The sequence below is a fragment of the Protomyctophum parallelum genome (genome assembly GCF_964188405.1).
Source record: "Protomyctophum parallelum genome assembly, chromosome: 14".
NCBI classification, from domain to species: domain Eukaryota; kingdom Metazoa; phylum Chordata; class Actinopteri; order Myctophiformes; family Myctophidae; genus Protomyctophum; species Protomyctophum parallelum.
The window spans coordinates 28,447,414-28,512,304 of NC_139709.1; the positions used below are offsets into that span (position 1 = coordinate 28,447,414).

The window sequence follows — 64,891 nt, forward strand, 5'->3', positions numbered from 1 at the left end:
TGCCTTTGCATGGTTTGCTCCACCATCTGTGTATGAATGTGTGTGAGAATGGGTGAATGTAATGCACATCTATGTAAAGCGCTTTGGGTAAAAGCGCTATATAAATGCACCCTTTATTATACATTGGAAATAGCAGATTTACAGTACAAGCTCATAACGTGAGTTAGCAGGTCAGCTGTGTGTGTGTGTGTGTGTGTGTGTGTGTGTGTGTGTGTGACTTCGACATAACCTATAACCATAACATATTATATGTAGGCTAGTGACCATACATATCATTTATATTCAAAATAAAAACCATTTAGTGATAACCTGATTCGTACTCCCAGTCAGGCCCATAATCCTGAAGGTGTATTACCATACCATTTAAAACAGTAATTGAATAAAAAATAAACATAGGCCTACATCATTGGATATTTTGTACACCAATATTGCATTTATTACAAAATATTCCATAACCCAACTTTACACTGTACAAGATACAACATAGTTTACAGCTTTTGGCTATTTACAAAAGTAAATATCTGCATATCAAAGTGAATATATCTAAAAGGCAGGTTCAATCACTGTAAGCTTATTGTTTTATAAGTAAGGCAAAAAACATGATGAATTTAGACTTTTGCAGATCATGTGAAATGTTACTCTGTTAGGCTAAGATGGTATCTAGACGTATAACAGAATGATAGAATGGGCCACATCTGACAGTGGATCTGGGCTCATTCTTCAGAGGATCTGGAGGAATGATTGAAAAGTACCATGAATACGGTTGAAGGTTTAACAACAGCGATGCAATGTAAATGCATGACTGTACGATGTCAGACATTGCTAGGTTCAGTCTTTCTGTTTCTGTAGAGCTTGTGTGCTTACTATGTTAGGCGCTGTCCCGTATTGTATGGGTGATTAAATCAATGCCGTTTGTAGTGTGTGTGTGTGTGTGTGTGTGTGTGTGTGTGTGTGTGCTCGCGCACACGTGTGCACCATGTGATGGTGCATGGGTACTGTGTGTACTCCTGTGCGATTACATCTACAGTATATGAAATGATGTGATTGTTTCATCAGGTTTGGCATTAAGACATGCAAATCCCTTGACTCCTTCAAAACCGCTCTCAAAGGGCACCTACGGGCATCTGCAATTCGAAACTGGCCCCCGTAAAATCTGAATCCCCCATCCACCCCTTTTTCCCCTCACTGTATATGGGTTTTTCTTTCCTTTTTACCTCCTCTATGATGATTTCCTGTTTTTGGCTCTATAGAAGTGTATATTTGTACATCTCTAAATGTGATGATGATATGATGAATTGAACATGGTGGACCCTATTTGTAAACAAGCTTTATGGTGTCGTCCACAGTTAACAGTTTAGTATTGACTTGAGTTGTGCTTGACATGTACTGTAATTCTCCAATCTGTTAATAAATACTTCAATCAATCAATCAATCAATCAATCAATCAATCAATCAATCAGAAGGCATTGCTCTGCAGGTCAACACACCTTTCCCTGTACCCAGTACCCACTCTTGACCCCATGACCTCCTCAAAGCCATGGTCACTACTTCCGTGTGTACACTCCATGCGGGCCACACACACATAGTCCAACGTCATCCTCAAACAGGGCAAGGTAACATCAGCAAACATTGATCATGATTCTTGGCTACAATTTATTTTCCAACCCAAAAGAGAAATTTGATGTCTCCCATGGGGACCCAAACTAGTGAAAATAGCCTATCTACAAGCTCACAACGCGATGCGGTGCACTGCATTGTGGGCTATTATCACTACGACTTCTTAAACTTCATGAAATTACTGAAGAAATCATTGAATTCATGCTTTTTTTTGGGGGGGGGGGGGGGGGGGGGGTTATGTTTTGAAATAATAATTCAGAAGAAAATGTGGGTTACAAAAAAATAGAAGGACAAGGACCCATAAAAATGTCTCCGCGACCCCCAAATGGGTCCTGAGTCCGTCCCAGTGTTTGTGAACCAGTGCCCTATACAGTATCAGTAAAAAAAAAACATTTGTCTTCAGCTGTACCTTGACATTTTATAGCAACCTTTGTTAACATAATTATGTTTGAGTTCAGTCTCTCACACTTTAGTGATCATATCAAACGACGTGCACAGCACCACCGTGGGATATGTGAAGAGTAGAGCTGAAAAGCAGCGGTTGGGATGTTTTATTATTATATTTATTTCAACAGAAAAGCTGAAGACTTGATTAAACTCACTAGTACAATGCGGGGGTGTAGATCAGTGGTTTTCAACCCTTTTCGACACGGGCCCATTATTGTATTCGACATTTTGAGCCACGGACCAAATTTTGATGAGATTAAGCCTCTAAGACCCAAAATGTAGAATATTTTTGTTGTCATTGTTGGATATGATTTTGTCCACACTTCCATGCTGTGTTGATGTTAGCATTAGGAGCGATAACAGGCAAATGATCGAAATAACAATGCTACATCCACTAAATGTGTAGACTTCTTGTAAATTAACTGACCCGTAAGGGTTCATTTGGTTTCATTGTACGCTCTCAAGAGTTAAATATCTATAAGGGTCCATTTGGTTACCAACTCCCCATCACTTAGCTGGGGACCACCTGGAACCCCCTCAAGGAACACTGGTGGTCCCCAGACCACTGGTTGAAAACCCCTGGTGTAGACATTGAACTCAAGATTTGTTACTTTGGTTTTCTCTCAACACGGGCAATGCTCCTATATATGGCTGACTGTCAACAGTGTTGCCATGTCCGCTTATTCTCAGCGACTACTTGTAAATATTGGTAGTTGCGGGTTGAGTTTTTCTTTTTTTTGGGGGGGGGGGGGGGGGGTTTCTAAAGTGTAGTGGCTTGTTTCCTAATGTTGTTTATAAACCAGTGGTTTTCAAATATTTTCATTTTCATGACCCCCAGATTAATATGTATTTGTCCACGTACCTCCCCATACAAGATTTGTATTGCTAAAATGTTTCAAAAATATAAAAGTTTTTGCATTGTTTCTACAAGATTTATTTATTTTTGAAAATGGCAGATCTACAAGCTCAAAACTTGTCACATCGTGTTGCCTCGTGAGCTTGTAGATTGTCTGTTTTCAAATACTGTAGCTGTGTAGCCTAGTCACTTCTTTTAGGCATGTACTCATAGATCTGGTTACTTAATTCTCTCGCAAGATCTGGCAACACTGGCTGTCAAGTGTACTGTAAACTCTAAAAACGTATGCACTACTGAATACTGTACGTGTCCAAAAAAGCATTTTGCTGCCGGATAATTCTTTGAGTATAAAAAGTATTTTGTGCTATTTCGTTACAATTCCAAGATTACCATGCATACACACACACACAGAAGTACACACATGCATGCTTACATAGACAAAAAGAAAGGTGTGTGATTAGTTTTTTTTTCTTAGTTTTTCTTTTTTTTTCCTTACACTGTTAATGATCCTTGGCATAATCAGAGAGGACATACAGAACAAAAACTGTAGCATGACCACCAGCGTTATTGTGAACATAAAGCCTGATTTATACTTGGTTGCACCCTGGTGTAACGCACCAAACATAGCACGTCTTTCTACACGTGAGTTTGTAGATCAGCTATTTTCACAATGCAACTATGTATAAGTCAGGCATTACTGAGTGTGTGTGTGTGTGTGTGTGTGTGTGTGTGTGTGTGTGTGTCTGCTCGCACATCCCCTCTACTCGGAATGTGTACGTACAGGAACAAGACCTTGAACAACCCAGATGGTTGATCCGATAGCCTGTCCCCTTCGTCCCAATGACATTCTGTGGTTGTGCCTCTAAAAAACGTGTGCATGTGGTTGAAGTTCCTTAATGGTCATAACACCAAAATCGTCGTCCCACCATCCATGACTCATGAGGTTCCATGTCCTGGAATGGGTTGTGCCTGGCGAGGTGCCAGCACTCACTGACCGCCAGACATGTGTCTGGATGTCCTGCATGATTCCGTGGCCTCCAGCACAGCAGGGTCACTTTGCTTTCTTTCGTTTCCTCTCACCAAAATCCAAGTTTGTAGTCGTGTTTTCCTCCCGGTGGGGGCGGTTCCCTTACACCGCTGCGCCTGAGGTGGTCGCCACGACGTCCGCGAGCTCCACCTCGCTCTCCGACTCTGCCAGCTCCTCCCGCGCCGCCTTGCCCCAGGCGGGCACGTAGGACGAGGGCAGGCGAGTGGCTTGGTGGCCGCTGCTGCTGTTGGCAGTGGCCGTCTGGAGGGGGGTGCCGCCTGCGATGCTGGCGTGAGCAGCAGTCCCCAGGCTAGCCGGGGACGAGTTGCAGTCCAAGGTCTGGAGGACGCTGGCCTTGCCACAGGAGTGGATCCTCCGTGCCAGGCTGACAGAGCGCATGACGGACGACGTGGTCGCCGTGCCCACGCCCTGGACCTTCCCTTCCAGGAAGTAGGTGAGCATCTCGCCCTTCCCCTTCACGCTGACTTTACCTCGACACACCAGGTCATAGTTGTTGTCCAGCAGCCGGTACACCTCCTCCGTCACCTGAGAGGATACAAACACAAACACCTTTTTTTACACAATATTTTGGGGGCATTTATGAAATGGCGTGACTCGCGGTCAATGGCATGATGGACGGGGCATGGCGAAAGACGGTTGGTCTGGACTAGGGGTGGGTTCAATTAATCGATATGGCAATAATCGCATCGGATTCCCTGTCCATAATCAATATCGTATTGTACCATAAAAAAAGATTACACCCGTGTGAACTGAGTGGTGCGACTCCCCCCCCCTCCACCTCTCTCTCTCATTAGCAGGCGACATTGCACTCTGTTTCTGGCGCCCCCTACTGGTACCCTATAGTCATATACTCGTGCTCATGGCCACATAGTCACATAGGCGCATAGGCACGGACATTGCTGGTTGTAGGAGTGGTTTCACCACTCAAAAAAAGAAAAAACATCAGAATCGGTGCCATGTCATTATTCCGACCTCTCAATATTCCGACCTCCCAAAATTCTGAACTAACACGATCCCAAACCCTAACCTCACAGGAAGCCACAGGTGCTTTTTAACCCGCAGCTGACAATATATTTGTCAAAACATCTTAAAGGGACACTTTCCTGGGGGTCTTTATGTGTGTAATATGTGGTTTTAGATATTTTTGATTTTAGCAGTGAGCACAGTGTCTCTGATGTCATGGACACTGGGCTCACTTACTTCCTGGACTACATGTTGTCTCAGTAAGACAGCCCTCACCCTATTCACAAGGAGGAGAAGTGCACCAAAGCATTATGGGAATTGTAGTCCAGGAAGTAAGTGAGCCCAGTGTCGATGACATCAGAGACACTGGGCTCACTGCTAAAATCTAAAATATCTAAAACCACAAATTACACACATAAAGACCCCCAGGAAAGTGTTCTAAATCGTCTAAACGTCATTAACATATATTCTTTTGCAAAAAAGGTGAAGTGTCCCTTTAAATTGGTGGTCAAGGACTACTGTACATATTGAGGTTGTTGGCAATACCCAGCTCTAGTCTGGACGTTTCCGGGCAGAGATTAGAACCTCCTGCGAAATCATGAACTGTGTTGATTAGGCAAAATATAATTGTCAATATTGTTGGTGGATTTAATTATGACCAATCAAATGATCATCTTCCATTACTAGTGTACTCAGCATACTGTAAGTGTGTCATGGAAGAAGCAATCTGGGAACCCATCGGCAAAAAACGGCGCCCTCTGCTGTTTGATAAGAAACATCATTTCTTCCACAATCAAATCGATGTCCTTGTGCAGGAGATGCAGAGTCGTCAATACATACAAAGAGACACCGCAACCATTACCCTCGGGAGAAAATGGTTAATATCTCAGTCTGACACACTGTTCCTAGGAGAAGCGTTTCAGACGGACGGACATCTGCTCAGGGTCTGTGTGGACACATAGCGGACCCTGGGCAGATGTCTGCCTAGGAGGTCCAGTATGCAAACAGTATTGTGTCTGTGCTCTCTCTGTGCGTACCTGTCCATGTGAACTGTCCATGAGGAATGTTGTCTATAAAACAGGGCTGGTACACTCGGAGTATGCTCCCAGGACACTGAACTATGAGAGGCTAAATTCACAGACAGTCTGCTGGACTCTCCATCTGTGTACTAGATGTGTCTGACCCCTCCATTGTAAACACTGCATAAGCACCTTGACCCTTTGAGAGCGGGAAAGCATCTGTGTGTCATTTTAGATTTGAGCGATTATATACTTTTTTTTTAAAGATATTTTTGGGGGCTTTTTTCTGCCTTTATTTGATAGTTTTACAGTAAGCTGACAGGAAATAGGGGGAGTAAGACGGGGAGTGACGTGCAGGAAAGGTCGTCGGGAGCAGCCTAGGACCGCTAGGCCAGCCCGGGCCGATCTTTGCGATATTTTAACCACTATAAGCATCATGTCATACTTTGGCTATTCAACAATAGCAGATACACAAGCTCATATGAGCTTGTGGATCTGCTATTTAGTTGTTTTTTTGTATCTTGAACATTGGCGCAAATCCTTGAATATATATATTTTTTGAGCAAACATTTCTTTTTTTTTCTGCCTTTATTGATAGGTTGAAAGTAGACTGACAGGAAATGGGGAGAGAGATGGGGGGGAAGACACGCGGCAAATCTTTGCTTCTTGGTGTTCCTGGAATAAAATATGTTCAGATGGGGGTTGGCGGCCAAATACATACAATTTTGGGGGTCCTTGACATGAAAAGGTTTGGTGCACCACTTATATGTTTTTCAGAAAACTGTTTTAGAGAACATTTGTAGAATCGGCCTCATCAGGTCTTAATGGGTTAAAAAAGCGGATCAATGATGTCTGGCATTGAGCAGGTAATGTGTGATAATCTATCTAGCTGACCAATCGTTAAGATTTGTATGAAGGAGAAACCAATATTATGCCTGCAGTTTTGTTGGATGCAAACATTTCACTATTGCCACGTGTCGGTTATAGAATGCATGCAAAACATGCCAACATATGTTTTCCAGCTTGAGGTATTATTCATACCAAAGTGAAACGGACAAGCATAACATGTATAAACTGGCCTGTGTGATTTTGGAGACGACTTCTATCTGGGTCTCGCCTCCGGCAAATAAAATGTGCCGAAAATAGCAATGGACGAGCGGGTGGACGGCGCAAGTCGTGGTCCCTCTTTAACCCCAAATTGCAGTGAGCTGCAAACAACACAACCCCGGGCCCTACTAACTGCACCTCTCCTCCCAAACAACACAACCCCGGGCCCCTACTAACTGCACCTCTCCTCCCAAACAACACAACCCCGGGCCCCTACTAACTGCCCCTCTCCTCCCAAACAACACAACCCCGGCCCCTACTAACTGCCCCTCTCCTCCCAAACAACACAACCCCGGGCCCCTACTAACTGCCCCTCTCCTCCCAAACAACACAACCCCGGGCCCTACTAACTGCACCTCTCCTCCCAAACAACACAACCCCAGGCCCCTACTAACTGCCCCTCTCCTCCCAAACAACACAACCCCGGGCCCTACTAACTGCCCCTCTCCTCCCAAACAACACAACCCCGGGCCCTACTAACTGCACCTCTCCTCCCAAACAACACAACCCCGGGCCCTACTAACTGCACCTCTCCTCCCAAACAACACAACCCCGGGCCCTACTAACTGCCCCTCTCCTCCCAAACAACACAACCCCGGGCCCCTACTAACTGCCCCTCTCCTCCCACACCAACACAACCCCGGGCCCCTACTAACTGCCCCTCTCCTCCCAAACAACACAACCCCGGGCCCTACTAACTGCACCTCTCCTCCCAAACAACACAACCCCGGGCCCCTACTAACTGCCCCTCTCCTCCCAAACAACACAACCCCAGGCCCCTACTAACTGCCCCTCTCCTCCCAAACAACACAACCCCGGGCCCCTACTAACTGCACCTCTCCTCCCAAACAACACAACCCCGGGCCCCTACTAACTGCCCCTCTCCTCCCAAACAACACAACCCCAGGCCCCTACTAACTGCACCTCTCCTCCCAAACAACACAACCCCGGGCCCTACTAACTGCCCCTCTCCTCCCAAACAACACAACCCCGGGCCCTACTAACTGCACCTCTCCTCCCAAACAACACAACCCCGGGCCCTACTAACTGCACCTCTCCTCCCAAACAACACAACCCCGGGCCCTACTAACTGCACCTCTCCTCCCAAACAACACAACCCCGGGCCCCTACTAACTGCACCTCTCCTCCCAAACAACACAACCCCAGGCCCCTACTAACTGCCCCTCTCCTCCCAAACAACACAACCCCAGGCCCTACTAACTAGAGTTCACCTCTCCTCCCACACCAGCACACGGCGAGGCCCCAAAATACCAAACGCATTCAGGCAGGGAAAAACCTTCGCCTCTGGAAATTGTCAATGCACCCATTCGCTGCATGCACGCCTCACGCCAATCTACCTATCCCAAAATAGGACCCTCTCATATAGTTACAATAACACCAAATAGAATGCAATACTCGTCGTGGTATACAGCAAGGCATCTATAATGCTCATGACCATAGAATGGGCCATGGTGCTAGAAAAATAAACAGCATATCATTTAAAAGAAGGAAGTTCTGCACAGTTGCAGTGTTATAATGTACAATTTACTTGGCCCATTACTTCATTGCAAGTTTCCACTTCAAAAGACTGTCATTGGGGCAAAAGCTTTATTAAAAAACAAAAACAAATCACACCCGCGTGAAGTGAGGGGCGCTCTGAGTCTTTTCATGATTCTGAATCCATTCCAAGCATTAGTTTTGCACAAAAAACGGCCATAGCCACTTGCCCAAATGTGCTAAAACCTCATCACATCAATGACGGCTATGGCCGTTTTAAAGCCCAAGGAGTGGTTTGACACGTCACATGCTACTAAAATCAGAATTAATTTGAGGTAATTTTGCCTTATTGTGCCTTAACAGGTTTTTGATGGTGGCCATATGGATTTGGGGCTCTCATGAACTTTCCCCGCATTTTTGCGAGGTACATGGGGGCTCAATTTGTTTTTTTTTACTTCATAGATGATAAATCCACTGGGAAACGGACCTTTGCTCTCCGCGGTCACGGAAGTATAAGATACAATTCATACAACCCCACTAATATACACGCTGTACAGCTGCTTTTATTTTATTATTTTTTTTAATCTTGAAAGTGTTGAATAATTTTGAATTCTAAAAAGGTTTGAGCACTACTGATTTAGAAGGTATTTGTAGAATCGATAGGCCTCAGGTCTTAATCGGTTAAGGCGCCAGAGACTATACCGATTACCGAGACTCCATTCGTCAACTTCACAACTTGAAGGTTATTGTCACATCAAAAGTGGCAAGTGAGTGGGTGAAAAATGAAAATCTTTTTTTTGTGTTTCCTTTGCACAATGTTTGTCAGCTCCAAGGCGGCTTTGCCATCCATACCTGTATCTTTCCAGGGTTTCCAGTGCTGTCCATCCTGCTGGCCACATTGACCGTGTTGCCCCAGATGTCATACTGTGGTCTTCTGGCACCGATCACCCCCGCCACCACGGGGCCAACGTTGATCCCTGCAGCGCAGCCACAGAGCCATTTAAACACTCAGAGTTACAGACCTGTTATTCAGGGCTATCTATTTGTGTTTCTGGTAATATTATTATTTTGTATGTCCATAATAATATGTCATCTCTATTTACTCAGAATTGATCAATAAGTTAATAAGACATACATACCCACTCTCAAGACAAATTCATTGTATGACTGGTAGTTGATTTCATCCAGGACATCAAACATCTCAATGGCGTAGTCTGCTATTGTGCTCAGATGGTCATAAGTAGATTTTTTGTCCTTAAGGGCAGGGAATTATATCAACAGAGTATGTGTTAAATATTGATGTACGTATGACTTGTCTAAAATACATTAACGACACAGCATGCGCGCGCGCACACACACACACACACACACACACACACACACACACACACACACACACACACACACACACACACACACACACACACACACACACACACACACACACACACACACACACACACACACACACACACACACACACACACACACACACACACACACACACACACACATCACCCTCTCTCTCTACCTTGGTACCAAGGGTGGGGACGAGACCCACTGCTGCCATGTATGTGCTGCCAATGGTCTTGATTTTCTCTATGTCTTTGTAGGCCTTTTTATCCATGAGCTGCAAAGAACACAGAAGCATTGGATGAACTTGATGAACAATAGTTATAATAATAGTATTTTTTTATTTCAGACCCGTGGGTCCATAAAAGACAGAATACAATATATAAAACAAAACAAAACCGATCACTCAAGAGCAAAATATTCAGGGCAAATTCATTATAAAAAAAGTATAGAGGCCTTTTCGGTAGGTCTGGTTAGAGCCACATGAAGCCAACACATAAAATTGTATATCAAGTGTCTTAAAAGTGCATAGTAATAATTTGTGTGTGTGCGCGCGTGCGTGTGCGTGCGTCTACATGACTGATAGTGTACAAATGGAACCAAATGGACCCTTACAGGTCCTTGGGATGAATAACAAGAAATGACTCAAGTCATTATATCAGCTTGTTTATTGTACCTTAGTGAGGCTTTCTGTAGTCGTGTTTGCAGTCTCTAGTCATGGTACGGCGGGGGAGAGGAGAGCGGGCTATAGTGTCCTATTGGCCGTATACGTATAGGGCTAGTCTCCCATTGGCTTAGAGGCCAGCCAATCACGAAAATATCGCCACTACATCGTTACTAGACCACATGACTAGACTAGACAGTCCGATCATTGATCAGCTCTGTAAGCTGATAAAAAGTTTTGAGATCCGTCGCTTTGAAGTAAACAAGTAACACTCACCTCATCAAAGTCGGCGATGATCTCGTTCAGGAGTCTCAGACACTCCACTCCCATGTTGTTGCCATCCAGCTCAATGTAGAAATCATTGAAGTTTGGTATGGAGGCAAACAAGACACCAACTTGTGCGTAGGACTGATAGTATAGATCCTGATGTTGGGAGGGAAAAAAAGGTTATCTGATCAATGAATTGTTATGTGACTGTATTTAAGGAACATAAAAGCATAAGACTACTGTATATTAGGGCAGTGGTTCTCAACCTGTGGGTCGGGACACCCCCAGATGACAATTTAATGACTTTCAAGACCTTTTCAATGCCTCAAAAACTTACATACTTTACTGCATCAAAAAAGTAATCAACAAACTATACTATAAAAACTGGTCAAACAATGACCAAATTGTCCAATAATATAAGGAAGGGGCAATATACGAGAGCTTGTATAGATATGCTATTTTCACAATATTTATCAGCTGAACCGATCGATTCAAACTAAATGTAAAGCCTCAACTCCTATATTCCAAGTGCTTATCGATGTGGGTTCAAATATTATTATTACTTGGGGCCGGGGATTGGGGAATATAAATAATGACATCTACTATTTAGAATGTCTGTTTTATAATGTCACCTACTGTTGTTGTCCAGGTGGATGTCCGTATCCCTGTCAGTCTGTCTGTCTGTCTGTCTGTCTGTCTGTCTGTCTGTCTGTCTGTCTGTCTGTCTGTCTGTCTGTCTGTCTGTCTGTCTGTCTGTTGTCTGTGTGTGTGTGTCTCAGTGCGTCATACATGGGGACATGTCCTCACCATGTTCCTGGGGTTGGACATGAGGAAGTGTTGAGCCACGTGCGCTGGCAGGAGGTTGAAGAGAATCCTCCGATTGTCCAGTTTCACCTTCTCCATGCCATCCCGCTCCTCTTCCGCCTACACACACACACACACACACACACACACACACACACACACACACACACACACACACACACACACACACACGCACACGCACACGCACACGCACACGCACACGCACACACGCACACAGAGAGAGAGAGAAAATAATCTAGGCAGATCTACATTTTGTCCACATGGGGTCAGTCAAGCACCTGGCCATGGACAGACAGTAGGTAGTGCTGCAAGATTCTTGCTCAAATGTGAATCTCGTTTTTTTTTCTCCACAATAATTGAGATCACGATTCTCTTTTTCCCATGAAAATATGTATTGTCTTTAGTCTGTAGTTTGCTGAACATTACTACATTAGAAATGTGGCAAAGTTGACAAACTGCTGTGGCTTTAGGCGGACAACATCAAAGAGTACTTGACTTAAACCTCTCTTAAAGTCTCTCTCTTGTAGCATAAGAGTATTAAACTAAAATGAATTGGACAGCCAACTAGTGCTGCACAATTCTTGCTCAAATTTAGAAATTAGATCACATACTGTAGGTGAATCTAGATCTCCATCTTTTTTGGATTAATTGTGCAGCGCTAGCCGGTGGTTTCATCATGAAGCACTACTAGACCTGAGACACCAGATGCTGCATTCAAGATGTCAGCCATTCTCCACCTGATGTGGGCGACTGGCAGCGCATGATCATTTAAATTAACATGAATTAAAACAAAAATAATTTGTAAAAGACAAAATATATCATGGTTCTTTACAACTTTGAAAGATTAGTTTTCATTCTGATACCAATAAATTACTGGAACTTAATGTTAGTTCCATTGATCCTTGGCAGAAAAGAAAACCCACCCATCTGACCACCAGCTTACAGTATTTGTCCATGTGGCAGTCCATAAATATAAACATTCCAACTCATAATAACCCAATAATCCGCTCATCGTAGCGGTCATTGCACAACGTAACATAGCTTATGTTAGTTAACCCATTAAGACCTGAGGTCCCCCCTCCCCCCACCCCAAACACACACACACACACACACACACACACTTTCTGACCTGCACAGCCCATAGGAAGTCCAAACGGAGCTTGAGGTCCAGCTGCCTGGAGTGGAGGGCCAGGGCACTGGAGAACAGCAGCAGAGAGAGGATGGGCTCGTAGCCTCGGATGTGGAAGGACCCCCCACTGTGGATGAGACCAACACACACACACACACACACACACACACACGTCAGCACCTCACATCACTGGACCAGACCACACAGACAACCAAACGGGGGGGGGGGGGGGGGTGAAGGACGATGGACCCCCCATGGAGCAAAGAAACAAGTGTGGCGTGAAACAAAAACGTCACGGTAATGCAGGAGTACGGGTAGCGCCGTGCCGTGACAATAATTGAATTGGTTCCGTTCCAAGAAACCAAAATAATAAAATAATATTACGATTATGTCACTAATACGGGTGGGGGATTTTTTCCTTATTTTCTTTTTGCATTGAATGTGAGGGCTAAATCTGGTAAAAAAACGGTTTGACCCATAAGCAACATCTAACCCACGACTGGCATTCATATTAAAAACAAGTAAAATAATAAGTTATTTTACCTAAACGCACTCGAAGGCAATCTATTTCTGGGAGGAATATTTGCGATCTGACTAACACGGTGAAGCCCATATAGTTAGTATACCGGCGTAAAGCCCACACAGGCTTGTGATTCGGAGCTAATGAGAACGTGCAATGCTTCAAAGAGCGGAACATGGAAGAGTGTGTGGGCAGAGGACAAGCAAAGACTCCTCTGTGCATGTGTCTCATGTAAAGGCCCTTGTTATGTGACTGCTGTTTATTTGTTCCATCTCCAGATCAAACAAAGAGCTAACCACATGCACACTTCAAGTAATTGAGTGACAGGCAACCATGCTATAAGTAGATTTTAGTTCTATCTATCTATCTATCTATCTATCTATCTATCTATCTATCTATCTATCTATCTATCTATCTATCTATCTATCTATCTATCTTTCTATCTACTGTATCTAAAATAGTCTAGTATTTAGTCAACTAAAAACTAAACTAACATTTCAGAAAATTCAGATGACTAAAATATGACTAATAGGAATTTCATTCAAAAGACTAATGACTAAAACTAAATCAAAATTTGCAGTAAAAAAAATCAACACTGGGCCCGGACCGCACCTAGGCTGCAACGCGTGTCGCGGGGTCGAATCCACCCGTTTCGAATGCTATCAACGCATTGAACGGGACAAATTCATGTTTAATCAGAGCATTGAATGCTCTCAGTAGCTACTACTACTGACCTACCAAGACAGTTTGGCAGCGAATACGCACGTTGTTGTCAACTGACTTTTTGTGTTAGGGTTAAAACTGTCGGACAGCATGCATCGTCGCTGTCAAAACAGTAACCGTGATCAACGCACAGAATGCAGCCTACTGAATTTCCCCCTAAACATCACAATATAACATTTCATGCTGGTGACGGTTGCGGTAGGTCAGTAGAGCATTCAATGCTCTGATTAAACCTGATTTCCTGCCTTTCAATGCATCGAATCCCGATCCCGATGACCTTTGCTGCGTGTCACCATAGATCTATATAAAAAAAATAGATGCCTCATTGGCCGCTGCAGTTCGTTGGAGGAGCCATGTGTGTGTTGAAGGCGGGGCGGAACAATTCACACTGGGGGAGGAATGGACGCTACGTCACGCTGCCACTCAAGTGACTGCTGGCCAATCACAGCGCATCTTTTCCGGGACTTATCAGACCCGAACATGCACTCTCCGACGCACACTCTTCGCAAGGAATCTCGGGGAAAATGTTGCCCTCCCTTGAGCACATACGCTCCAGAGCCAGAAGGGGCGTCCGTCTACCATCATACATGTCTATGTGTGTCACACCCCGTCTCTCTCTCTCTCTCTCTCTCCCCCCATTATTTCCCATGATCACTAGTGGTCTCTCACCCCGCGGCAGTCTTGCGAAAGCTGCTGAGCTCCAGCACGGTGATGTAGAGCACGGCCAGCAGGAGCATCAGCGCCACCTTTGGCAGCCAGGAGACGCGCAGGAACAGCGCCAGCGTGAGCGTGCCCACCACGCAGGACAGGAAGGCGTAGCGGGCGCCGTCGCACGGCAGCTCGGCCATGGTGCGGTTGACCCCGCCCCCCGCCACGTCCAGGATGACTATGGTGGACTTGTTGGCAGTGCCCGCCCACAGCCAGGGCATGCAGCCCACCTGTAGGGGGCAGCACAGAGCACAGAGGAGGACAGCTTTAGGCAAGGCCTTGACTTTAATATGCTTATGTTGTTGTTAGTTGTTTTTTTTGTCTGCTGTTATTATGGTTATTGACCTTCTTAAGACATTAAAGGACGACTTCACCACTTTTCAACCTATCTTCATATACGGTAATATTACCGTATATTGAAGATAGGTTGAAAAGTGGTGAAGTCGTCCTTTTAGACCTGAGGCCGATTCTACAAAATGTCTTCCAAAAAACGTATGTTGGTACATCAGTGGTTCTCAAACATTATATGTCAAGGATTCCCAAATATTTGGCTGCGGCGGACCCCCATCCCCAAAATATTTTGTTCCAGGGACAGACCCACAAAAATATCTTATTAAATATGCATTAAAAGATTTTGAATAGCTAAAATCAAAAATGACACAGACACGGTTGTATGTGGTTAAAGACAAAATGCTGCTGTCCCTCAGACTGTTGGCCCTTTTAGAGTCTACACTGCTAGCTTACCATACCTTACCTTATAGGAAGGCCTTCTGGCCGGAGCATTCTCACATTCTAACACAGCCTGAAAACCCCACTCTGGCAGCTGACTTGGTAGCCCGCCTCGTCAGTTACCTCCTGGGTTAGAATCACGCTGCCACCACTATTTTTCCAACAACCACGACTAGTTTGTTTGGCCGATAAACTATAGTTTTAGACCGCGACGGAGGGGCGCCATCTCTAGCTAACTTGAGCCACGAGAGACACCACCTCTCTTTGGCGAGTTGTCGTGTCGAACGTGGTGAAGTTTGGTAGAGCCGACTCAGCCCTGTTCGAGTTGCAACCCGATCGGCACAGAATAGTACATTATTATCCTTCCAAGGCAATGCCTTGGAGCAACATTTCCCAACACGGAGCAAAGCCGGGCAGTGCTGACACATGAATAGAGGCACAGAAGGGGGGGTCGCCAATTGTGTGTGATTCTGGGGAGGAAAAGTAAGGTCACGTCTAGACTAAAAGTGTAGATTGTCTCCAATCTACACAGTAAAATCCTGAATTTAACTCACAGACCTGCAAAAGAGTCCATTTGGTTCCTACTTCCTAACTATCAATCCTTTAGCCTGGGGATCCTCCGAACCCACAACAACCCATTACAGTAATGAGACAGCTTATGCAGCCATACTGTACAGTATGTCCTAAAAGTTGTTTCCTAACCACTAATCAGTAAGCTTCCTTGCAAATGAGACGGAGCCCTTAATGAAATTACCTGGTAGACTAGTGTTTACAGTGAAAACCTAATGATGGCACATCGCTGGATACATTTGGTCCAGGCCGAACCACATGCTCATCGCCAGACGCCAAAATTGGACTCTTTCAAGTCTGCACTGAAGAGACACTTGTTCCCTCAGGCTTTTTGGCAAAAAGTTTGTTCATTTTTCTAATTGTAAGACATCCTTGGGTTTTTCAAAAAGCGCTGTACAAATGAAGTTATTATCAGTATAATTATTATTAATAATGCTGCATTCAGTGCACCCGCTGGCCAAGTGGTCCAGGCACATGCCACATATAGGTTTTGGCCTGACAGCGTGTCACGTGTTCGAGTCCCGTTCATGACGACCTTTGCTGCGTGTCTCTCCCCTTCTCTCTCTCCCTCTTTCCTGTCTCTCTTATTGATACTATCAATAAAGGCAGAAAAGCCAAAAACTAAAATCTTTAAATAATGCTGCATTGTAGTTTGCAAAGTATCATGCAGCATGATAAAGTTGAGCTTTTATTGGTCTTTGTGAGTGTACTTACCACACAGGCCTGGGCCACGGCGTAGATTAAGAGCACTATGAGTAATGACAGAACAGTACGGATCTGAATGGTCAGGCACCCTGGAAAACACTGAGAGAGAGAGAGAGAGAGAGAGAGAGAGAGAGAGAGAGAGAGAAAGAGAGAGAGAGAGATAGGCAGGTCCTGAGGTGAGTAGAAATAAGTGCGGAGGAGGCAAGCTTACCAAGCAGAATGTAAATCTGTAAAAGGCACAAAACTTAATAACTGACGTGGTCAGGAACCCATGAGGACGTTAGCCTCAGCAAAGCTGAAAATAATGGATCTTTATCATCTATATTTGAAGTTTAAATGCATAACAAGTGAGAAAGAGCGCGGATTACAGGCCCCGTAAATATACATTCTAGTAGTTTTCGCTCTCTCAGCAGAAACCATACTCGGTATACATTATACACTGTCATAGCAAGAGCTAAAGTGAACTTGCCAGCTCTGGTTCAACAATATCTATAGCATAAGTTATTGATTGAGTATGTGCAAACACTAACCAAAGAATTGAGAAGGTATTTACCTGTATTCTAGTGATATGGAGGTACATAATACAAGCTACAAGGAAACACACACAGAAGACCAGGAGGATCAGCACCACTTTACCCCTGAGAGACAAACAGAAACAAGGAGGAAAATGAGGATTAGCAGGTGACAGTGACAAGTAAGTGGTTCTTACACATTTAAGGACCCCCAAAGTCATGGGCATGGGAAGTGGGGTGCTGAGGGTACTTCAACACCCCCTGGTGTTGGGGGGGAGAAAAACGTATTTTTTGTTTGTAAAGAAAATGGCTGTCTGTTGCTTAGGTAGTAGGAACCTTTGTAACAGGTACTGCGTGACACAGGAACCTGTTAATGGTTGCACCTTGAGCTGGAGAGGGAGTTGCAAACTAATTTAATAAACTATTGCCCGGTTGGATTAATTCATGGGGAAAGGGAGGGACTTTCTCCCAAATACAGGTAAGACATACATTATTGTTTATTACTGGTGCTGCTTCTGCCGCCGTGCAGATATGGGGTGTTAAAATTAAAAGGTGTGGTTGTCGCATGTCATTTGCTGTCTAGCCTCTGTGATATGCATAATACACAGGCTCTTTCATTTCCAATACAAGTAAGTAAGTGAAACTGTAAAATCCAAGAAGCAGAGAGAGAGAGAGAGAGAGAGACATACTGTGGTATGAGGAGAAGGTAGACAAGGCCAAACAAGGCAGCTAGGATCAGAGAAAGGACCACCGCACTGGTGAAGTTCTCATCGGGAACCTGGTGATACTATATGGAAAGAAGGAGAGATGACGCGTGGGTGGAAGAAGAAAGAAACCACCCCCAGATCCAGTCACACACATTTGACACTTCAAACTTATTTCTTTTAACTAGATCGGTGCCCGTCGGGCACTGGCCTACTTGGAACGACGTTGGAAATGCATGTCCCACTCAGTTATTCATGTATATGCCCCTTTTATGCCCATATATGGAGTTCTTTGTCAGGCATGCCCAAATATGGAGTCTATGCAGATGTCAGAAAAAAATTGTGATGTCAGAACAGGCCAGCTCCATATATGGACCCTGGGCAGGGGCCCTGTCCAGAGCCCGGGCAGAGAGGCCTTTTGTGGCGGTTCTGGACAACTGTGGGTCCGACCGACTCAACACCACTCCCTGTGGGGGTGTGGAATGTGTGTGTCGAATTTGAAGTCGGTGGGGCGAACGGTTCTCGTGTTACGTGGATTACAGCCGTACACAGACATGGTGCATTTATAGATAGATAGATAGATCATTGTGTGCTGCAGTCGTCCTCACCCTCTGCTCGCGCTCAGGGCACTTGTACATGAGCGTGACGAAGTTGAGGTCGGCCGTGTCGGACTCCGTCTGCCGGGCCTCGATCAGCCGGCCGATGTAGCGGTTGACCCGCGTCCTGGGGCTGCTCGGGACGGCCTGGTTGCCCTGGTGCTGCGGGTGGTTGTGGCGGGTGTTCCTCAGCTTCTCCGGAGCGATGCGCATGGCCCTCCGCTGAGCGGTTAGGTGGTGGTGGTGGGGGGGATTGTGATAAATAGTGAGTCTGTTTGTCGAACTGTACCGTCAGGGGCCGGCCGTGAACGTGCACCCTGCATCGTTCACTGAGTAAGTATAGAGCGATGAGTGTAATCACATTAACGGTGAGAGTTGAGTTGAGGCAACAAACAATGGCAGCTGATTATACATTCAAATCGTGACATATAAGCCCCCACACTTAGCTTCATTACTGAAGGCACCCCACTGTGTCTTCTAAGTGCGTTTCGGGAAGGCAGTGGAGCATGGCCGATGAGGCGGAGTCGACACCTACTGTATAGTGTGTGTGTGTGTGTGTGTGTGTGTGTGTGTGTGCGCGCCTTTGTGTGCACACACACACGTAGGCCTAGGTGCACCTCAGAGCTATAGAGTAAGACAGAGCTAAGACAACTCCGTTCACTTCATGGGGCAATGGCGGCTCTTCTACATATAGACTATTCTATTGGTGAATATGACAAACAATGATACATGAACCAGCGTGACCGGGCTGTTTTCTGCCCCTTCAATGTCGTTACTCTGTCATACTCTATGGCTCTGGTGCACATACGAGTGAACGAGCAGAATGAAGGTGATGAGACAGCTCAGAGACCATCGGTGTCACAGCTGGGGTGGGGTTGCTGGCCAGGGGTGTGCGGGGTGGGGGGGCGGGTGGTTGAGCGAGCAGATATGGATGGATGAGCATGAGTAAGCATGATAGAACATCAACAAGTATATACCTTGACCCAACCAAAGTTCTGCTTTTTGTTCATTCCTTTTCTTTCTTTCTTTCTTTCTTCCCCCACTGAATATTTTAGAAAACTCTTGAAAGTGAGTTAGAAGGCATTGTAGAATTGGCATCAGGCGTCTTCATGGGTTAATTGTTCTTTTCATCATCTTTTGGCCTGAGGAGGACGTCTCTATAGTTCACATGTGGTTGACAGCGTGTCAGTGTGAACGTCACCTCAGACAGCGTGACAAACTGACAATGTGACATTACCTTTCTGTGGAAGGTGTTGTTCCAATCCTCTTTGTCTATTTTCTACCTTTCTGTTTTTATGCCATGCTGCCTATACAAGTTCCCACTGGGATTAGTTAGATACAAGCCCATCTCATGAGATAAATAAAACTACTTCCAGTAGTATTATATGGATGGGAGATATAATATGATAGATACAAGCTGTTTAACTATAGTGAGCGCTCTTTTGAGATGCATACATTAACACCCACAGGTACAAACACAGCGCACACACACTCACAGACGCACGCACGTTACTAACACGCACGCACCCACGCTCGCAAGCACACACACAGTACACATTGATCACACAGCACATACACCTGGTGTCCTGGTCAGCTGGATTAAAACTAGAATTGTACAGCTGCCAATCCACAGGATTGCTTTTCTTTCCGCTGACACAAAGTCAAATAAGCGCGTTGACTGTTTGACAGATTATCAACATCACTGAGGTGAGGAACTATAGAACATCAATCTGTATGAGGTGAGGAACTATAGAACATCAATCCGTATGGGACAACAACACACTGAACTATAGAACATCAATCTGTAACTATGGGACAACAACAACACACTGAAGGGTTTATACACCAGTGGGTTTCAACCCTTTTCATGTCGAGGCCCATTATTTATTTGGAATTTGAGCCACGGACCACCATTCGATGAGATTTAGCCTCTCAGACCCAAAACTAAAGAATATTTTGTTGTTGTTGGATACAATTCAATGCTGTATTGATGTGGTACCATACGTTGAGACAAGAAGCAAACGATGAAAATAACAATTCTTCTACATTCTATAATTGTGTAGACTCACTAGGCTGACTTCTTGTAAATTAAGTAATGCAGATGTTTAACAATAATTTAACTCTTGAGAGCGTGAAATGAAATGGACCCGTAAGGGTCCGTTTGGTTCATTTTACATTCTCAAGATTTAAAGATCTATGAGGGTCCATTTGGTTAAGTTACCAACTCTCCATCACATCACATACTAAAGGAGTCATTTATTTCATCACACAGCTGTGTGCAACTGAACAAGGCATATGGTAGTAATTGGTCTAATTTATTCCCGAAACACTCCCATGACTAAAGGGGCTTAAGTTTGGCCACCAGGGGCATTCTTTTCTCTGGGCTGAAAACACCAAGGCACTCGCCTGAAAATGCTTCCAACCGCCCCTGTTGAAAGTATTCCAGCTCTGCATGGGCAAGCGGATTAAAACGCCACACAAGGGGCAAAATAAACGTTCCACGCCTCGTCAAACTGCTGTTCAAACACTGTGGCGCTCCCATTGAAAACAATTATTCAGAAACGACCCCTTTGTGCCTATACTGTAAAGCACCACGCTTTGCACCCTGGCCAGATAATGTGCCTTTTAACCTGCATAATTGTAGGTGTTGAACTCCCAACACATTTATGTCCTATGTTTTATGCGCTACCGTTTAAATAGGGCCTTATAGTGTCCGATTATGCAGTAGCATCACCTTCCAGTCCAATCTTTAGCCACGCCGGCTGGACAAGACCTACGCTGTAAAGTGTATCATTTTTCTGGGTGGAAGTTACAGTATTTTTGCAGAAGTACCTCTCAAGGAAATGACGTTGACGCTGTACAAATCAGTTTAGATTATCCGTGAATGAAACGTGATTTGTCGAATAAAATATCATATCCGGGGGAAATACATCTGACGGATGTTACGGCAGACACTTCCGCTGATACACTCTCTGCCTTACATAGGCACAATGTGTGCAGTTTGTGAACAAAGTCTAATCACAACACAGTTTTCAGTGAAAAACCAGCAGGAAAAATTCAGATGGCATTGTCTCTGTGGTGAAAAAAAACTGTCTGCTTGTGTGAGTCTATAATTGGCCAAATGGAAATAACAGTCTTTATAAATACTTCACCTGATAAGTATAAAACTGCGTCACAAGGAAAATGTTGGTGTATCTGGTGTAAGAAATTAGCTGAAAATATTTTAGCAACTTTGATTTAGCCTTCACACTCTTTGTGAGTTTTATGACTTTCACTTAACGATGCATTTGTTGTGAAACTTGCCATGAGCCATTCATTCATTCATTTATGGCTGGGGACGGGCGGGGTAGTTCTGTTTTGTGATATCATGCACCTAGTGGTGGTGGCATGCACGCTCACACACACACACACACACACACACACACACACACACACACACACACACACACACACACACACACACACACACACACACACACACACACGCAGACATACAGTTGAGTACATACATACTGTACACACACACTATACAGACAAACCCCGTTCCAAGGCTTGACCTTTGGTCACACCAAAAGTGTAGACAAAGTACAAATTAACCTAACAATTAGCCAAACACATTACATCCTACTGTATAAGGGCAGTATAGCCAACTGAACTGAAGAGGACTTAGTTAAATGACATACATGAAGTCTACACACTTGTTTTTCTCTGTCTGTTTGAGTCACATTACAGACAAACAGTGGTGGAAAGTAACTAAGTTAATTTACTTAAGTACTTTACTTAAGTACAATTTTGAGTATTGAGTATTTTGATACTAATATGTGTACTTTTACTCAAGTACATTTTTAATTCCAGACTTTTACCTGTAACAGAGCATTTCTACATTGCAGTATTGATACTTTTTAGTTTTTACTTAAGTAAAATAATGTGTGAGTACATTTTCCACCACTGCAGACAAACACAACAGAGACACTCACAACACATGGACTGGCATGCACGTATGCGCATGCACGTACCTTGTCTCCATCCTCACAGTTCATGACATTGGAGAAAGGGATCTCTGCCTTGAACATCTTCCTGCAGTGCATGAGCTGCACCAGTAAGTAGCACACGGTTTTGAACTTCATCTTTTTGGCAGGCTTTATATCCGAGAGAATCAATCCTGGGAATATCTATCAAACAGACAAGCAATGAGAACAGGGGTTTTAGACTGAATGGATCTCAACAACACAGCTGTAGGAGTATTAGTATTATTGGCTTTGCATGCTTCAGTGCAGGCGACGGATAAAACTCGACTTACACTGAAAAGAAATGGAAAGAATTATGACAATTCAAAGTATTCGCCCCTTTGTTTACTAATGAGTATGCTAAAAGAGAATTGTTAAATCCTGTGGAGCCATTGTCCACAATTCAATAAAGTATTAAGTAATGTGTGTGCATGGGGGTAATATAGCTCAATCATGGCATATTGTAGACAACAATATATTGACTGTCAGGCTGAATGACATTAAGCAAGTAGTTGAAATAAAACAATCTCTAAAGATATTCGTTTTAGCACTCTCCACTCTGCTACCCTCAAAAAGTATATTTAGCATATGTTTGATCGATTGATTGATTGATTGATTGATTTTGATTGAATTTTGAAGCATGTGTTAGCAAAGGAGGCAATGCGAATATATTTTTCATTAATTTCTCCATATCTTAGTTATTGTGCTGAAGTGTAGGGGAATACGTACATGATTAGCATAAAACCATTATACTACATTAGAGAGCAGTACGAATCATGCACAACGTCCATTATAGAGAACACACATTTATAAAATCGAGAGTATTGAAATCGAACATATCGTGAAGATACAAACTTTATGAATTATGTTTAGGGCAAAAAGCAAAACATTGCCAGTTCATTTACAACAGCTATTCGAACCCAGTTCAGAAAGTGGGGATAGTAGGAGGAAATTTGACTTTACACATAAGTTTGCACGGCCCACTCAAAGACTGACAGGAATCCGAATATGGTATTCTCTAGATGACGACTAAAAGGGTTGTACAAATATTTGTCAATTTAAAATTCTTTATAAAAAGACGACAAATAGGATAGAATAGGATAGGATATAACGCTGGAGCTATCATTTCAATGACAAGTGTCATTGCTTAATTAACTTAACTAGCTTGTTTTGTTTAGTTTTTTGAGTGGTGCAACCACTCCCTTACGGAGTTATGTGTGTGGGTGGCTGGCTGGCTGGGTGGGTATGAGCACGAAAACAGCATGGTTGTTTTTCACCACCTGTGCGCAACCTAACACACACACACACACACACACACACAAACACACACTCACATATTAACTGTATATATGATGATTTCGGGTGTGCCAGTACAGTAGGCCTACAGTGACAGTACAGTGCCATCCTAACTATGGCAGCAGTTAGGTGTCTTGATAAGGGACCCTGGACCACTGACCTGATTCCAGACAGCCCCTACCCACTCGGCAGTTATTTTATGTGGGCGTACAACAACCATGGATTGCCTTTAGCAATTAATTAATAATTAAAGCCACCACACAGCTGAGCGGGTGCCCCATCTCTCTTTGAGCGATGTCTTTGATGAAGACATCGGCTCCATTAAGAGGATTAGCCAACTCTTCCGGCATATCAAAGGCTCAAATGAGGACACAAAACCTATATGATTATATTGCATGACGTGAAATCTGCCACAGTGTGTTAGAGTTATACATTTGACAAGAGGAGGAGGAGATGTAGCTTAAATCCAGATCCGGAGAGGAGAGGAGAGGAGAGGAGAGGAGAGGAGAGGAGAGGAGAGGAGAGGAGAGGAGAGGAGAGGAGAGGAGAGGAGAGGAGAGGAGAGGAGAGGAGAGGAGAGGAGAGGAGAGGAGAGGAGAGGAGAGGAGAGGAGAGGAGAGGAGAGGAGAGGAGAGGACTGATAGTGAGAGAACACTGAAATCCCCTCTCCAGCTGCTCCTGGCACATCTGGTGGAGATAGCCTGTAATGAAAGACAGAAGACTGGGAGGCCCTATATTTATGAAAGTGTGTGTGTGTGTGTGTGTGTGTGTGTGTGTGTGTGTGTGTGTGTGTGTGTGTGTGTGTGTGTGTGTGTGTGTGTGTGTGTGTGTGTCTGTGTGTGTGTGTGTGTGTGTGTGTGCGCGCGTGCGTACTGTACGCAAATGCGCACGTACACAAATACAACTGTGTGTCCAAGCCAGTATCTGTATGCTCGCAACCCCGTGCAGATCTAAGCTGATGGATGCCTTGAGCCGTTTATTACCCCCCCCCCCCCTACCCCCCCACCCCAGTCCAGTACATCACATCACAGGCTGCAAGGGAGCTCATCTGAACAGCAAGCAAATGAGAGAGAGAGAGAGAGAGACCTTGACTGTGTGACATTAGGGGCCTCAGCCCCTTAACTTTCACCACACAGCGTTTCTATTCTAAGGTCAGCCAGATCCGGCATTACAATAGGACAACAATAGGCACAAGGTCAACACTGTTCAGCGGGACTTTTGTTTAAGCTAGCGCTATAGCCTCAGACTTACCGGATAGGCCCATTAACATGGATTAGCGCTGCAGCTCCTAGGGGAAATTGAGCCAACGTACACACACATGTGCACGTGTGTACGATGTATAAGGTGCGGCGGCAGTGGCATGGTGGTAGCTTTCAAGTAGTGCCAAGGTGGTCTGATAAGGAGGTTGAACTATGAGGATATTGCGGCTACAATGTCGGCAGACATTAGCATGGGGGTCTCGAGCTGTCCCACATTGCCCCTCCAGTCCTTTGACAACATACCAATGCTGAATAAAAAATAGGTAAACATTGCATTCATAGCGCACATTTCTCTCAAAGCGCTTTACAATGTGCATTACGTTCATCCATTCACACACAGCGCCGTTGCAAGGCACCGACCTGCTCAGCGAGAGCAGTTAAGAGATTGATTCGGTGCCTTGCTCAAGGACACTTTGACATGAAGCCAGGAGTATAGCCGGGGATCCGCCCGGGAACCTTCTGACTCCAAGGCGGCCACTCTACCTCCTGAGCACACTGTCGCAGCGCCCCGACGAGAACAGATACTCCCGATGTGGCACTCCTGTGCCTCGGCAGCACAAACCCATACGCCGCAGTACCTTCCGTCGGTGAGATGGCACTATGAAGAAGGTTTCGATGTCATTCTTCTGCAGAAAGGCATGTCTCTCGTGGCCGTTTCCGGGCTCCACCTCGTAGTCTCCGTTCAAGCACTCGAGGGTGGATTTGGTGATGTGGACTTTGCTGTGGGGAAGGCAGAGGAGAGATGATAAAATGGCGGTGGCAGTCGTGGCCAATAATCAATGAAGTCAGAGCCAATCATCACATGACACACACAGTAAAATAATCGCCATTTGCATTTGGTAAACATTTACATTCTCTGAGTTGAATTAACACGCAGTTTCTACTGATCAGATGAACCACCTAACCAGAACTAAAGATCTGAAGAGTGCGTGAAGAGAATCGCTGGTCCCACAGTTTACGTAGGCAAGTGATATAATTAAATGTTCAATTGAAAGAAGGAAGTGCCAGCACTCAATGAATGTCCTTGATGTTTTATTACCTCTGACGAGCCAATGGGCGCGTTTCGGCCAGGTAGGCTTTCCTCAACATTGTGTGCTGGAACTTTTTTCAATTGTGTATCTTTGAGCCTTGTACCTACAAGAATTTACTCTTCTAATTTGGAGTGTTGCGTGTTGTCTGCTTCTGCAGTCTTTGTGATATAAGTGATATAAAAAACAACCTCCTAGGGTGTTTCTGTAATGACAAATCATCACAGAGCGAGAGACCGCTGGTGAGATGTACGTATGGTTACATTATAACACTACTGACCCCGGTAGGCCTCCTGCCTCCATCACATTGGCCAGGGTCACATCGTTGGACCACACGTCGTACTGCCATTTCCTCAGACCCAGGACGCCACACAGCACCCGGCCCGTGTGCAGGCCTACGCGCATGTTCAGGTTGACCTCTGTGGCCTCGGCAACCGACCTGCGGGACAACGACACACTGATTAGAACGTATGTGCACACAAATGAATGGTTGTGGCTGGTGCCCATACAGGCCAGGGCCAACTTCAAGGTGCTCCTCCTGACCTATAAAGCCGTAAACGGACTTGCTGCACCCTACATGTCCAGTTTACATACTGTACATCCCTGCACGACCACTACGCTGCCAGCAGGATGCCGGAAAACAATAATAAAATAACGGTCGGGGAGCAGAGCATTCACACATCGTGCCCCCGCCCTGTCTCTGGAATGCTCTCCCTCAAGCTGTCAGAGATGGCACCTTTTTAAATCTAGGTTAAAAACCTTTTTTCCCTGCACTACGGCTCCCCCTAGTTTCATTGAAACCATTATGTCCACCTTGCCTTGCCCTGTGATTTTAAAATAAAATCTGTGCTGTAATTTTCTTTTCTTTTCTTGATGATTTATAGCTATGTACATTTTATTATGTTTCATTGTGTTTTCTTGCTACTGCGTTTTTGTGTTTTTGTTGTATTTTTGCTGTGAAGAGACCCCTTGGAAATGATGCTTACCATGGACAGACATTGTACTGTATGTACTGTACTAGCATGACTGCTTATAACTCACACTATACATAACCATTGAACTCATTCTTGGCTCCAAAACGCATCATAAAGGAAAACAAAATGGGTTTTCTGCCAGCCAAATGTGTTTTGTCCTCTCTTACACTAAACCGCCCCGTGTAGCAAGGAATGCATTAGAAAGTAACTCCTCGTCTGGGACTCACTTTGCTCTCCACCAGCAAACGACATTTTGATTTATTTTCGGGGCAGACCTCATTTAAGTGTAAAAATATGTTAATCACAGGCCAAAAATGGAAACGGGCAATTATAAATAATTGTAAAGGCCACTCGGATGATCAAGGCAATTACAAAAATGTGTGTCCGCCAAGGAGATAAGAAGCGGCGGCGCGCCGCGGCAGGCGGGCACAGGTGTGACCACTCACGTTATGGTGTCTATCATGTCCAGGCCCATCTCCACACAGCAGTGGGCGTGGTCCGTCTTGGGCTGGGTCAGCCCAGACACACAGTAGTAGCAATCCCCCAGGATTTTGATTCTGCGACAGTGGTTCTCCTATTCGGGAGGGAGGAGAGAAGGGGGAGAGAGAAATAAACATACGTATAAGCCAGGGTCAAATGCACTTTTATAAAATACAAAAACACTTTTATTTGGATATCTTTTAGCCTATATCGGCTAATCTTCCAAGAGTCCAGTCAGAAATAAATAAAAATATCACAGAATACGTTACATTACAAAATACATTACAGAATACACCGATGATAAAAACAGTCCACACAGCACAATCAAAATAATACATAACTCTACTCACTCACTCAAACATACTGTGTGTGTGCGTGTGCGTGCACGTGTGTGTGTGTGTGTGTGTGTGTGTGTGTGTGTGTGTGTGTGTGTGTGTGTGTGTGTGTGTGTGTGTGTGTGTGTGTGTGTGTGTGTGTGTGTGCGTGTGCGTGCGCCTGCCCACGAGATCTACACACACCATTCTACCATGGTCTACTACTTGTGTTTCAGCGATAGAATGTCATTGTTGTGACCATTAAGTGTGTCAGTGGTGTGCACCTGTCCTGCACAAACAATTGCAGATCTACAAACTCAAGCTACGAGCTTGTAGGTCTGCTATTTTTGAAAAATCGAAGAACCACTGACATAGAAACATGCCCGGATATTTTGTTTGTTTGTAGAGCACCATAGAGCCCTATCCAACACAAGCTCCTTAGGCTTTGAGCTTAGATCAGAGCTTAAATGAGCCCTCCAATGTGGCAGCTAATCAACGGATCACTTTAACTCTGGTGAATAGGTGACATGAGTCACGTTCGCTCTCCCAGAAGCACGCTTTTATGAAATGACGGCGTATAAATATAACCCGTCATTAAGAGGATGCGAGCCACAGACATTCGTCTAAGCAAAGGAAGGCAGAGACGCGTACACGGACACGTTCTCATAACCTCCCATTGTTTCCATGGAGGTAAATGGGATTGTGGGCCAAGCATGTGAAGGAAGCGCACAGAGGCTCATAATTATGCACCATCGGTGTGCACAAGACGAGATGGAGGCTCTATTTTTAACATGCAAACGGTGTGAGTTCCAGGAAAAGTGAGAGACAGTGACAGCTTGTTAGCGGCATAGAAACTAGTTGCTTTAAGCCATTTTGACATATACGGTACAGCAGAATTCTAGGTGTGTGAATGCTCTGCAGCAGCAATGAGGCTACAGTATATGTGGATTTAATGTAAAACTCTCACTAAATTGTGCTTCAGACTTGAATCAATATTTTCTCACATATAAACTCGGCACTTAATGTCAAGCCATAAAACGAGCATCGCAATTAACCCCACATTTTATACTAAACAAGTACTGAAGAGAACGGAATTGTCTGTCTGAGAGTGACGGTGAGAAAACAGTCATAAATCTCCATTAAGACCCCACAAGAGACCCAGCTGCTGTGCTCCCCAAGGAGCCCTCAGACCAAAACATGACCCATTTTAAGTATAGAAACTGGGATTTGGACAGCGAGGGATAAGTCACATAGCGGCTCTGCTCTCTGCTCAATACCACATTCACTGCCGGATATTTTAATTAAGTAATTCTTCCATAACAGCCAGCGTTTTTCAGTCAGTACCCTTATATTGAAGGCCCACCTGGACCCGGTGGACTTGGAGCCGGAAAACACATTTTTTAACCATGGGTTATTTAGTTATTGACCGTTGCCCGTTGAATAAAGCTGGTTTTGACCAAAAAATTATAAATAATAAATAATCAGAGATAAATGCATTCATTCATTCAGGTCTTCACTTCCGGTTCATTTCCGGTTGTATCTGTTGCTTAGCAACCTAGAACCATTCATACGAAGAGTGCGATCCATCATAAACCACTGAAAAGACCACATGATTTCCGTCATCAGATATAATTATTTCTAAGGCATCATCTCATTGTTTTTTAATTTTCAAAAAACGCATTGCTTTCAAAATATTGTTATTTTAACTTAATTTTTGTTGAAGGAATGTCACAGGAAAGGTAAGCAGTCAAGGGCTTTATTGGCATGAGAAAACATAAGTTTACATTGCCAAAGCAGAAAGAACAATACAACAATACAGTAATACAATCAAAACAAAAATGATGTACATTTGAAAGTCAGAATCTTCAATAGATCAATTTCTATGTACCAAGATCACTCGATGCAGGTATAGTGCAGGAATATACACAATGATTAGTCTTTAGGGTGGTTGTGTTCCATTTGATATCCTTCTCCTGTCACAGCAACTCACAAATCTTGCTGCTGTGTTTGCACATTGTTGTACTTCGCAGTCAGTAATAGAAAGTTAGAAACGGTAAGAAACCCTTCAAGTTTTCAGAAAAAACTAACAAACTCACAAGACAAACACAAACCCCATTTCCCCTCACTGTATATATATCTTTTCCCTTTTTGCTTCCTATATGATGAATTCCTGTTCTGTTCTTTAGCTACATAGAAGTGTCTATTTGTATGTCTCTAAATGTTTTGATGAATTGAACAATGTGGACCCTGTTGTAAACAAGTGTAATGCTTAATTGGGTCGTCCACTCACAGTTAACAGTCTTTGTATTGAGTTTGTGCTTAAAATGTACTGTAAATTCTACAAACTGTTAATAAATATTTCAATCAATCAATCAATCAAACCCTCGATCCCACCCAAACCCCTGCCCCCAAAAGAGTGCATTTGACAGTAAATAAGAAGGTACAAGAGCAAAGAGATGGAAAAAAACAAAGACACCAGCCAATTGTATCAGAGGAGATGGCTGAATGCGATGCGCTTGTCGGTACAACATAATATTATACAGAGTATTCTTAACCAAAACTGCTCTCAAGCACTTGAGGGGCCACTTAGTGGGTGCTCCGCCGACCACCTATCCAACAGGGGCTGCCATTGTTGTGATCTTTTTTGTTGATTGCACTTCGAAAGATTGTTATTCATTTAGCCTAATAGACGGTGTGCTTGTGCAGGGTTCAGTGAGGTCTCTCAGGGGTAACTCAGGCCACGTCTGAGGGGTCAGCGTCGAGGGTGAAGCACGCGTGAGGCTATAGGAAGCATTGCAGGGAAAGCCCCCGGCCGTACTTGGAAGCCCCCGGCCGTACTTGGAAAGTCTCCTCCTCAGTACTTCTTCTGTGTTAATCTGCACTATAGGGGTTTAGGAGCTGATTCAGACCCAAGCAGGATTACCATGGTCATGTGACTCGAGCACTATGGAAAATCTGGGTGGTCATGTGCAGAGAGAGAGAGAGAGAGAGAGAGAGAGATGGAGAGAGGGAGGGAGGGAGAGAGAGAGAGAGAGAGAGAGGCAGACAGACAGACAACTTGCACGTCATTTGGTCATGTACTAAAAGTCTCTTGAATTGTCTTTGTCTCAATTCAATTACTTCTCAAATCCACAGAGCCTACTGTACTGCAGTCATTTTGCATACGGTATTTGTCCCAGTTACATGACTTTTCCACATGCATGGTTCCAGCCCACCTGGGGCAGTGTACACTTTCTTTGATCCAATCGATACACTGTACAGTTAGTATGCATTGTTAGCAGAGCTACAAATGGACATACGCGTAGATATGTTGCTCATTTTGATTGTAAACCATTCTGTCATTAAAATCTGTCATCAATCAAAAATCCATCTTCTATACTCACAATATGACCATATTTAGGCATAGTTTCTATGGCATGTGTTATATAGCATGTTTTAAGTCAATATGGTCACATTTTAGACACCTAGAGCATGTATCACTGGGGGCCTCTAGTGGGCAAAGCCAGTGACTATAGACATATTACACATAATATAAAAGAGTTAAACAATAAAGAGTTAAACTTAAAAACAAGACATACACAATGTTAACACTTAACACAACAAAGGATCAAAAAATCACACCCATGTGAAGTGAGTACATCATCATACATCATCTCATTCCTGGCCAATCAGAATTTGCGTCCTCAGTTCGTCTTCAATGTTTGTGTTACGCAATGTTTGTGTTTGTGTTTAAAGTTGTGTTAAAGTTTAGTGTGCGTTTGCACACACATTAAAGCTGGACATCGCCCCTCAATAAGGGGCAAAGTACCTGTGCAAAGGTCTTACCACTGTACTGTAAGCACAGCCTAAATCATATCCTTAAGTTTATCTGCAATGCAAGACCATACGTTAACATTTTCCTTACATTCTATGTAATCTTACCGTTGACATTTCTATTTAAAAAGGGTTAGAGGCTAGAGCCCATTGACGAAATGTTAAAATATGAGGTTTCCACCGCATAGCAACCGTCTTCTTAGCTGCTGTTGAGTGAAGAGTGAAACTTAATGAAAACATATGTAATGAATCTGATACTGTATGCTACATTAGAAATAGTTGATTAAACGTCATATAAAATCAATCCGTCAGTCTTGTGGAGGCCACTGGGTATAAATGTCTTAGGATGACCCCTCTCCCCACATGGCAGTCCAGCAGTCCAGAGCACAGTTCATCAGCAGTGGCGTGGCTGCAGTGCCATTCTTCAGCATGTCCCCCTTGAAAAAGACTGCAAGGTCGAAACGTCCTTTTGTTGCTGTTGTGAATAAAGTGGGAGCATTTTAAAAGTCAGTTGTGAGCCCCCATCTTGTGTTTCTTGTGATTAAGCTTTTATTTTATTTATTTTTCTTAGTTTGGCTCGGCGCCAGAAACGGAGGATGTGAATTATGTTTTTCTCGTTGACTTCAGCATGTCCACGTAATATACTATCCTCTGAGCACCACATTAAATGGCTTTACGATGCAAGTTTCGAGGCACACTTTTGAAGCAGCCTCAGTCTCCTTTATTTATTTGTGGTCACCAGCGGTAGAGGTCTCTCTAGGTCGTCCTCAGACAAGCCCTCCGTCGTCACTTCCAGTCATCCAGGTAGTAGGTACTCCATACACCTGGCCAGTTCGTTGGTACTTTGCGCTCTTGCGTCGTTCTTGAGAAAACATCCCTGTATGTTAGTGTGGGACATCCTTGTGATCGATGCAAGTGTTCGTTCCCACAGCACCAATTTGCTGGCTGGCAGTTCTTGAGATGTCTTTGGCAGTGTCTTGCTAGTCTCATTCTCCTGGCTGCTATTCTTTGGCCATACAGGGTCTTGTTGGTAACATACACACTCTTGCTGATGTTAAGTGCTGCACGCAAACATTCTGATGTAGCACACGTCAAGAGACTTCTGCATGCATTGGCTTCAGGGGTCAACATTGCCCATGTGTTTCATCCACAAGACATGCTGGGCTGTATGGAGTATCCTGGTTTAAACACCTGTCCAACGACTTCCCCTCGCAAGCCCACAGCCGGCTGGTGTTCGAAATGAGCACGACGTCGTCGTTAACATAGCCGAGGTCAGGGTCAGTGACAGCTGGTACACGATGAACCCTTCCCCCGAGCTCCGGCCAGGTCACGTCCAGCAAGGCCGGGTCTCCCTCAGCTGCACCGTCAAGAACAATAATGAGGAGGTATAGCAGCGAGAGTCTCTCACCCTGCATTATTAAACTGGTGAGGATGTTGAAGGTGTCCGTCTCACTCGCACTGTGTCAGCCAAGAGGACCTTGGCTCGAGTGTGCTCATGCGACCTGCTGGTTGTAGTAGTAGTGTAGATGGCACTAGCTGATGAGTTTGTCTCAATAGATTGTATGCAATACATATCAAATAAGTTCCCTCACAGAGTCTTAAAAAAAGAACTAACAGAGATCAACCAATACCGATATGCGGTCGTAGGAATGAACACATTATGCCTAATTTTATTGTGATTCCCCGCTGGATGGATTCATAAATGTAAGGTTATCCAAATAAAAATAAACATTATCATAAATTCAGGAGAAATTTAAAAACCGATGAATTAAAACCGATAACCGATATTTTCTGAGACTGATAATATCGGACATCCCTAGTATTAACATATACTTTACTGAAAAATATATGTGCAATAGCATGCAGGATAGACGTGTGCTCGCAGAATCCTACAGATAAAACGGCTAAATCCATGTAACGCGAACGCAAATAAAGTGGGTAGGCGGGGTGAGAAGTCACCCTAAAAATGGAAGCAGAAGGAGAACGGCAGAGAGCGTAGAAGAGAACCTCGGCAGGGCATAAAGAGACACAGTTGAGACACAGTTGAGGGGGAGGGAGTTCTGAAGGATCAAAGGACAGAGAGACAGGGAGCGGAGGAGTCGGGGCGCTGTGATGCAAGGAGGCGCGGCGAGAGAAGAGAGGCGAGGATGAAAAGCTCTGTGAAAGTCTGCCATGGAAACGGAGGCAAGGCATGTACACACAAACACGCAGGCGGTTTGGATCTCGCACGGGGAGAAGCACGGTTTTATAGAATAATAGAGGCTGGTTTTATTTTCGTCGTCTAATTATAAGCCAAGGCCTCTACTTAAAACAGCTAGATTTTCACTCTCACTTGTTTAACACCTGTGACAAAGTGGGAAACGATAACAGCCTGAGAGGGTATAGCATAACGACTAATACTGGTACGTGTAGTTATGATTGGAATATGTAGCATTATCCCGAGATTCCCGTCTAGACACAAACAAGTCCAAAAAACACACCCAAAAATAGAAGCTCTAGTCTGCAAGCTCACGTGTTAAAGTGATATTTCATTTTTTGTGTCATTTCATCGTTTACTCAGGCTTTTGTGAATACCACAAAAGATATCAGTTACCAGAACCAAGGGCGGGTGTTTTCAATGAATCTTTCATGGTTACAATGGAGTTTGAAGTTATGGGTTCTTATAGGAAGGGGTTGGGGCAGATAAAACGAATATAAAAAAATATCAAAATACTGAATCAAGCAACTTAAAAACTAGAATGCATTCAAACACCAGCAGTCAGCTGTCAAGATGTTCTCAGACAAAACTAAGCGTAGCTTGTATGCCGTATCTTTACCATATCAATATCATTGTCACTTAATGCTGGTTCTCTGAAAGATGATAAAGGGCTGTTCTATTGCTGCCTATTGTTTCCTGCAGAAAGTGAAAATGATACATTGATACACGATGAAGCCAAACACAACTGTAAACCTTTTAATCTGAAACTCAGTCATTAACTTCTTCTACTATTAGATATAGATAAATAGATAAACGCACGTCCCACTGGGAGGAGACCCCGGGGCAGACCAAGGCGCAGTTGGAGGAAACACATCGACTCACTGGCCTTGGAACGTCTCGGAATCCCCCAGGAGGAAGTCACTAATGTTGCTCTGGAGAGGGAAGTCTGGAGCACTCTGGTGGAGCTGTTGCCCCCGCGACCCGACTACGGATAAGCGGTTGAAGATGGATGGGATGGATGGATGGACTATTAGATATAATAATCTCTAAACCAGTAAATCATAGTATGACCTCACCTGAGGCCCTGTGCCTTTGCCATACTGTATATGACGTTCAGAAACAAATCAATCTGTGGCTAATTTGCATGTAAATTAAGTTTATGTAAGCAGGTTGTGTTGCTGTGATCAGCCTCTCCCAAGACACACCAAGTATTGGTCCCACCCCATCTTTTTTTGTGAATGGTCGCTTGGCCTAAATCTGACATTGATGACTATTGCTGTTCTACAAAACTTTTACAGGATTTATTTTTGGTAGCCATCCAAAATGGCGTGTTCTCTCCTCCGTGTCATCAACGCCCATACCCTAGGTCGGGTTGGCGAAAGGGCCTTTCTGTGTGGAGGGTGCATATTCTTCCCTTGTCCCTTAGGGTACATAATGGTAGGTAAAAACATGCAGTAATCCTAGTTGCTATATTGCCTCCCACTGTGGCCTGCTCACTCCTCATGCATTGAAGGAAGCATGTATGAGCTCAGTTCAGGGCTCTTTATAAAAAATCATGGGATTAAAAAATGCATCTGCTGCATGTTTACATTGATAAACAATTAAAAACTAATTGGAGAGAGGAGGAGAGCAGATTGTGGGAGGAAGGGCAGGACAGGTGTAGGACGGTCTACTACGTCAGTTGGGACTTTGGGACAGCACCACAATCCTGGCCCACATCTTGACGAGTCCACAGAGGGAACAGGTGGTGTGTGGACGGTGCTGGGATGACGACGCAGTGAAACACAGTGGACATGTGGCATCGCCCGCTCCTCGTCTGGAAACAGGGAGAGACAGCATGCCCACTGTGGCCACGGCCATGAGTCACTGGCATTGCCACTTCCATGCCAGAGTGGATCAGAATGAGCGGGCCGTTGGGTCAGGGGCAAGGCTAAAACCTCTGATAATGGAACTTAAGGGAGCCTATCGGTGTAACGCCACGCTCGAAGCTCCCAGCGAGCAACCAAGAACCTATGACTTATAATAATTCAGATCACAACGATGAGAAAATGATACATTCCTGACTTCTGGTGCGATATCCACTCAGATCAACATCACGAAAAACTAAGGTACTGGATCCCACACAGTGGCAAGAGTGAATTTCAATTACTTTTTATTTTCTTCATCATACTTCTGAAAGACAGATGTTTGGGCTTTCCAGGACACTGATGAAGGCTGGATAGCCGAAACATCAGTATGAAATTGAAATTCACTCTTGCCAAAATTATACATACAAATTGTATATCATGCGAGTGAATATCAGTTACAGCCAAATAAATACCCCCTTAAAATGTATTGACTTGTTGACATGACTATGGCTTATAAATGAGTGTGCATAATGTTTGGCGTAATAATTGCTTCTCCTCGTTTAGTATACTTAATTGCAACTCGGGATAAAGTAAAACTTTGACAGGGATGAAGGAAGACTGTATAGCACGCATATGGATAAGTATAAGTTTAATCATACAAAAGTGACCGAAACCATTTCAGCTCATTTGAACAACCTAAACACTGAAAAAGAAATTCCCGCACACTGTCTTCAAATGCAGTAGAAAAGTAAGGGAACAGCAATGTTTCGACCTTCATATTCGACCTTCAGGCTATCTTTCTGAAAGATAGCCTGATGAAGGTTGAATAGACCAAAACGTTGCCGTTTCCCTTAATAAACTTTTCTACTGCATTTGAATACTTTTTTTCCTTTTTCAGTTCGTCGGGGCACCTGACTGTCCTTCTCCTACACACCTGTCGCCTGTAGGTGTGCAAAAGCCTTGCTTTTTATCCCTTTTTTTAACAACCTAAACACAGAAAAAAGGCTGCATCCCAAAGTCATGTTGAATTTTATTTTGTGCATGTAAACAAACTAGTTAAAGTAGATCCCCCCCACCAATAAAGCCATGCAGAAAATGTTGTATGAAAGCAAAAAAAGGGTTAGCTGTAATCCGGCGGATTAAGGGATTTCACAGGCACATGTGCCTGATGTAAGTAATAGAGGCCAGATTACATGCAGATAAGTCAGCTGTGGGGTGTTCTGCAGGAGCCGTCGGGATGCAAAAACCTCTCACCAAACAAACAAACATATGTGTCAGTGTCAGCCAACTCACACCAAACAAACAATGTGTCAGTGTCAGCCAACTCACACCACAGCCTGACAGCCACGGCAGTATTAATGCTGGACAGGAAATTCTACAATATCATTTGGGTAGAGGCTATAGAGCGTCGCAGTCCCTCCCCCTTTCAGAACGACGAGTGGCCCAGGAAATGAAATGCAATGCATTTCTCCCATAGGATTTTCTTTAAGTATTTATTTAAAGACGGTTACGCCGCGGACAAAGCCAACTCGGATCGTGACAAATCATGACAATGAACACAATGTTTTGGGCCGATCAAATAATTTATAAGAAGAAAAACAAAACAAATAGTGTCTCCTGCCTTTATTTTCTTCTTTCTAATGATTTCATCGGCCCAAAATATTGTGTTCATTGTCATGATTTGTCACGATCCGAGTTGGCTTTGTCCGCGGCGTAACCGTCTTTAAAGGTTTTATGACATTCATTTTAATTTATTTTAATTTTTTATTTTAGGTTTTATGACCTCAATTACACCCAAAAAACCTGAACTTTGAACATTCAGTGGATTTTCTGTGGTCTGAAGTTTTCTTTGGGGTTTGGAAGCCTTTTGAGCTACAATGAAAACAGGCAAAACAGTGAAAACACTGACATCTGCTGGCAAATCCCATTGACATAATTATATGGGATTTGCAGGATCTTACATCACAAACTGCCGGCAAATCAGAGCACCTGTTTGAGCCAGAAAACCCCAGATCACAGAAAATCTACTGAATGTTAAAAGTTCATATTTTTTGGGTGCAATTGAGCTTAGAAAACCTAAAAAAAAATAAGAACAATTCCAAAACCTTTTTTTTAATGTCACAATCCCTTTAAATAAATACTTAAAGAAAATCCTATGGTCAGAATGCATTGCATTTCATTTCCTGGGCCACTCGTCGTTCTGAAAGGGGGAGGGACTGCGACGCTCTATAGGCCTGTCCCCGACTAAGGATTTGTATCGTCGACTATATGATTGGCCAAATATTGTCAATATAGTGGACTATTAGGCAACTTTGTTTTTGCATGATTTTGACTGAGAGATTCGTCGTGTGATTGCATAACATAAGAAATGTTATGCAATATATAATCATTTGCTATAATGTCTGATTTAACATATACTTGCTTGATTTCTCCCAGTAAATCATGATATATCCTATTTATTTATTTTAGCTTTTAAAACGATTTGTTAATTATACGAATCATGCAAAAAAACAAACATCAACTAATCCAGAGGTTCTCAACGTTTTTGGCTGGGGAGGGGACCCCCGGAATGGCCATGTCTTGCGACACTTGATTTAACTCAAAAAATGTAGCCACTTTTAGAATTAAATTGACCTTGCGGCTATTTTTACACTCTCAGAGTAACCTATATACATTGTTGACCAGGGTCCTCTACAGGTCTTCTATTACCAATCCCTTTTTTTTGCTTTTGTGAGCTTGTAGATTGTCTATTTTCCTGTTGTGACATGCCCAGAATAGGGATGCCAGGGTTCATGTGGTTAAATCAACACTCTGTGGAGTTTCCAGTTCAACAGCCTCTTCATTCAGTTCACACAGATTGCCAGAGACAGTGGAGACAAGGTTTAGTCAAGGGTAAATCTGGCTTGGATTAAAGACTTCGGCCAACTCTTCTTCAAATGAAGCCCTGCTGTGTAATCATATGAAACATCATATGGGCCTCCGGTGTTCTCTCCGCAACATCATACTAAGCTGGCATGACAGTGGAGTTAGCCGCTATACCCTGCATGTTCAAAGACATACACATCACGCACACTGTATATGCAATCACACGCCACCACTATAGGCGAGCCTCGCATGTCTCGGAGGCCGCGGACAATGCGCATACAAAGACCAACAGGGACGAGCATTTTTCAGATGAACGATAGCAGTGATGGGAAAAGGAGCAATATACTGTTCACCGGAAGTACAATAGACTGACTCACCGTGGCGAGCTCGTCAAACTTTCCAAACAACTCGTTTAGCAGTTTAACCAGCTCCTGGGCTGTGCACTGGGAGGCGAGGCTGGTGAAACCGACTATATCTGCAAACAGGATGCTGGAGAGAGAGAGAGAGAGAGAGAGAGAGAGAGAGAGAGAGAGAGAGAGATAGAGATGGGGGTGTCAATGAAAGTTATTTATAGCAGCATGTTAGACAGTATCACAGAGACCAGATCATTGCCTGACTGAGTGCCTGATCAGATTAGCTGGCAGGGATTTGCTTAAAATGACATTTAGGAAGAAGCCAGAGCCAAAGTCAAAGTAAACATTCCCTTCTGTTGACCTGTTTACCACAACCTAACGAATCAAACGTTGAAATTAATGACCCGAGGCAATGAATCCCCCCCCCCCCCACCCCCCTCCCAGTGTGTGAGTGGCAGCGTAGTCGAGCAGAAACAACTCAAAATAGAACGTCGGATAGCATTCTCGCTGGGATCAAAGTGAAGCCATGTCTTGTTAGGAGCAGATGGGAAGACATTTGCGGGATATAATTCAGTCCTCCAGACACTAGCAGTCAACAACATAACATAAGCCTCTCTCACCAGGAGGGGGAATAATGTGCGGGCGAACTCGCCGAACCCTTCTCACACTAGTCCGTTCACGGGGTTGAAGGGGCCTGCCATGTCACCGTGCACGGGTCAACGAGAGCGCTGAAGTGCTCCTCCAAAAGCATTTTCCCGGATGCCGTTTCCTTCATTCATCACCTGGGCTACAAGCTTGACAACAGCAGAGCCCGAAGCTATAATGTGACTCGATGCTTCTGCTCGTCCACGCTCTCGTGTCTTAATGTGGTCCTCGTGACCCCGAGAGACCACTTATCACCTCGTATCAGAGACATGCGGCGGCTAATCTGAAGGCCTTTTTTTCCTGGTAAAAAAGGAATTGCCATCGGTGTTGTTGTGCGAGAGAGAGCTAGTGGAGGGTGTGAAGGAGGAGGATTAGTCATCGAGGACGTGACTGACCAAAAAGCACATCCACACATCTATGGCCCCCGCGTTGTAAACATCCTGCTAGTGCCGGTCTTCGTGTGGGCAGTCCTCGCCGCGTGACAGAACGCACCGCCTAAATGCCATCTTATCGTCTCACAGCTGTCAACGTAACGAGGGGCAGAGGGATTGATTTGCAGGGAATATTATAATTGGTGGCCATCTGCGGGTGACAGACATTAAAGACTAAGATCTTAAAGCACTGTGATTAGTGGGTTCAGTTTAGGAGTTCTGTTGGCTAAAATGAACCGATCTCAAGAAATAAAACACCCAGCACTGTCTCAGGGCGAGATATTGTATTTGTATTGTATTTCGAACTATGCGCATGCAAGCGATATATCTTGTACATGAACAATGGAAAAGAGATGTAAATTTATCTAGGCGTACATCAATGTGTGAGAGTTGGCAGCTCTAAATTTTATGGATTGCTAAAATGAAGAAGACAGGTGATAAAAGCAGTGATGAAAATAGGCAAACTATTGCGCCACAACAATTGAGCCAGTAGCAGAGGGTTCCCTGATGCTCTTTGACGTCAAAGGCATAATGAACATCCTGCTCCTGAATTGCTTAAATTAATAACACGGAGTACAGTCAAACCGAAGACCTTGTGGTCTTGTTTCCATTTAGGTCGTGGGTGCTGCCTTTGGTGATCAAAGGTTATCAAGCCTTGCTATTAATGTCCCTATTTTCGTTTTTCTTTCTTTCTCTCTCTCTTTTTTTTTACATTATGTCCCTCATGATTCCTCCTGGACTACAATGGACTACAACACAGACTGGCCCCTCCTGCTGATGTGAATCACCTTGTTAAGACTATTCTACCAGCACGGGAGGCTATTATTGTTTCCACAAGACGTTAGGGAGCACTTAATTGTTTCCAGGGACCGTGACGGAGGCGCACGGCTCAAGTGAACTTGAGCCACAAGAGGCTGAAGAAGCCGAATGGTGCGAAGTTCGCTTGAGCCGACTCAGCGCCGTCCAAGTTATGTTCCGATGCGTACAGAATCATAAATCCTCGTCCCCCCTAGTTTCTGTACCTCCGCCATGTCTACACTGCCTCGCTCGCGGTCCAACTCAGCCAATCACAAGCCACGTCTCCCGTCTCGGGGATCGGCGAGTGCGGAATCGCCTTCACGTAAGGACGTGCTGTGATTGGCCAGTAGCCACTTAGTGGCAGTCGGGGCAAACCCTCTCGCCAAGTGCTGTCAAGTGCTAGTCGCTAAACAATGTTAGTGACCATATTTACAATATGAAAACCATGCATCTGTCACTTGTCACAATGTACACACTGGAATTACTTAAACATGGAACCTGCAGCATTAGGTGAGTAATTAATTGTACATGTGTTGGACGTTTGTAGTGGTTGTGGTTAGAGTGGTTGAGCTGCTAACAAACCTCCTGCTGCTAAACGACCTCCTGCTGCTTAACGACTACAAATACACTGTCTGTGACTCTGTGTAGCTTTGCATCTTTGCATCTTTTGCATCTGCCCGTGTGGGCAGCATAACATTGTGACAGTAGAGTAGAACCCCCCCCCCCCCCTCCTTTGAGGACTAGCCCTGGTTATAGGGTTATGGTTAGGCGTAGTGTTTGAGGTTAGGGTTACATGTAAACACCATCTAACAGCACAAATATTTGCATACACAATACAAATGACTATTTGCCTACTGTACAGGTTGAACTAAAGAAATACCAAACATTGGCAACAATGTTGAAACACAAACTTGCTCCTAATTCACATGCATGTTGCCGTCTGGCATTGAGGTCAAACAAACCATATTATTGAGTATATACACACATTTGTGTGCAGCAGCAGTGTGTTTGACTGCGTCTCACATTAGGGCAACTAATCCTGTTTTATTTTCAAGTTGCCTGATTCAGTCAAATACTCAACCTGGCCTCAGTTCACGCCTCTTTCATAGCCATATTTATTCAAACCAAGCCACAAGCCTATAAATTAAGTGTATAATTAAATCCATTTATACAGAGATGATTCGTTCTTTGTTATCTATTCTAATGCACCCTCTCTGCAATCTACCACTTTAGAGCAGTGTGTTTTTCAACCTCGAACCCTTATTAGATCTTCAACTCATGAGATCTTCAACTCATTTTACACTCTCAAGAGTTACAGTATTGTTAAACATCTGCATTACTTAATTGGATCAGTACAGCATGGAATTGTGGACAAAATCTTATCCAACAACAACAAAATATTCTAAGTTTTGGGTCTGAGAGGCTAAATCTCATCAAACGGTGGTCCGTGGCTCAAATTCCGAATAATTAATGGACCTTGATATGAAAAGGGTTGAAAATCACTGCACTAGAGCCATATTTGACCTCCCCACACTTTCATCCCCAATTTTCCTTCCAAGGGCTCAAATTCCAAGGGACATTCCTCCAATTATGCTAATCTTCCTATCTCCCTTGTGAAAGGCACTATAGCCATCCAGACGAATGAGATTACAATCTAATCATACTGCAAAGAAACATGCCTTGTGCCATCTTGGGGGTCAACCTCCTCCTGGAGCATAATGTGGTCAGGTGTTTGTTGACATCTAGCCAAATGAGAGAGGTGACCGTGACACTGAATGAAGCATCTGTTCAGTGCTGAGGCATCTGTGGTGACCGCAGCAAATGACAAGGGAAGTGGCTACAAATAAGTGTGTGTGCGTGTGCGCGTGTGTGCGTGTGCGTGCGTGCATGCGTGTGTGCGTAAGTGAGTGATCATCAACAAGCCTGAAAACAGAAAGCGTGGTTGGTTATTCCATCCAGTTCCTTTTATCAGGTGCCCCGGCTGACCAGGGGGAGACCAGGATTACTGCATGTTTATTGCCTTTGTACCCTAGGATATCCCCACCCTAGGGGACACGGGGAGAACATGCATGCAAACTCCACACAGAAAGGCCCTTTCACCAACCCCACCTAGGGTGTGGGCGCTGATGACGCAGAGGAGAGAACACGCCCCCAGCATCCCCGGCGGGAATCAAACATGGGACATTCTAGCTGTGAGGCAACAGCGCTACCGACTGCGCCGCCGTGCACGCTTTTAGGGTAAGTGTTATGTCCCACATTCTCTTCCATTCGAATGTGCAACAAGAACGAGAGATTTCTCACAAACTGCCATTCTGTTTCTCTGCACAGGTGCACAATTATGCATACACAGTCAAAATTCAGAGTGTTAATTAGTCTCTGAAAGTGAAAAGATTTACCCTTATGGGTTTCGGGTCCATTATTAAACTTTCAAAGTTCAATTAACACTTCAGATATTATTGCATAGCATTACAGGAACACAAGAAAAAATCACATCTCATCTGCAGTTATTATAGCAGTGCCCAATTAGCCAGAGCCAGGCTATACTGAGATCCAAATACGGTTTGCCATACGGTTTTGTCTTTTAATCATGTATAAACTGTTCCATAAAGTTAGCAGGTGTGATTTGAAACACTCTATAGGACAGCTGGGTCTAGCATTATATTATCTATTTAGCCAGGCCCAATGCCTTTAACCACTTTCTTTTCAAAATATTTTATTTAAAATGTTCAATCACAGAAAGAAACCTCAGGGACAGGCCAAATAACAAAAGGACTATGCTGCTGAACACCCCATGAAAAAATGCTCTCCCCTTCATATCCCAATTTGATAATTAAGCCAATTCCCAGTTCCCCTGCCTCTCTACGAGTACTCCATCTCTGCCAACCCCCACAATACATAACTCATTGGGAGGGTGAAGATAGCCTTGAGTCTCCTCCAATACCTGGGCGGTCCTTGAACCACTCTCAACCTGCGGTCCCTATTTTGGCCATGTCACTGTGGGCGTTAAATCATTTGGATCAACAAGTTGTTTGAGCTGTAAATGCCTCCAATGTGCAGATTAGATGAATCCCCTAACTATGAGACTTTGACATGCCAGGCTTTGGGGTCACTTGGTGCCATTGATGATTTATTGTTCTGTTTTTTTGCCGAGACCATAATTATGACCACATTCTCGTATTGGATTTCAATCTAATCAAATGTCGCCCTCGGCCTCGTGGACGTAATGAGAAAACGTTAAGTAAATTGTACCGCTCACTGTTTGCTTTCTAATTACGGCCCGCCCAAATCACATAAATCATGTCCGCGTCGGGCGTAGATTACTCTCGTAGGGTAGCTTTAGCTGAAGGAGTGCAAGGCACAAAAGCAATCAGTGGAGCTCCACTGAGATGTGTCCACTTTTAACCATCACACGTGCGGAGCGTTATGCAACGACAATTTAGACTCCACTGCATTTAATCTCCTGCGGCGGCTTAATCCCGGGGCTAAGCAAACTCTGCTGCCTCGTGCCTCCCTGAGTCCCTGCCTCTCTGACAGCACAAAGGGAAGGAGAGGTGAGATAAGAGAGGGGAGCATGGAAGATACAGAGCAGGGTGGTGCGAGTGAATTAAGAAGCGGAGAGAGAGAGAGAGAGAGAGAGAGAGAGAGAGAGAGAGAGAGAGAGAGAGAGAGAGAGAGAGAGAATTAAGTAGGGAAGAAACGAGAAGGGAATGAAAATGTGAATCAAAAGTATTTCAGAGTGTAAATTAAGTGGAATTAAGAATTCAAGAAGATGAGGTGAATGTACAGAGTCAGGTTTTCATGCATACGGTACCTATAAGCGATGACAATGTACAGTAAGACGAGATAACCACAGCTATCTGTACAGGAGTTACAGGAGTGCACTCGGTAGAAGTTAAGACTTGAATATCACAGTTGCGACAGGAAGAAGAAATGAAGTGAAGCAATGAAGAGACCTTAAAGCCATGCCTTCACTGAAGTTGGGTGTGACTGACTGGACTGGCTGCTCCGTCTACAGATCCCCACTGAGTACCCCAACATGCAGGGCCATGCAGAGAGCACTGAGGAGGGGGCAGGGGCCCAAACCCAAGAAAAGGGCACATGTGTGCACGTGCATATAGCGCACGCCAATTTTTTGGGGGGGTGGTCTTTTTGTGGGGCCCGTCCCTCGTGCCATTTCACACCAGAAATGTAGTGGGCCTATATTGGATGTCTTATGCTTCACTAGGAAAGACCAAACATCAGACATGGGAACCTTTAAGATGGTTTATTGAATAACGTGGATCGTTATGGGCACGTCGCATGCGAAGCATGGAACGTGCGGCATGAACGGCCATGGCATGGAATACATGGTGAAGCCAGCATGGTCATCGCCACATGCAAGCATGCGGCGTGCGGCTTAGATGGCCAGGGGCGGGGGATGCCATTAACGTGCCGGTATGGTCATCTAAGGTCAGCACCCCACGCGAGTGTGAAGTGTGCGGCTTAGGTAGTCAGGGCGCGCATGACATGTGGGGCGTATATTGGATGTCTTATGCTAATGGAGCAAGATGGGCACTTGACACACATATTTGCACACAAAAAAAGAACCACAATGGAAATAAGCTCTCGAGCTTTGTGTTTTACACCTTTTTGACAGATATATGTATGTACGACCATTATGTCTATGCATTTTTGTCAATAAAAATGTCAATCAATCAATCAAAGATTGGAAAATAAAAAAGAAGAAATGGGTGTGATGAGAGGGTAACTCCTTGTATTGGCTTTAATATTACAATGGCCACAACATTTGGATGTTAACGCCACCTGGCAAAGCTCTTCACTTATACAGCAACTTCAGCACCAAGCAGTTGATTGAAAGCTGTGATATAAATTAAATTATTCTTTCGAGAAGAAAACAAAACAACAACCATATTGTCCCTGTCAGGTGGAAACCCTGCATGTCCAAATCTGTTACTTTTCAAGAAATGGATCCATTGTAGTTATTATAGTCACAAGCTCTTGTAATACTTTTCATTGGTTCAATATTTATCAAACTCACAGACAGACGTAACCTTCACTTTCACTTGAAATCTTTCAATTTTATCTATTTTTCAGTGACACTGTATGACGAAGTATAGGCATTCATTTGTAAAAAAAAAGAAAACCCGGATATGACATTTTTGCCCGACAGCAACGATTTAGACACACTGAGCAGATCAATTAACCCCAAGTCAGGACGTTGCACAAGAGCCAGGAGAATCTCCTGCATGCTCACTATTGCCTTTCCCCTAGCCTCGGTCCCAGGCTTACTTATCTGCGAAAAGAAAAGCCTGGTCACACTCACAACCTAAGGCAGAGAAGCTATCGGCGGTTGTATCCTCTGGAACAGCCGTCAAATGTATTTCCCCCGGATACGATATTTTCCCGACCAATCACAACACTTGTTTCATTCGCGGAGAATGTAAACTGATTTGTAAAGCATCAACGATTTCACTTCCGCTAAAATCCCGCAACTTCCGTCTTTTCAGCTTAGGTCTTGCCCAGGGTGGCTTTCCCCTGGCCTATACGCTGAGGTGTTACAGTGCACGAGTGCAGCAGTTCCAATACTCACCAATGGCAGACAAGTCCTGTCCAGCCAAACCAAAACATGATCAAACACTTGAACCATATATTCTGATTCTGATTCTGAAACATTGATTTTACAATATGAATTGGGGGTCCCAGAGATAGAAATGCCATTCAATGGGCGTCCGTAGACTGTAATGCATGTCAAACTGCAGGTCCTTGAAATTAAACGGTTTGAGAATCACTGCTAGAGCCGTAGAAATCTTCTCTTATGGGGGTTAATGGCATATCTTTTCAAATGGGGTTCCGCGGGCTAATTAGTGGCAATCATAACGCTGTTGTCAAGCGGCAATAATCAGAGAGCAACTACAGGTCAATGCTCTGTGGCTTTGTCTATAGCCACCCTTTTCTGGACATTTCATAATACTGTAGGTTACAATTCTGCAAAAATAAACAAACCTTCGGCGAAGATATCTGATCTACAAGCTCACAACATTTCATGTGGTGGCATGTTGTGAGCTTCTAGCTATCTTTCGGGAAAGACATCTGGGGCTCCAATTTCGTCGCCACCATTAGCCGAGATGCGGCCCGCAATTCAGCCGCTGCCCGGAAATTACGAATATAGGAACTTGCTCTGTCTCTTAACCCTCTAAGACCCAGCGTTGCTTTATAGCAACAAGTTATATTTTAATTAATTACTTAATTATTTTTTCTGTTCTTTTTTCACCTAAACGTCATCAGTGATGTTCATTGCAATGCCATTTCAATGCCATTGGTCATGATATTTGCATATAAATACCCCCCACAGAGGCTGAAATTCACACAAATTAAATGTTTCTGGACTCTGTGCAATTTTGAACATTTTTTTACCCTAATAAAAGTAAGTAAAATAATTGTAATATATGTTTTATTGTGATCATTAGAATGTAAATTATTAATTTATTATATTATTATATAATTATTATATAATTATTATACATTTTTCATCAAACTTTTTATTTTAATTTTTTTTAACATATTTTTTAGTCTTAGTCCTAGTAGTACAAAGTAGTAGTAAGGTTGAAATCAATTTTTTGCAAGTAGAAATTAATGCGGGTCTTAAAGGGTTAATGGTATTTTGGTCAAGCGTCACCCGCTATCTTTTTTGCAGACACCGGTATTTGCGCCTAGAGGTGTGGTCATGGGCGTGGGCGTGTTGGCACGCTTTCCTCTAAATTGCTATTTTGGTCACACACATTTGGGAAGACGATAGTGGAGTTTAAAACCACCCGTAACGTATACCCGTAAGCCGTGCCAAATGAGTTTGGTAGAGCGGCACGCACTGCGCGCCTGCATGGAGATGTCCTTGGAGTAAGGCTGCGTCATCTCTCCTTATTCTCCTGTATGCATCTCTTTGTAATTTTCCTATAATCAGCAGAAGTGAGTGCCTGCCACTTCCTTGCAGTGTCCATTGTGTTTATAATTGTATAGTCAAAGACGTTATTTGGCTTGTGCCAGGCATTGTGCGGTGTGCGCAATTCCAATCCAATTGATTTAATCCAATTGACCGACCTTTCCTTTTCGCTTGATACCGTTTCGTAGAGACGGCCTCTATATACCAAATGAAAGCCCGAAATTCGTACTTTACATAGTACTTAGATTTTTTTTTAAATAAGCAAGATTTGAGCGAGTTGTGACTCAATAAAAAGACGAGTGTTCTTGTCTCTTGCTGGTTGGAGAAAAAAAAGAACTGCACGAGGGGGGGTGCAGCACAAGTGAGACTTCAAGGCAGCAACGCAACACTCTTCCATGGGCTTATAGACCGTAAGGCTATGAAGCAATATAGCACTAACTAACGGGCAACGGATAAGGGATCTCTTAAAGGCAATGACACGTGGACTGGTGATTGGTTTAATTATTGTAACGCCCAAACCACACCTATGCATAATATAACGGATAACGGAGGTGTTTCAGGGATTTAGACAGGTAACCAAAATACCAACTTTAGTGGGGTAACACCCCTTCCCCACTGCTAAATCCCAAAATAGTGTATTTAGAAAGATCAGACGAAAATTGAGCCCTTGGTGTAGACTAAAAAAAGGACAAAAAATAGACTTCTTGGGGACAGTCAACAAGTATATTAGGGTTTAAGTGGTTTTAACGTTGACAATAGTACAATGTAAGATGCATCACACTGCAATCCTATCTGGTTCTAATAAAGGTTGTGATGTGTTGCACCCAGCAACCACCTGGAGGAAAGGTCCAATAATGCAATTATGCTTTAACGTTACGCCTGTGTTGCTCCAGGAACGAGCCAATAGGTGAGTTCCGTAAGCAGCGCAGAAGTGCCATTAATGACGGTAAAGCACGACCCTCAAGTGTAATATTGCTATTATACAACAGTTACCCTTAAAAAACAAACACGTCAACTAAATTTCATTATAATTAAGATATTCGAGATGTAGACAGATGTAGCCACTAGTATACGACCGAAAATGTCCATAGAAAATCGTTAGCCTAGCAACACTCTCTGGGAGAGTAGCGAGACTCAGCACAGCTGATTTTTATGTTTTGATTATTTGATCATGCTCGTTTGAAGCTATAGATGGCTATTTCAACCAATCAAATTTCTTCCTCGAAACGACCTGTTGTATAATACTAATTAAAAGAGCTGTGATCAGATTAGTGACCTTGCCATTATAATATGCACTGATAGTGAAGTGTGTGTGTGTGTGTGTGTGTGTGTGTGTGTGTGTGTGTGTGTGTGTGTGTGTGTGTGTGTGTGTGTGTGTGTGCGTGAGGGTGTGTGTGTGTGTGTGTGTGTGTGTGTGTGTGTTATTTATTTTTTCCCCTCTGTGTGTTAAGCATGTGCAGCAACTATATCTGGTTGGACCATATAATGTATAACCTAATTCTGATCATTGTTTGGATCTATTGTGTCTCTTGTGCAGATCCAAATAAAATAATTAAAAAAGTGTGTGTGTGTGTGTGTGTGTGTGTGTGTGTGTGTGTGTGTGTGTGTGTGTGTGTGTGTGTGTGTGTGTGTGTGTGTGTGTGTGTGTGTGTGTGTGTGTGTGTGTTTGTGTTTGTGTTTGTGTTTGTGTTTGTGTTTGTGTTTGCGTTTGCAGGCCTGGCCTGGCTGGGTGTATCTCATTACGCAGCCTCCCATAGGGCTCCCCTGGGGCCATGTGGACAAACAAAGGCTGAAGATTGAAAGAAGACTGGCAAAGCCAATTGGCAGCTTAAGATGAGCTTATATTACCGTATAATCATTACACCTATTGTAGGTACTTGGACCGTTCAGACTGTTGCATCATGGGACATTGACCCTACCTGACATTGTCATGACGCTGGATGTAGATTTTGTGGAATATCCTTTCCGGAGGCTTCAGGAAATCCTCCTTCATCTCCATCGCTACATTCCTGGGCAGTAGACTCATCAACAGCCGCTCCTGTGCGCGTGTGTGTGTGTGTGTGTGTGTGTGTGTGTGTGTGTGGGGGGGGGGGGAGGTAAAGGGACAGAGAAAGAAACATAAAGAGTGAGAGAGCTACTAAGATGAAGTTATATATAGTCACATAAAGTAAGCACATAACATAAACATAAAGAGTGAGAGAGCTACTAAGATGAAGTTATATATAGTCACATAAAGTAAGCACATAACATAAACATAAAGAGTGAGAGAGCTACTAAGATGAAGTTATATATAGTCACATAAAGTAATCACAGGGAGAAGAATGCCAGAAGCATGGAAAGAAAATCCCAGCCAGAAAGGCTTAACATCATATCTCTGCTGTCGGGGAGAAACTCCAAAAATGTTCATTTTTCAGGGGGGAACAAAACAGTATTTTTAAAACAATGCAATACTGCCTCGTCAAAGTTGGTATTGTGACTTTATATATTGTATTATTATATATCTTGCATGAGAGGGGGAGAAGTGGTGGAGTTAGCTGCTTTAGCAGACAGTTTGAGGGTCCAATGGAGTTAAGAGGTTTTGTCCAAAGTGTTTTTTCATACTTTTCACTGCATGGTTTCATTTCAACACACAACTAGAAAAAGTGCCCTTCTGGGCACAGGTCTCCACCAGGATTTCTTCCTCAGCCTAGTGGGAATATGCGTGCACAGTTTCATCGCAATCGGACGCTGCGTTGAGGAGTTGTGGCGATTTGTACAGCACTCCTGTGAACTTTGGAAGCCAATCTTAACCAATCAGGATGGAGTGTGAGAAATCTGAAAGACCGGTTTCGTTGAATGGCTCTAGAGAGACTGTGTACCAATTTGCGTGATGTTTGGACAAAATCTGTAGGTGTACTGTGCAAAAACTTGTTTTGCACAAAGCGGCCTCCTGGTGGCGCTATAACAGGCCGTTCTGGAAAGTTTGGGGCAGAGGTTCATCGTTGGCATCCAGGGAGTGTGTGTGCAAAATTTGGCATTGACCGGGTTGTTTTGCACAAAGCGGCCTCCTGGTGGCGCTATAACAGGCCGTTCTGGAAAGTTTGGGGCAGAGGTTCATCGTTGGCATCCAGGGAGTGTGTGTGCAAAATTTGGCATCGACCGGGTTAACGGTGGCCGAGATTAGCTGTTCACGGACACACGGACACACGGACACACGGACGGACGGAGTGCAAAACATACTCTCCCCACATGCCTTCGGCCTGGTGGAGACAATAAAGGGTGTTCAATAGCACTGATTTATGAAAACTAATCTAAAACCTAAAAAATTGAGTTAGGTGGTTTCCTCCCGACAGCGACGTGTGTGTGTGTGTGTGTGTGTGTGTGTGTGTGTGTGTGTGTGTGTGTGTGTGTGTGTGTGTGCGCATGAGTGTGTGTGTGCGTGCATGTGTGTGTGCGTACGTGTTCGTGCTCGCTCGTGCGTACGTACTGTAGTACAGTGTGTATGTGTGTATAAACACAGTTGACAAGAGCCACAATGTTGTATATATTCTAGAGATTGGTTGTTCATTTGACCTATCTATGGAATAAGCATACATGAAAGCTAATAAAATATAAGGATGGATGGATGAATAATCACTGGTTTGGCTTTCATCAGATCCTTAGTTTTGGCAGCTTAGGACATGTAAGGCTAGTAGGCCTAGTACAGGGACTGCAAATCGCAGGCCCTTCTAAAAGCAAAGACCAGCAACGTGCAACGAATTGTTACATTTCTGCTGCAACACGGAAGCCTATCTTTATGGAAAATATGTTTCTTGCATCAGTAAGTACAGTAAGTCATACAAGGGATTGTGACACTGTAGAAATGTATTTCCTTCCTTCAAATATGGTTGAATATTTTTTTGTTTTGTGTAGTTAAATTAAATCATGGTCATTAATTTTCTGTTGACAAGGTTTGATCATAGAGGGAGCTGTGGGGATAAAGTGAGCAATAGTTCCAGGAAGTGAGGTACCAGGAACATCTATAAAAATACAGGAAGTGTGGGGCTGGAAAACTGAGATCTGAAGAAGAAAAGTTTGGAACATTTCTGAGGGTTTGTCTCTGAATCCATTCAGAGCTTTTGGACAAAGGAACATGCTGTGGCCTCCTGACTTGAATGTTGGGTGAGTAATATTAATACTAGTCCTTACCCGTTCTGAATATATGAACAGCAAATGATGTTCAGTGTGGGTAATGTGATGTAATAGATCACATTACTGATAGGGGGGGAATTGTTTACAGATGGTCTTGGGAAGTTGGGTTGGGCACAAAAGTAGGCTAATTAGTAGGCTAGTTTCTTTTGCAAGAAAATGCTGCAGTATAATCATAAGTACACCATTGATGTGTGATGTAAATTTGGTGGTGATATTCTGCCTATAAATGGAAGTTATTGAATATTTCCAGGTTCAGTGTTGCACTTTGTAGACGGTCCCTAACCGCTCACCATCTGATATAAGCTATGAAATGGTGAATGCGGAGGTTGGCTTTTTGGGCTGCAAAGCAAGTTGTAGTTTGTTCTTCATATAATCAGGTTAAGAATGAGATGTTTTGTGTGATTTAGGAATGTGTCGTTCGTGAGCTATTGAGCCAGCGTTGGTCATTGCATCTGTCTGCATGTATACTTAAAAGACTTGAAGTCAATTAAGACATAAAGTATTTGAGACCTTAAGTGTGTGTGCGTGCGTGTGCATGTGTCAGTGTGCATAACATGCAGAGCATGAAAGAAAGAGTAAAGAAAAGCAACAACAATATAAATCTCTCTAGTCCACAACCACATCAGCTTATCAAGCATTCGTTCCGTCACTGTCTCCGGTGTCTCTGTAGTACCTGTTTCTCATTCTCATCCTCCATGCAGAGTTTCTCCTCGATGCAGTCTCTGGCCTGCAGGAAAGCCTTCCTCTGGGCTCGCTCTGTCAGGATGCGTACAAACAGCCCTGACAGGTTGACGCTGGTGAACAGCACCGTGTTGGCAACCAGCTGCAAGCAACACAATGCACACTCTCAGTCTTTTCTCCCAATGTAGTCATTCTGCTAATTCCCACTCCCGGTTGTATTCACTGGGAAGACGCAACGCAGTGGAGGGACACACGATTCCACTTCAGCTCCCCATTAACAACATTTAGAAAACATTCACTTTGAAAGAATATACATTCAAACATTTGCGCCACATTTTTACGATTTTTCAAAAATAGCAGACCTACAAGCTTGCAGCGTGCCATTCGGTGGCGCGTTATGAGCTTGTAGATCTGCTATTTTTAAATAGCTAAATTATAACATAATGTTTAAAACACCAAAAGGGGTTCCCGCCCAAAATGGGTTAAAACCCTGAAAGCATCCGTGTCACAATCATTTTAACCATAACCATATTTTACACTTTGTCTATTCCAAAATAGCAGATATACAAGCTCATAGGCATAGCGTATACAGGTAATCTTGCCATGAACATTTCTGAGCACCATTGATACAGCAACATACATGTAGGTTGTTCAGAAAACTGTTAGGATTAGAAGACACTTTTAGCCTCAGACAGGTCTTAACGGGCTAAACGGGTGCCCTGAACGAACCTGTAGGAGTCACCAGACAGAGGTCGCCCTCCCCGCCTGGCTTCCCACTCATCAGCAGCACCATCTGAACCAGAAACTAGGGATGTCCCGATCACGTTCTTTTGCTCCCGATCCCATACCGATCATTTTGATTTAGAGTATCTGCCGATACCGATTTTTCCCAATCAGATTTTTTTTTTAATATTTATGCCATATCACAATAGTACAATATCCAAAATCACAGACAATATTGTGATATGGATATAATATTGATACTAGGGATGTCCCAGTCACGTTCTTTTTTTGTCACGATCCGATTCCAATCGAGAATTACACGATCGGCCCCCGATTTCCGATCACGTGATTGGTTCGGGACAACCCTACCACAAAGCCATTATGAAGGCTTCATGTGTTTGCGGGGTTCCGGTTCAAATCTGCTGCGGAGCCAATCAAACGAAGCTATGGGCAAACTGAACTGGAACAGGAAATGGGTATATGCCACCTTCTGAAGACCCTGGGGACACACAGAGCTTGTTCTGTTCATTGGGAGTGCACCGCAGAGGATGCCAACCCCCCCCCCCCCAGCCTAGTCGGTGTCCACAGTGGTGTAGGCAATGCTTTCATTGCCTACAATTTGAGCCACTTGCTTGCTAAATTGGCTGTCAAGTATGTTAAATGTGTGGGAATTTGCCTAGTCGGTAACTGTGATGCAAGTGACAAGCTGATGACACATTCACAACTGCACTAGAATGGGTTTAGCTGTCTATGCTAAATACGAGAGAGAATTTGCACCGGTAGCTGTGATGTAGCGACGAGCTGACAACTCGCTAACCTTTTCGGACACATATTTGATACAGGTGTTAAACGGGCAACGTACTGTACAGGCCCTTGTGCAGGACAAAGGAAGGCATACACTACTGTCTTACATGTTGCAGCAACCTATCATTTCTGAAGTCAAACTTTTCTTCTTCCACTATCAATGTGAACAAAGTGAATTTGAAGTATATATAGGCTATACGTTGGCTTGACAGGCATATTGGAATAAAGTGCAACTTCTCGTGGCGTGCAACATATGTGCTGTTGCTTTACATTTAGTATGCATGATGCAGCTGAGAGCTGAAGTTGAGATGTAATGAAACTGAAATTAACCATCTGGCTCGCAGGTAGGCACACAGTATAGTAATATCATGCACACTGAATGACCCATATAGAGGGTATGCGCATGAATGAAGTGAGTCAGTGGCAAATCCAGTGGCAAAGTGAGTTTGACGTAATTGTATGCAATCAAATACGACTTTTCTGTTTGGATGTCTGTTTTTTGCCACTCGGTAGGCGTTCCCGCATAACCTACTGGATATGATTATGATGTCGCGCGCATACCCTCTATAGTAGATCATGTCAATGCACATTATAGGCATTAAGAACCAATTCATTCCTGTGACAAGTATGTGGCGTGCGTGTGTGCGTGCGTGTGCGTCCCTGGCTGCACGGGGAGGTTGGATATGGTGTGGTGTGGGCAGGCAAGCAATTGCTTACTTTGTTGTGTGTGTGTACTGTATAACAATGTGCATATGAGACCGTGTTACCGCTGTTAGTGTGATGCGGACACATCGCTGCGCGGTCCTTCCTCGTATGGGAAGAAGATACGAGGTTCTCCTACAGTACTTGAGAGACACCAAGATTGGCCGTGTGTGATTTCATGCACGAACAATGGGAACACTGTGTCAAATAGTGGCCCGTTACCCCTAAGCAATAGTCAATATAGCCATTCATTCTCTCCACGTGTCCCGTTAGGCCATTCATTCATCATTGGTGTTTGCTACAGCCTCAGTCAATGATGGAGTATAATGAGTGGGGCTCTAACAAATAACACAATGACTATATAATTAGTATGAAACAAATGATATGGCTTCGGGGGTCTTTGGGTTTGTTCTGGTAGCTTGAGGCCTTTTCTGTCTCACTGAATAAAACGAAGAATGACAGGGAGTCATTTATACAATAGTACAATAGTGGTGAAAGGTAAAGTACATTAAGTAGTAAGTACTGTACTTTCACCAATACTTTCACTTCTACTCCACTACATCTCGGAGGCAAATATTGTACTTTTACTCTACTACATCTATTTGAAAACTTTAGTTACCGGTACTTTGAAGATTTTGATCATTATTACAAAACATACATTAACCACTTTCAGCCCTATATACATTTCGGCCATTTGAAAATAGCCGATGTACAAGCTCACAATGCGTCACGATGCGACACATTGTGAGCTTCACAATCAGCTATTTTCAAATGATTGCTGAAATGAGACATTGAATACACAATGAATACTTTCTACTTTTAGTACATTTACTTTTGGTACGTTAAGTACATTTTGAACACTGGACTTTTACTTGTAAGCAACATAGTAGTTCTACATTGCCGTATTGATACTTCTACTTAAGTAAAGAATGTGAGTACTTTTCCCACCACTGCAATAGTCTGTGAAATAGATTTGAGCTTCAATCTGAACTCCTAAACGAAGCCTCAGGTGTCTCCCACTGGAACTTCAAACTTGACTAATTTTATCACAAACAACATAAACAATGCCACAAGCTGTTACTTAAGATGAAAATAGTTAACATATGGCACAACTAACCTGACAGATCGCTGATTAATCGCACCCGCAGCCAAGGAACGTTTCCCTTTTAATAATTGCGTTTGAATAATGCCCTAAAAGTTTGCTTTGCGAAAGAAAATCTTAGTCGTAGAAAAGTGGCACTTTGTCACTGTACGGTTTGATAAATGTTCCTGAACATGGTTCTTTGTCCCTGTTCTCTCGGCTATGTTTTTGCGAACAGTTTGCCCCTGCTTTTGATTGCCCTGCTTGTCGTACATATTTTATTACCATTGGTGATATATGTTTTATCCCTGCTTGTGATCAGACTGACTTGACATATATCCCTTTTGGGAAAAGTAGTCTGTCTGAGATGTTTGTTAGTTTTGTTTGATAATATAACAATTTAATAAAGAATCACACCCATGTGAAATGAGGGGCGCTCTTATCATCATACATCATCATCATCTCATTCCGGCCAATCACAATTTGCGTCCTCACTTTTGTCTTCAATGTTTGTTTACGTAATGTTTGTGTTTACACAAAACTGGCCATTCACTTTCAACAGCATTTAATGTTAGTGTTCGGACAAACACTCAAAACTCGCCGTTCATTTTCAACGGCATTCAATGTTTGCGTTAGGACATTTTTTTGTGTTTATGCACACACCCTCAAAGCTGGACATAGGAGGGGCTATCATCCCTCAAACATGTATGTCATCGCTTTATATTTTGGGCAAATATAGCAAAATGTATCAAGGTTGGTCAAAGGTTATACACAGAAATTTATACACAAAGGTTAAAGATTAAAGCAAAAATCTCTCGCAACACATCGCAGTGTTGTTGTGAGCTTGTAGATGGACTATTTCGGCTTGTCAAAAACTACAAATTTGTCATCCTCTTTTTTTTGGACAAATCCAACCATGAGATTGAAGCAAGCCAAGAGAGAAGCAGGAAGAGGTGTTGTGATCTATGGGTGGTTAGTAAAAGGTGATGTGGGGTCATGACACAGAGTTCATCTCTAAGCTTCGTGGATTAGCAAACTGTCCTGCATGGTAATACAGTTAACAAAGTCATTCACACATTGTCCTCCTGGCTGCAGCATGCACAAGGGGTAAAAAAAATAATCACACCAGTGTGAAGTGAGGGGCGCTCTTATCATCATACATCATCATGCATCATCTTCTGGCCAATCACAATTTGCGTCCTCACTTTTGTCATCAATGTTTGTGTTTGCACAAACCCTCAAAGCTGGACATGGGAGGGGCTAGCGCCCCTCACAAACCTATCCAACAACTGTCGAGATCATATCTCAATCTCTCCTATAGAATAGTACATATACCGGTAGTACACAATCTGCACATATGTTGTGGAGGCAAGGTTTCAATTCCCTTATAGAGAGACTGATGTTACTTGTCTCATTCCCTCCCTACACCTGACTGTGTGTGTGTGTGTGTGTGTGTGTGTGTGTGTGTGTGTGTGTGTGTGTGTGTGTGTGTGTGTGTGTGTGTGTGTGTGTGTGTGTGTGTGTGTGTGTGTGTGTGTGTGTGTGTGTGTGTGTGTGTGTGTGTGTGCGTGCGTGCGTGCGTGCGTGCGTGCGTGCTCCTGCATACATGTGTGTTTGCTTGTACAGTATGTGAGAATGAGCCAGAAAGCCGGTATGGGGGAAAGTAACATGGTGGTGTTCCAATTTATTTCTGCTCTGACATGGCATGCCTGAATTTTCCCACTTTTTTTCTCCATATAAACCAAAGAATTGCACAGCTTTGTGAGGTGTCAGAGCCTCTGACAGGGCCTGAGTTACAGTATAGAGAGGAGAGACAACAGGGACATGTCTACATGTCTTCCAAGTTTTTCTAGTTTCATGATTCTGTAAAACTCTCATCCTTTTGGTTATGTGAGAAAGGGGGATGTATAAAGAAGGATCCATTTATAGACCCGTGGTTCCAAACTTTTCAGGTCGAGAGTATATAGACCCAAAAGAGAGATTATACATGTTTGACCCAAACTAGTGAAAATATAGCAGATATACAAACTCACTTTTTGGGAACGTTTTGTAAATAATAATAACTAAAAACTAAATATAGGAAACAAAAAAGAAAGGGACCCATAAAAATGTGTCCGCAGTCCACAAATGGGTCCCGAGCCAGTGTGGGAACCAGTGCATTAGACTGTCTTATGGAAACAATGACCTGTAGCCTACAATAGCCTAAAGCTGATGATGGACATAGCCTACAGTACTGAGTATCGAATCAATTTAAAGTTAGCCTATACACACACACCAGAGACTTATGGTAGACGCAAAGTAAAACAAGCTCAATCAACAATCAAATGAAGACTTCACTAAAAGCTTTTTTTTTTACTACAGCTACAGCTCCTGTTTAGATCTCAATCTCAACATCTGAGGCAACATCTGAGAGTCTGAGGCAGTGATAAGGCTTATAAGGCTTATAAGGCCACCTGCGGGTTAGCTAATTATAATGTATTTATAACTCAACATTCTGTTCATTCATAAATTAATTCACCACATTTTGACATCTTGATTCGTTTTGAGTATATAGCCTAGCCTACTATACGGCATGCAAGTGGGACTCAGTCTGCACGGGGAGCTGTCCATAGTGCTGATTTGACTCAGTCTATAGTTTATATAGACTTTTTGACAGTATCCTACATTGGACATTCTAAGCAGCTACTATAGCCTATATATGACATTGAGAACAGTGATTCAAATGTAACAAAAAACATGAGGTTATTAGCTAGGCATTTAAAAAAATATATATTATTATTATTATCGTTGTCTATGCGTGAACTACATGGGCTGTGTGTGTATGGTGTTCGGATAGGTCTTCTCACCGTTCTCCATAGTTTCTGTGTCTTGACCGTGACCGAAGTGGCGGTGACAATGATGTGCGACATGGAGACCATTATTCCAAACAGCACGGCCAGCAGCGTCCTGACGGGCAGGAGCGCGTAGGCTACGAAGGTGACCAGGATGAGCTGCCACATGCCCTGCTCCGGGGCCGGCGGGGACTCGGCGCCCACCGCGCCGAGGGGCAAGGGGCAGCACAGGAACGAGAAGGTGAAGACAAAGAGCAGCGTCAGGTTGACGATCTGCTGGAGCTGAGTCACCTGCAGGTACTTGACGTTGGTGACGATGAACAGCGAGACGAAGATCACGCAGTGGACCGGGTGGGAGCCCTTGGAGACGGTGAGCGCGGGGCCGTGGGACAGCACCTCCACCACGGCCAGCGTCGACGCCAGCACGATGAGCACCGCCAGGGCTTTGAGCGTGGACGTCTGCTCCAGCTTCAGGTTGTAGTTCTGGAAGAGCGACTCCAGCTCCTTGCAGTCGAACTCGTCCTCGCACGCGATCGTGGTCAGAGGGACACGCAGCCCCGGCGGACAGGGACTTTTCTTTCGCCTGGTTTTGACCTTCTGAAACGGTATTTCCTCCATGTCAGTGCCATTCATAAACCGAAAATCAGTTCACAGCCTCAGGTCTGCGAAAACGCCAAAACTAAATCCTCCTGCAACCCCAGTCCCAGAGCCCGCACGGCACGGCACGCAGCAGTCTGGAGGAGGCAGAGCGTCCCAGATAAGAGGAGACTGACTGACCGCCGACCGGTGGTGGTGGCCACACACACACACACACACACACACACACACACACACACACACACACACACACACACACACACACACACACACACACACACACAGACGGAGTGAAATCTCCAGACACGCGCGCACAGTGCACGCACACTCTCTGCACACACTCACTATCCACAGGTTGCAATGTGTTGTTCGACGAGATCAGTTATTTCCATGAGTGAAGCCTGCATGCATTTCCGTCTCCGCAGTTGCATGAGGACGGATTTCCTGATCATCCTGTACGAAACGAAACAAATAAATCTCAACTGAGCATAGTGTCAGTCAGTGTAGCCCGCAGAAGGAGAGTGGAGGAGGGAAAAAAACGCACATGCTGCACGACATCGAGTTCAGATTCCTAACAGCTACAGTACAGCTTTCTAACAGCGAGGGGCTCAGATTGGATCACGCCTGCGCATTGAGCGGTGGAGATAAGACGGGTCTCTCTCAGCTGAGCTACTCCACACAAAGTGAAGAAAGACAATAGCCTAATTTGGGTGGCTAGCAGAAGAGGCAATCTGGCAAATCATATAGCCTACTATTAAGTATCATAAGTTTGTCTACTGTTTGTTTTTTTTCCTTGTTTTTCTTCTACCCCCTCCCCCACTTCTGTCGTAGCTGTTTTAAGGACTTCATAAATAAAATGTTTTCATTTTTAATCTGAAGAGAGAGACAGACAGACAGACACCATGCAGGCTCGGCTCCAAGATGAAATGACTGAGGGGGCAGTAGAAAATGCCCTGACACACACACACACACACACACACACACACACACACACACACACACACAGTACTGAATCCACAATCCGCCATCATATATCTCTCTCTCTCTCTCTCTCTGTCTCCCTCTCTGCCTCCTTCCCTTCTGTGTGTCCTCAGAATCAATGAGACAGTAGAGCTCATGTGATTGCATGTGAGAGGTTGGTATAAGTGGCAGCTGTGGTTTGCCATCATGAGTGATATGAGGAGGAGGAGGAGGAGGATGCACTTACACATGTTGATCATAGGATTTCTATTTGGAGGCCGCGCGGCCCGGCCTATCCCCACCCCTCACCATCCGCCCGGCCTATCACCATGCACCCCTCACCATCCGCCCGGCCTATCACCATGCACCCCTCACCATCCGCCCGGCCTATCACCATGCACCCCTCACCATCCGCCCGGCCCGGCCACCCCCCGCCCGGCCGGGCCCATCCCGGCCACCCCTCACCATCCTCACCACCCGGCCCATCCCATCCCGGCCACCCCTCACCATCCGCTTGGCATTCAGAGGCCACAGCATCTCATTCAATACGAGAGGAACAGATTAGTCATCCTCTAGAGCCTGTCGTACGGTGGCCATGTCCTCTTAGTGCAGAGGGCAGAGGAGACTGATGGGTGGATGGGTGGGTGGGTGGGTGGATGGATGGATGGGTGGGTGGGTGGGTGGGTGGATGGATGGGTGGCCCACATCAAGGCAACATCTCAGTCATTGTACCCAAACACCCCCCCCCCTCCCTCTCTCTCTCACACTCTCTCTCTCTCTCTCTCTCTCAGCAATTTGGTGCCCCAGGCAAGATTTTGAGGGGCGCTAGCCTATAGAGCGTCGCAGTCCCGCCCCCTACCAGGGCCCAGGAAATTATTCCCCGTTAATTTTCCTCGTTGGCATAAAAAGTATTTAAAGTCCTTTTAAGCCTCGTACAAAGCCAACTCGAGTTGTGACAAATCATGACAACAAACACAATTTTTCGGTCCGAACAAATAATTTGAAAGAAGAAGTAAACGGCAGGTTACAACACTTTGTTGTGTTTCTTCTTTGTAATTATTTGTTCGGCCCAAAATGTTGTCACAACTCCAGTTGGCTTTGTCCGCGGCGTAAACGTCTTTAAATAAATACTTTTTGAAAAGCCTATATGGAGAAAATGAACGGGGAATTCACTTCTGGGTCTCACGTCGTCATTTAATTCAGCTCTGGGAATAGAAATATGCAGTCAAAGGGGTGTGTAGTGATGTGTGTGTGTGTGTGTGTGTGTGTGTGTGTGTAATTTCATTTTGTACATAATGCAGTATTAGAACCAATGTTAATCTTGCATGTTTGCAAGGATTGACCCATCTCATATTTCCTCCAATGGCCCTACTCAAAATACTTTTTAATTAATTGTAAAAGTGCTAAATGAACACTCAGGATTTTACAGTGTAACTGTGATACCCCCCCCCCTCTCTCCATTCCTATACTGTGTAATTTATCTGCACTTCAGCCTATGAGAGAAGAATGTGGGATTAGTGGCATTCTGTCTTATCTATACGTTTTATTACGTTTTACCCTATAAAACAAAGGTTTTAGGGGCAGCACGTCTCATTATCCAAGTCGAGGAGGACAAAATACTCAAATTGCACTTCTATATTTGGCTCACATCACAATAATAGTGTGATGTCACAATAGTGTGCTGCAAGTGAGTCAAAGAAGTGAAATGTGAGTATTTTGTCCTGCCTTGACTTGGCAATGTGAGATGCTGCCCTTTTCATATGTTTTATAATATGCTCCCTGGGTTTGGGGTTACTTCAGAACTCCACTGAGAGTCACAATGTTGAAGCGCTTCCTCCTGAATTCTTTGCTCTGCACAGCGACAGGGCTACAGTAGCAGGGCAACAGGACCTGTGGAAGCATGCACACACAGTAAACATGAAGGTATTGTCCTGGGGAGTAACTAAGTACATATGTATACTTACAGTACAGTTTTGAGGTAGCCTATTTGTACTTTACTGGAGTATTTCCGATACTTTCTACTCCACTACACCTCAGCTCCAAATACTGTACTTTTACTCCACTACATTTATTTGACAACTTTAGTTACTAGTTTTGTAGATTAACCACTTCAGACCTACGTACGTATATACAGTACATTTCGGCCATTTGAAAATAGCCGATCTACAAGCTCACAATGCATCCCATTGCGGTATTGTAAGCTTGCAGATCTATTTTCAAATGATTATACATTTGAAAACTTGAAATGGGACATTCTGCACAATGAGTACTTTTCCTTTTGGCACTTAAGTAAAGTACCAAGTAAAGTAAGTTTTGAAGCCAATACTTTTGTACTCAAGTACATTTTGAATTCCGTACTTTTACTTGTAACAGAGTATTAGGCTATGCAGTATTGATACTTTTACTTAAGTAAAAAACGTGCGCATTAGTCTGACATTCCGTTAGTCCGACTACGTGGCGCAGAAAATATCATTTTGTAGAGCTTGTAGATGCTTGCTATTTTCAGCGAAGAGATTTTTCGTGTTGAGGGAAAAAAAGGAGTGGACCAAGTTCAGAGCCCTGTGGCACGCCACCTACAACATGGTCTCTGGAGTCTGGACCAAGTAGGATTTTAGTGGTGCATGGTTAGTTTACTTTCACCGATCCGATCTGGAATAGATTTTCCGTCGTCACCCTAATCAATATGTCAATAATTTTAATTCAGTATAGATACTGTAGCCTCCAAATTAATCTCGGTAATGATCGCGATCACTGTTTTCCGTTTCGGAAAACATCTCACGTTCCTTTGATGCAAAATGTCAATCTAAGCGTTTCAAACAAGTTGCGAGAGACGTGACATTCAAACCTGCACGGCTGCAGTCAGTGTTCCAATCTGTTTTCAGCTGATTGCTGCTGACGGGTAGTTGGAGAACCCGTTCATTTCGATGAAGATGAAGCTGTGCTCCAGGGGGACCCTTTGGCCTGTGTGTGACACGGGGTTGTCAGGGATGAAAGCGTAGACATAGAATGGTATAAAAGTGTTCTCCTCCCTCCTTTTGATGGCTTCAGGTGTCAGGCCAATGGCAGCGCTCAGCCTGGGCCCTCATCTGTTGAGAACAAAGAGAGGTCTCTGATGGGAGTTCACGGTGTTGAGCTGCCATCCAAGGGCAACTGACAAGGAGACTGACTGCTGCAAGCTGCCTGCTTTCTGCTCTATCTGGACGTCTTTTTTTTGTTGAAAACTTTCAATATCCCTATTTTTCCCTTTCATCACATACAATCTCTGCTGAAACAAGATCAAGGAGTTCTAGTGTGAATATTTGATAACATAATTATAATCTTTATTACTTGAACAACAGCTTAATTTCCATCTACAGTATAGGCACAGGGTCGGACTCCAGTGTCCTGCTTTCTAAAGCTTTTAAAACCTGAAGTGGATTTCATGGCCTTGCCTAAATAAGTAAGTATAAGTAGCCTGTTTTTTTCAGAAACAAGACTGTGTGAAACCCCTCAGGGCACCTTTGACACCCTTCTTGTTCACCCCTTTACACATCTCACTTCCACTTCAATTGACTCGTGTCAAGTCATCGTCATGTTCGTGCTCATCTCACGCCTGCCAGCATCAAGAGTCGGATCACGTTGAACGTTTCTATGCGCCGCCTATATAAAAAGCATCTTTTCACATGAGGATGCAGTGCGATCCCGCGGAATCAGGGATTGAGTTAAAAGATCAGAGAATATATAGCAGAGGATCAAAACCAGCTACTGTCTTGATAGGCCTCTAAGTAACCCAAGCTGTCGTCAAGTGAGCATCCGTGATCATAGCAGAGCAGCCAGAGAGTCCCACCGGTGTCCAGATGTCGCTAAAGCGTCGTTGGTGTTATAATCACAGACAGATTGGCTCAACACCAGTCAATGACACTGCCGAGCCAGACCCAAGAGGGACATGCAAAGTATGTTGTGTATCGGTTTTAATTAACACTTGCTGAGGAGAATAGGTTTTTTGTTTGTTACTGCTGTAAACATACAATGCCTGAAGGATGACCAAAACAAGCAGAAGAAAATAATTGTAAATGGTGCATTGGTACCATTTATCTAGCGTCTTTATCCAAGGCGCTTTACATAGATTGTGCATTACATTCACCCTTTCATGCACACATACACACACCAATGGCGGAGGAAACCATGCAGGGCGCCAACCTGCACATCAGGAGCAATTAGGCATTAGGGGTTAAGAGTCTTGCTCAAGGACACAAACTCGGGGGGAGCCCGGCAACTCTACCCCTGAGCCACTGTCACCCGGTTATTATACTGTCCCAGTCAGCCCAAGTGCAGATTGATGGCTATAGATCAGACTTAAAGTCTAACCATTTCTCTTGTATTACATTTGACTTTATCTCTCTTACCATGTACAGTACATGTTCTGTTTTCATCGCTAGTGATTCAATGTTGAGGGACAACATCAAGAAATAGCTTTTTGCTGACCTCAGGCAGGACGACTCTTTTACATTCACCTCTCTTTGACCCCCCCCCCCCCCCCACCCCATCACTGGGAATCCC

The 64,891-nt window shown here is 44.0% G+C and overlaps 1 protein-coding gene across 1 annotated transcript; it reads right to left on the bottom strand.

Annotated features, from left to right (window-relative positions):
- Positions 1-4,049: 4,049 nt before the first annotated feature.
- On the bottom strand, positions 4,050-59,428 carry LOC310871218 (adenylate cyclase type 1-like; the record flags this gene model as incomplete). Its single annotated transcript, XM_083782708.1, has 20 exons — positions 4,050-4,493; positions 9,407-9,531; positions 9,694-9,808; positions 10,086-10,184; positions 10,848-10,994; positions 11,628-11,762; positions 12,793-12,919; positions 14,705-14,973; positions 16,757-16,846; positions 17,301-17,385; positions 17,949-18,046; positions 18,572-18,781; positions 22,576-22,731; positions 25,700-25,841; positions 26,430-26,588; positions 27,570-27,697; positions 39,017-39,128; positions 49,723-49,841; positions 52,647-52,796; positions 58,811-59,428. The coding sequence occupies 20 exons, from the start codon at positions 59,426-59,428 to the stop codon at positions 4,050-4,052; spliced, it is 3,528 nt and encodes a 1,175-aa protein (XP_083638834.1).
- Between the last annotated feature and the right edge of the window lie 5,463 nt (positions 59,429-64,891).